We start from the raw sequence: 72,089 nt of genomic DNA, 5'->3' as shown, positions 1-72,089 counted from the left end.
TATGTGCAGTTTTGACAGGGTGCCCATATTCTGTGAACCCTGAAAGGTCAGAGTTGTCATTGTATGTATTCAGTTACTTAAATAAGTACTAATTGAATTCCAGTATGTGCAAGAAATTATCCTGGACACTGAGAGTCCAGTGACAATACAGTGGAGTCCCTTTTAGAGGACATGGATGACAAAGTGATGATAACAAAAATAATTTCAGATAACAGTATGTGCTTTGAGGGAAGCAGAACAGATATGCAGTAGAGATGGGATCAGGAAAAAAAATTCCGAGAAGGTGATGGCTGAACAGACCCTTGAAGGAGAAGAACCAGTCAGCCGTTTGATGATATGGGGATGGAGGGCTGCAGACTTACAAGAACAGAGGTTTTAGGATGGGCTAGGCTTATCATGATCAAGGAAGAAAAGAAAGGACCAAGCTAATTGTGGCCTTGCAAACAAAAGGAAGTTTGGTAGAGGATGATGGTCAGAAAAGGAGCAGGAGTTTGATCACCAAAACCCATAGTCCCGGGGAAGATCTTGGGAAACCATAGTGGGGAGGGGTTTTAAGTGGAGAGTAAGAGCTCTGGGTGAGATTTTGAAAATCTCACAATGGTTAATGAGTAGAGAGAATATGTTTCAGAGGAGCAGAAGTAGAACCAGTCAGATTATAGGGGGAAAAATTCCAGAGAAGATAGTGGCTTGGAGAAAGGAGGTTTCAGTGGAGACAGAGGGGAGGGATCCCATCACGTGGTATGGGTACCACACTAACCACTGCTCAAGCAACCAGATCTCATAAACTATCTGGATATGTACAACTCCGACATACTGGATAGGTTTGGTCAATTCCATCAAAAGAGGATACATGGTTGCATATGGTTTGAAGGCACACTTCACGGATCACTGGTTCAAGATGATATTATTTTTTTAAAAAAGATGCAGGGGCACCTGGGTGGCTCAGTGGGTTAAGCCTCTGCCTTCAGCTCAGGTCATGATCTCAGGGTCCTGGAATCAAGCTCTGCATCAGGCTTTCTGCTCAGAAGGGAGCCTGCTTCCCCCACCCCTCTGCCTGCCTCTCTGCCTACTTGTGATCTGTCTGTCAAATAAATAAGTAAATTTTTTTAAAAAGATTTTATTTATTTATTTGACAGACAGAGATCACAAGTAGGCAGAGAGGCCGGCAGAGAGAGAGAGGAGGAAGCAGGATCCTCGCTGAGCAGAGTCCGATGTGGGGCTCGATCCCAGGACCCCAGGATCATGACCTGAGCCAAAGGCAGAGGACTTAAACCACTGAGCCACCCAGGCGCCCCCTAAAAAAATTTTTTTAAAGATCTTTTTATTTATTTATGTGACAGAGAGAGAGGTCACAAGTAGGCAGAAAGGCAGGCAGAGAGAGGAGGAGAAGCAGGCTCCCTGCTGAGCAGAGAGCCCGATGTGGGCTTTGATCCCAGGACCCTGAGATCATGACCTGAGCTAAAGGCAGAGGCTTAACCCACTGAGACACCCAGGTACCCAAATAAGTAAAATCTTTTCTTTTTTAAGGATTTTATTTATTCATTTTTCAGAGAGAGAGAGAGGGAGAGAGCAAGCACAGGCAGACAGAGGCAGAGGGAGAAGCAGGCTCCCTGCTGAGCATGGAGCCCCATGTGGGACTCCATCCCAGGATGCTGGAATCATGACCTGAGCCGAAGGCAGCTGCTTAACCAACTGAGCCACCCAGGCGTCCCATAAATAAAATCTTTAAAAAAAAAAAAAAGCAGAATGGATTGTTCTGTGGCCACACAAATGTGGGGAACAGACGCAGCAGATTCCCTCTTAGAGAATCACAGTGCACATTAACTTATTCTGAGAGGTCTAGCAGTAAAGGCATTTAACTCCGTCTTTCCCACACTTCTTAAAACACTTTGATCAAATGGATTTGTTGGCAAAAAGGATTTGTTTCCTGTTCTGCTTTCCTCCCAGAACACTCACTAGTAGGGTGAGGGGCGCGATTTTGAGTCCGCTGATGCCGGGGAAGAGAGACATTGTGCTCTGTTGGCATACGGACTTCACATTGTGTGCGCTTGGACACACCACTTTTCCTACTGGAACCTCCGTGTCCTCATCAGTACAGATATTAAGGTCAGAATCACAGGTCATTAACCTCACTTTGTTTTATCCAGCAATTTTGGGTAAAGTTGTTTTTCTGCAAATCCTCAAAGGGTAGTTGCTTGGGATAAAGCTGCCAATTCTGTTTAAATGATAGTTTGGTGGTACCACTTCAACCCACCCTGCTCTCCCTGAGCTGATCATGGCTGGCTTTCTTTATACTGTGTTGAGTATTTTTTTAAAATCCTTTTCCCTTGCAAAGAAGGCATTTAACCACTGGATCAGAAGTGCTGCTGGCCCAAGGTCTGAATCTCCTAGGAGAAGAGTTACAACACGGTGGAGCTGGGTCAGACCGAATGGATTTACAGTACAGCTGGTGATACTCACTTAGAGGTTACTAGGCAACTCTGCAGCGCGGAATGGAACAGATATTGATACTCAGACTGTGTCTTGTAAGCCCATTTGCTTCAAATCTCAAGGGATGTGTTTCTTAGCAAAAAGAGCAGAGTATTGAGAGAACATTTTTTTGTTCAAAGAATTTTCTGTACTCTGGAAACAATGAAAACTTAAGGCATGTTTTTGCATGTTTAAGGCTGCATTAGCTCTTCGACCAAAAGATCCATCCTGCCTTCTGTCCTTCCTTCATGTGTTTTTCTTTCTTTCACATTTAGAGGATGAGCCATCAGCCTATTTCTCGGGACCCTGAGCATCCTTAGCTATGCCTTTGGGAACTGTAAGCAAGCCTGTGGAACAGGCAGACAGAACAGAGGAAGACTATCCTCTGTTAGTCTGTTAGTCTGTTAGGAGGTTGGTGGAGGGAATGGGGTTCCAAAGCCGTGGAATCGTGGAGGTAGGAGAGAGGAAGAGAATGAGAAAGGATAAGAAAAGTTGATAGAGAAGTACACTCGGTTTGGAGAGGGAAAGATAGAGGAAGCATTTCCAAATTGCTGTTACTTTTTTGGTTCAAAGACACAGAAGGGCAGCTAAGCCAAGTCCATTGGCATCTCTATCCCTTTCTTTGTTATGGTAGCAATAGAATAGAATGTATTAATCTATTCCTAAATGGGTTTTGGTGTTGATTCCAATGTGTATGCGTGTGTGGGGGGGTAACTTTCCCTATACCAACAAGCAGTTTTTGGGACACTACCAGCCTGTCATCCAATTCAACTCAATTCTGACACTACCCAGAGAGAGCATCAGATCCCACAGGTTGAAGATTCAATCCCACAAGATGCCCCCTACCAACCCCCCAACACTCCCCCCAAGCCCCCGCCAAACCCTCAGATGCCAATTGCCAGCCCAGGCTGTTTCCTGTGCTTCTGACTAACCTGCTACACTTTAGAGATTCCCATGATCTACTCCTTGGATTTCAGCTGCCAGTCAGAAGTTGTGGTTGTTACCTGTATGTCCAGCTGACTATAAATCAGGTTTCCAAGACCCCTTTCTCAGGTTCAATTAATTTGCTACAGCTACTCACAGAACTGAGGCATTTTAGTTACAAGATCACAGTTGGTTATAAAAGGCGATCCCTCTGAAACAGCAAGAGGAAAGAGAAGGATAAGGCAGGGCATGAAGAAAGGGCTCTGAGCTTCCACGCTCTTTCTAGGCACACCACCATCCCAGTCACCAGCCCAGAGGCTCTCCCTGTGCTTTTGGATTTTTGTGGACTTCATTACATAATCATAATCGATTAAACCATTGACTGTTGGTGATTGATTCACCCTCTATCCTTGCCCCCCTCCGGGAAATTGGGGTGGATATGAACATTTCCAGCTCTGTGATCACAGGGTCAGTTCTCCTGGCAGCCAGCTCCTATCTTAGTTATCTTAGGGCTTTCCAAGTCCTTCCTTAACAGAACAAATAACACCTTTATCTTTCCTATCACAGGAAATTGCAAGGTTTTATTTCTTTTCTCAATTTAAAAAATTCAAATTTAGTTAATATAAAATGTATTGTTGGTTTCGGAGGTTCAGATCAGTGATTTATCAGTCTTTATAACACTTAGTGCTCATTACATCATGTGTAATGATGTCCATCACCCAGTTTCCCCATCCCCCAACCCGCTCCCCTCCAGCAGCCCTGTTTGTTTCCTATGATTAAGAGTCTCTTATTGTTTGTCTCCCTCTCTGATTTTATCTCATTTTATTTTTTCTTTGCTTCCCCTATGATCCTCTGTTTTTGTTTCTTGAATTCCACATATGAGTGAGATCATATGGTAATTGTCATTTAGAAGCTCTTTGCCAGAAACAGAGTTTTGTCTTGGCAGCTCCGTGGCTGAGCTTTTCCTCAGATCCCAGTAATCTGTTTTGGGAGAGGAGGTAGATGTGGCAAGAGAAGCACACTGAGTATAAAGAATGAATCGGGGAGAGAAAACTGACCAGGGATAGAAGAAACAAATTTGTTGGATATGCAAGGTTGGGGGCAGAAAAATATACTTGGGAAGGAGCTTAATTTGGCGAGAGTTTGAACGAGGTTGAGAGTGAATTGGGGCACAAAAGAGGCTTTGGAGCAAATATGGGTATAGGAAAAACAGTGTGTGAGGAAGGAGAGAAGATTTCCATAGAATGCAAATTGGAGCTTTTTGTATGATGTTATCGAAGTAAAACCAGTAAAGATGGCGATCACTCGTAAGCCTCTGACTCCTGTCTGCTGCTTATGACACAGATCAAGGACTGGATGACATGCAGCCTTAGGAAGGAGGAAAAGGAGGGGAAGAGCTGAAAGGCTGAGTGGGGTAATCTATACACAGAAGTAAGTACATAGGAAAGGAAGGGAAATGTTCCCTGTTTTCAACAAAGGCTCAAAATTCTAAGCCAGAAAATTTAAATTGCAATGCACTTCTTGGTTGTACTAGTGTACTAGGAAATTTTTTTGATATTCACCTAACTTGACAAATCTGATTCCTGGCATTGTTAAGAAAATGTTGACTGTGGCATCTTTCTGGCTTAAGGAGAGAGCACTTCTTTTGTGGGAGAAGAATACATTGAACCGATTTCCTGGTCTGAGCATTTGTGATTTAATGATTCAGTACCTCTGAAACAAATTTTAAAATAGTCAACATCAATTCTGAATGTTTGCCCCAACACACTCTTTCCACTGGCTTTGCCCTCTTGAGATTTGTTTGCTATCAATATTCCTTACGTTGCTTTCTGTCTTATTTCCGAGGCTGCTTTCAAAGAGGCTAGGTGGAATGAAATCACCATCCTATTTCTATTCATGTAGATGTTCAGCAGGGTTTTGCAGTGCCAGCAATAATCACCCCCAGCATTCTGCAGTGGTCGAGGTACCAGCTATGCTGACAAAGTTCAGTATTGAGAAAAGCATTGGCATAAGGAATCATACAAGTGTGTTCCGAGGAACAGGGAGCATGCAAGATACTGTTTGGCAAAAGAGTTTCACAGTCGAATCAGTTTGCAGACTTCCAGTACTGCTGATTTAAGATAAAAGCTATTGGTTAAATGCTATCTAGTATCACGCGTGCACTTAACACTTTGGTTACCTTGACAAGCCACTGAAACTCTGCAGTTGTAGAGGATGGAGGTCACATTCTTTGTCTTCTCTACACAATAGGGTTACACCCTATCCTTCAGTTGTGGTCCAGAGGGTGAAGTCCTGACTCTATGGTCAGAGAGTTTATATTAGAATTACAGTTCAGCCTCCTAAAGTTGTGTGACTCGGCCAAGTTACTAAATTTGCCTGAGCTTTAGTTTATCCTTAGGTATAATTAATAGTATATTTATCTCACGGGGTTGTTAGGCATAGATGAGGTAGCCAGTCTGGAAAAGGTAATTGTTATCATAGAACTACTTCAATCATTGCTAGGCCAATCCTAATGAGAAGCAGTACTATCATTAGCAGTAACAATGATGATAAAACGTATTTTTTGGGAGAAAAAAAGGTAGTAATAGTAGCAGGAATAGCAGTAATAACTGTTGTTGATTGAGCACTCGGGTTTTGGCCAGGCAGTATTGTAAGAACATAGAGGATTTTTGTGAGAAATAGCAGTTAGGTATCTAATTATACCTGTTTTTATGGAGAAGAGTACTATGGTTCAGTCTTGTAATCTGTAAGTAGCAGAGTTATGCACTCCCATCCAGTGTCTGAGGACTTTTTTTTTTTCCAAGTTATTTTCACACCCAATGTGGAGCTGAAACTCCCAACCCCAAGATCAAGAGTCTCATGTTCTACCGACTGAGCCAGGCAGGCACTTCAGAGCTGCTGGAGGATTTTAACCTAATTTCTCTCCCAAGTTGAATGTCCTTTTCACCTGCCCCTTGGTGCTTTTTGCCTCTCTGTTCTCTAGCTCTGTAAGGGTTTTAAAAGGAGAAAAATGTGTGATTCTTCCCTTCAGAGTTCACCAGCAAGTCCCTATGAGTGGAAATTAAAGAAGTACAGATGAGTTAAGAACTGGAGGCACTTAGATTTTTCTCCTGGGATATAAAAGAATTTTTATATGCTGATCATTGATTGGAAAAAAAAAAAGTGGATGGCACTGGGTTCTCAGAGGAGTTACACACAGTGAATCTTCAAAGGCAGGAGCGGAGCCCTCTGTGATGGTTTGGACCTGTAGCCCTGGTTCTGGAAATGTTGAAGACCGGGCCTTGCACGTCTTGGAAGAAAAGTGGGCAAGATTGCCATCTAGTGGACTCTGAGCTAACTTCAGCTAAAAAAAAAAAAAAAAAAAGCTGTGTTTAGCGAGACTGATCTAAAATAAGTAACATGAATGGGTACTTGGATTAAGTATGTAATGGAGAAATGTAAACTGAATCAGGCCAACATTCAAGCTAAATTCTGAGTGGATCAATAGAAGCCCAAAATGCATTTTAGATGTTCAGATGCATAGGTTATTAACGCTAAAGAGAACCTAAGGTTAGCATCTTCAACCTCTTCTTCTTCTTTTTTTCTTTTTTTATTAAAGATTTTTTTAAAAATTTATTTGACAGAGAGAGCACAAGCAGGGGGACTGGCAGGCAGAGGGAGAGGGGGAAGCAGGCTCCCTGCTGAACAGAGAGCCCAATGCAGGGCTCGATTCCAGGACCCTGAGATCATGACCTGAGCCAAAGGCAGAGGCTTAACCCACTGAGCCATCCAGGTGCCCCCTCAACCTCTTCTTTTTGCAGCCCAAGGGAGGTCAGTAACTCGCTTAAGGTCATATGACACGAGGACGTGTACTCAAGGCTTGGTAAATCCATGTGTTGGGCTTGGACTTTAATACTGTGTATAGAGCAGGGCACTGTCCTTCATAATATAAACAAAACATGAATTCATCCCAAATTGAATAAATCAAGCTAGCCATTATAGATTCATATTTATAAAAGAAGATGGGTGTTATAAGCAGGAAATTGTTTGAACTCTTTTTGGAAACGTCTCTGCATACCATGGAAGCCCTACTTACGTCACAGTGATGGAAAATAACAGTATTTTACTCCGGGTTTAAAAGCATTTCTCTGTGTCCATGATTTAGGGATTTGTTAAATACATGTAACTGAAGAGTAGGTTAGGGGACCATGCTATGATAAAACCCTGTGGACTTTAATTCTGTCTCTATTCAGCTATCTATTCAGCTTTTGACTTTTGTGCCCATGTTTCCCATAGAAATTAAGGGGAAAGGAAGGACCAAGAGTTTTACCACTTGTAAATGTCAGTTGAGATATTTCAGAGCAAGGAGGGGAATAACTCCCTATTCTGAGTCATGGCTATGCTCCGTCTAGCCTGTGTTATCTGGAGTTTTTCTTTGTTCTTCTCTGGAGTAGAGATTGTGATAATGGACCCCTCAGCTTGAGATTTAAGAGAGAAGAACCGTAATAAGATATTCCGTAGGGATTCTCTACCTCCTTCTCCCTCTATCTCATTCCTCCTTCCTCTGGAGAAAGTTGTCATACTTTTATTCAGTTTTCCTAGCCTTTTCTTCTCAAACTCCAAACCAAACCTGCAGAAATCCTGAAAGACTAGTTCACTGGATATCCAAACATCCTTCTGGTCAACTCAACCAGTTGTTAATTTCAACCAGTTGTTAATATTTGAAAGTTGTATCCATTATGTCCTCCGTTCCTCAACTCTTCCCAATACATCACCTAAAAACATTTTCCAGTATAACTGCACTACTCTGAACGCCACTAAGGAAGTTAATAATTCTGTGGTGTTGTCTAATATGCTTTACACTCAAATTTCTTTAATTGTTCTATGCATGGTTTTACATTATTTTCAATCCAGGATCCAGCCAAGGTTACTTTTGATTGTTACTTTAGTTTCTTGTCCTCTGAAACCATATCCCTAAAACTAAATGTTTTGTCAGCATGTTGACTTTTTTGAAGATCTTAGGAAGCAGATTATAACTCTTAGTGATACCAACTGTGATCACTTGATTAAGATGGTAACTGCTAGGTATCTCTGCTCTAAAGGTATATTTTTCTGATTTTAGGAAGTATTTGGAGGATAATTCTTTGGGGCTGTATGAACATTCTGTCCCCAAATAAATTTTGACACAAAAGTTTTATGCATCCATTAAGGAACTGTAGCTGAATTGTTACTAGATTGAAAGTTGAAAAATGGTAATTTTCCTCCTATTTTTTTTTGCTACAGTGATTATTTGGCAGTCTTTTAAAAAGAACTTTCTTTTTTTTCCCCCTCTTCTTTCTCTCAGGTGCTATTATAGATAGCATTTTTTTTTTTAACTCTGTTGCCATCATTTTCCTTAAAGTTTAAGTTGTTGCAAATTTGTTGTATGATAGCTTGTTGGGGCCAGATTCTCTGTTATTTCATGTGTTTGACTGTTTCCTTTCTGGCACAAGCTGTTTGAGGCTCCTCTTTGTACTTTTCCTAGCCCATCCCAGAATTAGGAATCAGCACTTAAAGGAATGGAGAATGATACTTAGAAACGGAGACCTGAATATTAGATGAAGCACTATACAAATATTTTTAAAATCCTGGTGGTAGAATAAAAATAAGATTAGAGAAAAATGCAGCTGACTTTGCATATTTTGTCAAATAACCCTTCTGCTTGGTTAAATCCTCCTTCAACTTTAACTTCTCATAATTTCTGAGAAAAACATAAAGTTTGAGGTCCCTCAGGATTAGTATCATTTTCCCCTAACATATCTGCTTCTGGAGCACTAAACTTTCCTAACACTCAGCACATGTACAAATATTCAAAGTATATCTTGTCTGAAAGCGATATCTGAGAGTTCCCAGATACCCTCCAGCACCAAACATGAAACACAGACAACCTCCCCACTCCTGCTAGCAACATCTGCCCCCTTAGTGGTACATTTGTTACATTGTAACACGTTATGGTTGACACATTTGTTCACCCAACAGTTCACTCATGGTGTTACACATTCTGTGGGCTTTGACAAGTATATGACATGTATTTACCACTGTAGTATACAGAATAGTTTCATGGCCCTAAAAATCTGTGCTCTGCCCAGTCATCCTTCCCTCTTCCTTAATCCCTGGCAACCACGACCATATTTTTTAATCTCTGTAATTTGGGGTTTTTTTGGAGTACCCTATATTGGCAATCATCCAATATGTAGCCTTTTCAGATTGACTTCTTTCAATAATACGCATTTAAGTTTCCTCCATGTTTTTTTTATGGCTTGATTGCTTATTTCTTGTTAGTGCCAAATTATATTCCATGCTGTGTTGTTATCACCATTTATCACTTACCAAAGGACATCTTGGTGGCTTTCAAGCTGCTATAAACATTCATGTGCAGGTTTTTGTGTACATATAAATTTTCAGCTCATTTGTGTGAGAACCAAGTAGGAGGTTTGCTGAATTTTATGGTATGAATAGGTTTGATTTTATTAAAAACGGTAGAGCATTTAATAAATTGCATACATATGTCCTCACAATTGCCTCCGCAGTGTCCTGTATATGGTACCACAGCTAATAGTTTGGGTGCTATTGTTAACTTCTACGTCTTTGTATTGCCTTACAAATTTTCCCACCCATTTCTCCAAGATCAGTACAACGATATGGGTGCCATCTGGTGGACATAGAGAAAATCTGTTTTCATAGAACAACCACCACCACACAAAAAAATTACATGTAAAATAGATCAATCACAAAATCCCTTCTTTATAAAAACATTTCAATATTTTGGACCTGGACCAAGTGTTTGGACTACAATGAAGTCCCAAATTTGGAGAAGCATGGTAGGAAATTAGCAGAATTAGGCAGCCAGTTAATACCCTAAATTTCCAAATTTATTCACTAAATTGACTTCAGATCTTCATACATATACAGAGCTTTTGGAGAGAGGGAGATGAAATGGAGGACAGAATTAAAGGATAAAAAAATGGTCATTGTCTCTAGGTCTCCTAATCTTTTTGTAGGATAGGAATAGTTAGAAACGTACCAGTTATGATGATTCACTATTAAACTGTGAATTGCACATGAGAGGAGAGGGAAACCCAGAGGGCAGACTGCTCACTGCAAATGTCACTGAAAAACTTTGCATGGTCACAAGTCTTGAAATACAAGAAACTGTGGATAGGTAACAGGGGAGCATCACAGAAAAAAGGATAAATTCAGGCAATAGAAAAAAAGTTTTGAATTACAGAGATCCACGCAGATTATCTATATTTATTCTAATTCATTGGGACTTAGAGAGGAGGCAGGGGGTAAGTGATATAATTGAGCTATCTCTAGGAGACTCTAATGAAGAGTAATGGAGATAATAAAGGGTAACGCTAGCACTAAAATTGATGGCTGGAAGAGCTAACCCTTACTGATGTCTCATGTGGAGTCACTGTCCTAATTACTTCTGCATATATTTTCTCCTTCAGACTTCATAACAATCTGATGAGATCTAGGTATTACAATCATCCTTGTTTTAATTTGAGGAAACTCAGACCTCAAAAACATATTTTTATAACTTTGACTAAATTACAGAGCTAGAAAGTGAAGGAGCCTGGATTCAAGCCCAGAAGTAAGATTTCAGAGCCTGTGTGTGCTCTCTTGAATTCTGCTAGATTGAGTGAAACAAATGGCATACACAGATTGAGGAACCTGAATTATGGACCTGTTCTCTCCTTGACGTACCTTGGGTAAATCCCATTCTGTTCCTGGGCATAAGTTTCTTCACCTGCTCAGTGAGACTGTCACATCATATTACCTCTATGGTATCTCTGGGTTCTAAAATATGTTGGTTATATTTAGGATGCTCAATACTTTGTTCTGGTGATTGAATAATACTAAAACATCTAAAGTTACAGAATTCTGCTGAGAGTTTATGTTAAAATACAAGGGCAATGTGATATACTCCTAATTGATCACACTTTTTTTCTGTAGTGTTGGGTGTTATCTCTCCTCCCTCATTCGTGATTTTGAGGTTTTTTTTTTTCTTTTTTTCTTGATGAGTCTGGCTAGAGGCTTATCAGTTTTATGGTGTTTTTCTTTCTTTCTTCTTTTTTTTTTTCAAAGAAACAGCACCTTGTTTCATTGATGTATTATATTATTTTTGGTTTATTTTGTTTGTTTTTTTAGTTTCCATATCATGTATTTCTGCTCCAATCTTCATCATTTCTATCCTTCTTCTGGTTTAGGTGTTGTTTTTCTTTTTCTAGCCACACTTCTTTTCTGACTTAAAGGACCTATTCTGGGAGTGCCTGGGTGGCTCAGTTGGTTAAACCTCTGGGCTCTGTACTGGGTGTGGAGCCTGCTTAAGATTCTCTTTCTCCTTCTCCTCCCCTCTTTTTCAACCCCCCCCCCCCAATAAATAGCCTATTCTGTAAGGTAGGTGTTAAGATTGTCCTATGTGGACAACTCTATTACTATTGTCAGCATGAGGGAAATAAAACCTACTCTGGATTAAAATACTGTAGGAGAATTAGCTCAGTGGGAAAAGAAGCAGTGGCAGGCTAGTCATCCTTGACTCACCCCTGGCACCCCCAACTAACATCTGTTGAGTCCTATTAATAGAACTTAGAAAGCTCTCTGCAGTCTGTCTGAAGCTCCACTGAATTTACACAAAGTTGCTTTGAATCTTTTCAGAGCACTCATTCCCGCCACTGTTATCCTAACCCAGGACCTCATCCTTGTTCCTGAAAACTACTATAATGACTAGGTTACAAGTCTCCCTGCCTCCGGTACGGCCTTCTTCCAATCCATTTTTCACACTATGGGTTGAGTCAGCCTTCTCATGGAAGTCTGCTGACACCCATCCAGTAGCTTTTCTGTGCACTTGGGATGTCTTCCCAGAATTCTCACTTCATTCCCATGGTTTAGGAGGTATTTCCTGTTTAATAAGACACTGCTTACTATCCAGCCCCTAGGCCACATTGCTCCCTATCTTGACTTTTTAAAGCTTACACTTCACTGTCATTGAAAAGCACCCTTGACTTTTGTCCTTACGGTATAGGCTGTTTTGACATTCTGTAGTATGTTAATCCTGGGACTTACTGTATCATGATGCTGTCACCTTTATTGCTTATAGGAATGTAAGGACCACGATGGCAAGAATCCTATCTGCCTGCTCATGCTCCTATTTCCCATTGGAGTGCAGTGCTTATATTAAAAGAGCAAATGTCTGGTGAATGAATGAATACACGAATGAAAAACACACTGAAAAATCAACATTTAAATACTTAGGAGATTTCCTGAAGGCCAGGGTTAAAGGGGACTGAAGATCACATAACCTAACTCCCATGTAGAGCCTGCCTGCTTTTGTGTACCATGTGTACCATGCTTATGTGTGCCAGTCATAGGTGAGATACACCCCAGAGGTGTAAAAGGCCTCAGACTTTGCTATTCTACTGAGCTCTCTGACCCAGAGACTCTCCTAGACGCATGAGCCCCTTCTGTCCCCCTGACTCTGAAGTTCCCTTGCTGTCATTCCCTCTGGTCTGTGGTCACCTGTGTGGTAGCCCCTGGAGGGTGTCCTGCTTTGAGGCACTCCTCCCCACTCCCATCCCTGCCCCTTTCCATGCAGTCTTGTCAAAGCCTTATTCAGCCTTGTGTGCTACTGCCGTCTCATGGCATCTCTTTCCTTGATCAGCTGCGAAATCCCTCGAACGCTCGACCATCCTCTGAACGAGGTTGGGTTTTATCTTAAGGGTGATGGGAAGTAGACAGGGGTGACATGATCTAACATTGCAGAAGATTCAACAGTTGGAGAGGGCTAAGAAGGGAACAACACCAGTGAAGATGCTGCTGTTTTAATCTAGGTGAGAAAAGAGGGGGATAGAATTAGGGTAGCGGTAGTGGAAATGGAGAGAAGGAAATGAAAGCAAATGCGTGTTGCAGGTAGAGTGTGAATATACTCCCTGATGGGTGAGAAGTGGGAAAATAAGGAATCAAAAATAAGTATTTGAGCAACTAGATGGATGCCAGGCCATTTATAAAGATGCATAGGATGGGGGAGGAACGGATCTGTGGATTGAAGGGGAAGTAAATGAAAAGCTCAATTATTGATATAGTAACCTTAGAAAATGAATAGTGATTTTTTTCCCCTTCCCTGTTTTTGGAATCTTGTAGGATCTACTTTATACCAGCAATGTCCTAAGATGTCATCATGTTATGCCTTGGAATGAGTCCATTTTCAATTTTTGTTCTGGGAATTTGATGGGTGCCCTTGATGGGTAGCAACATGCCCCTTGAGTCCAAGACTTTCTTTGAAAAATTTTAATGTCTTACTTCCCTATATGTACCATGTTTGTTCTTTCTAGAATTTCTATTATTTGGATGATGGAATGCGCGGACTGTTGATCTAATTTTAAATCTATCTATCTTTGTCTTTTTGCTCTACTTTCTAGTTTCCCAACTTTATTTTCTAACCCTTTTGTGAGACTTAAATATCTGCTCAACTTTTTTTTTTTTCTTCTCTTAAGTAGGCCTCACACCCAATGTGGGCCTCAAACTCACAACCCTGAGATCAAGAGTTGCATGCTCTACTGACTGAGCCAGCCAGGTACCCACTGGTACATTTTTAATATGTAAGAGCTCTGTTTGGCTTTTCAGAAACATACCCCTTTTTGCATCCTATATATGTTTTGTTGATAAAATATTTTGAAATATTTGCTGTAGTTTCTAAAGGTATGTTGGGATATCATTAAGATGTTATTTAAACTTTTCTTCTTAGCTGTCAGCTATATTTTACACCCGGGGCTTGGTATTTTCTAAAATGATTTTCTCAGATGTTTGGGAGCTTTGTTTCCTCTTATTTAAGATTGAGGCACTTGGGGAGCCTGGGTGGCTCAGGTTGTGATCTCAGGGTCCTGGGATCGAGCCCCACATCAGGCTCTGCTCAGTGGGGGGCCTGCTTCTCCCCCCCCCCACCTGCCTGCCTCTCTTCCTACTTGTGATCTCTGTCAAATAAATAAATAAAATCTTTAAAAAAAAAAAAAAAAGATTGAGGCACTTGAAATCCAGTAAACGCATTGAGCATGACATTGGTGCTCGTCAACAGTGAGCTTTACCTGGGGGTAATCTGAAAGAACCCTTTTTCTGGGGTAGGAGGATTCCCTGAAATGTGAGTATCTTTAGGTCTTTCCTCTAATGATATTCCTCAGAGGACACTCAGGGATTCAGATTCCCTGCCATTTCAGGGAGGGCACTGACTGCTAGTTTTCTGAGGGCCAAAGAAGGGGTAGGGGAAGCCATGGTCAGTAGTAACTTCACAATCTAGAGAAGAAGAAACATCTGAAAAGGAGGGAGAAAAAGAACCTAGTGCCCCTCATTCACAGCCAAAATGTGGTCTACTGACAACTAGATCTAATTTGGTTCCAGAAAGGGAACTAAAACTCCCTTTGCCATAAGGATTAAAGTGTTGGCTGGAAATTGCTTGCTATGGAGTTGAGACAAAGTCTTGTGTCTTAAAGATTAACTGATACTTTACCTAAAGGTGACACGAATAGTCTTGGAGTCTATGAGAATTTTCATTCAGGGACAGAGAAGGGTCCCAGTTAAGCAGGATAAAAGAGGAAATTGCATCTTTTGTGATAACTCTTCATGGTTCCCACTGACTTCAATATATAGTAATTACATATCTGATGACCAATCTAAGGTTAATCAGCATATTAAATATCTCTATTAAAATTACAAGGACCTTAGAGTATTCTGTCTCTGATGCCCTTCCAATTCACATGTAATTTTTGGGTAGCATTTATAGGTGTTCTTCATTTTATTGTGCTTCCCAGATACTGTGCTTTATACAGATTGTGGCAACCCTGTGTTGGGAAATCTCTAGGCACCATTTTTTCAACAGCATTTGCTCACTTCATGTCTCTGGGTTACATGCTGTAATTCTTGGAATATTTCAAACTTTGTCATTATTATATTTGTTATGGCAATCTGTGAGCAGTGATTACAGTTCGCTGAAAATGCAGACGGTTAAAAATTTTTAATGTGTTTTACGTTATGGTCTGTACATTTCTTAAGACACAGTGCCATTGCACACTGAATAGACTACAATACAGTATAAGCATAAGTTTTATACACATTGGGAAACCAAAAAATTCATTTGACTCACTTTATTGCAGTAGTCTGGAACTGAGCCTGAATATCTCTGAGGTATGCCTATACTCAACTTTTAAAGCCTAGGATTTGGTATTAATTTTACATTTGCCAAATTCTTGCCATTTTTTTTTCTTTTTAAATCTCAGAACTTCTTTCTAGGTCATCTTTCAATTTTACATAATCACGAAATCCTTTAAAAATTTCTTTTTTAAGGTTTTGCTGGTGGCAAGCTCTTAAAAAGTGTTTGGAACATGAAACATGTTTAAGTAGTTTTATTGGGTATTTGATATTTTGAGATTAACATTCACTCTCTGACTTTGATTTCTGCTATCAAGAACCCTGCTTTCCATTCACTACTCATCACCAGGAGTCTGTCTCTTCTCTCAGGCTGCCTTTAAATCCTTCTCCTTGATTTACTGTTTCACAGTTATACGACCATATGGCTGGGTGGGCATTTCTTGTTGTCTTTCGTAGCCAATATACACTAGTGTGTAATCTTCCTGGTTTCGAGATACAATTGACATATGACATTATATTAATTTCTGGAGTATGATCTAATGGCTCACTATTTGTATATATTGCAAAATGATCACCCTGATAAGTCTGTCCAACACCTGTCACCACACGTAGTTATGATCTTTTTCTTGTGAAGAGGACTTTAAAGATGTCTATTAGCAACTTTCAGATATGCAACAGTGTCATTAACTGTAGTCACTGTGCTATACGTTACATCCCTTGACTGACTGACTGGCTTATTTATTTTTATTTTTTAAATTAACATATAATGTATTATTTGCCCCAAGGGTACAGGTCTGTGAATCATGAGTCTTACACAATTCACAGCACTCACCATATAACACATACCCTCCCCAATGCCCATCACCCAGCCACCCTATCCTTACCCCCACAACCCCCAGCAATTCTCAGTTTGTTTCCTGAGATTAAGAGTTTCTTATGGTTTGTCTCCCTCCCCAGTTCCATCTTGTTTCATTTTTCCCTCCCTTCCCCTCACCTCTGCCCTGCCTCTCAAATTCCTCATATCAGAGATATCATATGATCATTGTCTTTCTCTGATTGACTTATTTCTTAAGGGAAATAAGTCAACAATACCCTCTAGTTCCATCTATGTTGTTGCAATTGGCAACAACATTTTTTTGGGTTTTCACACAAAATTTCAATTTTTTGTGATGGCTGCCTTGTATTCCATTGTATGTATATACCACATCTTCTTTATCCATTCATCTATTGATGGACATCTGGGCTCTTTGCATAGTTTGGCTATTGTGGACATTGCTGCTATAAACATTCGGGTACACATGCCCCTTCAGATCACTACCTTTGTATCTTTGGGGTAAATACCCAGTAGTGCGATTCCTGGGTCACAGGGTAGCTCTATTTTCAACTTCTTGAGGAACCTCCATATTGTTTTCCAGACTGGCTGCACCAGCTTGCATTCCCACCAACAATGTAGGAGGTTTCCCCTTTCTCCACATCCTCATGACTTATTTATAACTGGAAGTTTGTACCTTTGGCCCTCTTCACTTATTTCACACATCCCCTCACCCCCCTGCCTCTGGCAACCACCAATCAGTTTGCTGTATCTGTGGGTGCAGTTTTGTTTTAAATTCTGCATATAAGAACAATTGTATGGTATTGTTTTTTTTTTCCCTGTGTGATATATTTCACTTAACATAATGCCATCAATGTCCATCCTTGTTGAAAATAGCAAGATTTCCTTCTTTTTTGTGGCCAAATAATACTTGTCTCTCTATGTGTGTATGTCACCTTTTTTTTTTTAATTCATTCTTTCATTGATAGATACACTTAGGTTGCTTTCATATTTTGGCTCTTATAGATAATGCTGCAATGGATATGGTAGTGTGTATATATTTTTGACTTAGAATTTTCCACTCCTTTGGGTAGATACCCAGAAATGGAATTGCTGGGTCATATGGTAGTTCTATTTTTAATTTTGTGAGGAAGCTCCATGCTTTCCATGGTGGCTGCTCACATTTGCGTTCCCAACCACAGTGCGCAAAGAGGCCCTTCTCTTCACATCCTCATCAACACTTGCTATCTTTTGTCTTTTTATACTGGCCACTTTTAGAGGTGTGAGGGGATACCTCACTGTGGTTTTGATTTACATTTCCCTGTGGTTAGTGACACTGAACACCTTTCCCTGTGTCTGTTGGCCATCTGTATGTCTTCTTTCAGTGGTGCTTAAGTTTTCCGTTCGCATTGTGGTAGTGCTGCATTTAACTGTTCCTGGTGTTTATGAAACTTCTGTTTACTCTTTGAGAGAATAAGCCTTTAATTCTCTGTCATAGTAGGAGGAGGGGATGAACACTTGCCTGAATCTGTGGAATAAGGAAAGGGATTTAGCGGCCGCAGGAAGCAAGCACTGGGGCTTGCATCCTGCCTGAGAAGTAACAAGGTCCAGGTATAACTGAAGTCCCCTTTGATAACCGTTTACAAAAGCATGGATACTTGGGTATAAATACAAAGCCCTTAGTAGACATTTAACTTTGGAGTCCTTTTAAAAAGGATGCTTCCCAAGAGGATAGCCTGGCAGCACAAGGAAGCCCAGCATTGAGAGGCTGTGGGACGTATTTCTCAGAGTGGAAGCTGAAAAGGGTTTGGGAGCCGCACCCCTCCCTGAGGGACCTGTGGCTGAAAGGGCCTGTGCAGGAGACCCTGGAAATCCCCAGGAAGCCTCCTCCCCACTCTCAACTGTGTTTTTGTGATCCCCCATCCACTTTGTTTTTCTGGCTTGATTCTCTCCGTTAAATATATTGTAAATATCATCTTAACGAGGCTTCAGGAGAAAACAAAACGAAAGGTCTTTGTTCACAGAAGTTTCTAAATTTTTTTCTTAACATTTCAATTGTATTTTATGTAGAATTAGGATTTTACTTAATGTAATATTTAATGGGCATTATGGTGCATAATAATAACTAAACATCTATGATCTTACCTCCAACCTAAGAAATGGAACAATTTCCTTTGAGCTCATCTTTCTGTGTGGGATCCCTTGGCATCTTCTTCACACTCTGTTCAGGGAAACTTCTTCCTAAACTTGGCTTTCCTTGCTCATTTTTATTTTACTCTGACTTTGAAAAGTAAGTCTATTAGGATTTACTTTTTCTTGCTATTGATAATTCCATTATTTGAAGTCCTCTGGGGTCTATATCTGCTGACTCTCATCTGTGGCTTCCTGCTTCCTCCTGTGTTTATTTCTGTTTTTGTTTGTTCTCTTTTAATGATCTCATTTAGGATTGAATTTGATCTTGAAACACTGCAGGACCCCAGTTAGGGATGTTTTGCACCATACTGTGCTTGTGTTTAATTCTGCTGGACCCCAAGGGGGGCTGCCAAGCAGAGATTCCCTTATTAAGTTTTCTCTGATCAGACAGGTGTGATCGGTTTCAACTCTAGAAGCAGGTGAGAGCACGCTTAGATTTAAACTTCTCAAGGAATACTATATGTGGAGACATTTGCAGCCAGGATTTCTGGAAAGTTCTCTTCACTGGTGGGTAGAGTTTTCCAGCATGTAGTCCATCTTCGAGATTCCTGGTTTAATGTGGGAGCTCGAGTTCAGCTCCCCAGTACTTTACAAGGGCCTGGAGTTTCCCACTTCCCCTTTCTCCAGTGAGCACACCAATTATAAGAAAAAAAAACGGGCTTATTGTTGATAAGGAAAAAGTTTGGGTGGTCTGTGTAGATCAAACCAGTTACAGCATTTCCTGAAGCCATAGCCTCATCCAGAGAAGGGCCTTGAATCTCTTTAATTCTGTGAAGGCCGACAAAGGTGAAGAAGTTGCAGCAGGGACGCCTGGGTGGCTCAGTTGGTTGAGCAGCTGCCTTCGGCTCAGGTCGTGATCCCAGCGTCGTGGGATTGAATCCCACATTGGGCTCTTTGCTCGGCAGGGAGCCTGCTTCTCCCTCTGCCTCTGTCTGCCATTCTGTCTGCCTGTGCGCTCTCTCTCTCTCTCTCTCTGATAAATAAATAAAAAATCTTAAAAAAAAAAAAAAAAGAAGTTGCAGCAGTAGAGTTCAAAGCCAGCAGATGTTAGTTCATGAGGTTTAAGGGAAGAAGCTGTCTCCATTGCATCCAAGTGCAAGGTGAAGCAGCAAGTCCTCCAGAAGATCTAGCCAAGATCATTAACAGAGGTGGTGACACTCAACATCAGATTGTCAATGTAGCTGAAACAGCCTTGTATTGGACAAAAATGCCATCTAGGATTTTCATAAAAGAAATCAATGTCTGGCCTCAGAATTTCAAAGGTTGAACTGACTCTCTTGTGAGGGACTTATGCAGCTGGTGACTTTAAGTTGAAGGCATTACACTCATTCAAACTCTGAAAATCCTGGAACCCTTAAGAGTTATGCTAAATCTCCTCTGCCTGTGCTCTATAAATGAAACAAAACCTGATAACAGCACATCTGTTTACAACATGCCTTACAGACTATTTTAAGCTTACTGTTGAGACCTATGCTCAGAAAAAAAGATTCAAAATATTACTGCTCACCGACAATGCACCTGGTCACCCAAGAGCTCTGATGGAGATGTACAACAAGATGATTGGTTCTTTTTTTCATGCCTGCTAACACAACATCCATTCTGCAGCTCATGGATCAAGGAGTCATTTTGATTTTCAAGTATTATTATTTAAGAAATACATTTCATAAGGCAATAGCTACTGTGGACAGTGATGCCTCTGATGGATCTGGGCCAAGTCAATTGAACATTCTTGATACCTGGGAAGACATAACAATATCCACATTGAACAAGAGTTTGGAACTCCTTGGTTGGTTGAGTCCAACCCTCATGGATGATTTTGAGGGGGGAGAAAGGTGGCGGAGAAGTGGTGGAAGTAGTAAGAGAACCAGAATGAGAAGTGGAGCCTTGGGGGTGTGATGGAATTGTTGCAAGCTCATGATAAAACTTGAATGGATGAGGAATTGCTTCTAAAGGCTGAGCAAAAGTTTTTTCTTGAGATGGAATCTACTCTTGGTAAAGATGCCGTGAATATTGTTGAAATGACCACAAAGGCTTTGGAATTTCACCTAAATGGAGTTGATAAAGCAGCCGCAGGGATTGACTCTAATTTTGAAAGAAGTTCTGTGAGTAAAATGCTCTCAAACCGCCTCACACGCTATGGAGAAGTGATTCATTAAAGGAAGACTTGATTCACGTGGCAAACTTCATGGTTGTCTTATTTTAACACATTGGCACAGCCACCCCAGTTCTTAGCAACCCATCCCCTCATCAGTCAGCAGCCACCATGTCGAGGCAAGCCCTCTACCAGCTGAAAGTTCAGGTGATGGTTAGCAGTTCTAGCAAAAAGTATTTAAGATATACACATTCTTTTTCAGATATAATGCTATTGCACACTTAATAGACTGTAGTGTAAATGTAACTCTTTAATGCATGGGAAAACCAAACAGTTCACTTAACTCACTTTACTGTGATACTCACTTCCTGGCAGGGGTGTGGAAACAAACCTGCATTATCTCTGAGATATCCTGTACTTGAAGTTTTATAGTATAAATGCTGTTGGGAGAAAAACTTGAATTTCTCTGCTGTTCAATTACATTTTAGTTGTCAGTATTACTACTGCTGCTGTTTTTCCTGTTTGGCTTTTGATTGCTATTTATTGCTAGTTTTATTGCAAAGATTTGAAACTAAATCCATATTCTTCCTGCTTTATACTTATTTAAAAAGTTTTTCTTTGTGCCATATTAGGCAGTTTTTTTTTAAAAGTTAAATTGAATGGAGTGTGTTCTCTCTGCAATATACTTACTTTATTTTTAAGGTCCCCTAAATAACACTAACAATTATTTTTACCCAGCTGAAATGTCAGCTTTTGTAAGAGATTGTTACTTTCTTACCACTTTTTATAAATTTCTCTTTCCTTGTCTTCAGATGTTACTCTATGTGTGTGTTTTATTTTTCACTGCTAAAAGGTTGACTGAGAACCACCTTTTTTTGTACATTGTAATCTATACTACACTTAAATTATCTAAATATCATGTTCACCACTTTAATCTCAAATGTTTGCTGTATTTTGGTTTAGCTTTTTAACTTCAGACTTTATTTAAATGTTATAGCTTATAATGACCATATTTTTTTTTCAAAATAATTTCCCTTATGTAGGTTTCTACCTTTAGGCAATACATTTAGTTTTACACATTTTAGGGTCATATAGAAATTGAATGATATTCACTTGTTCAACAAGTATTAAACATCTTCTCTATGCCAGGTACTTAAGAGACTGAGTATACAAGTGGACAATGGCTGGACCATATATAAATACAGAATTCTGACGCACAACCTATAGCTGTCTGCCCAGAAAATCAGTCATCTTGTCTACATTAACCATCCAGGCAGCCAACCTTCTCTGCATCAGACTTCCATCTACTATAACATTAGTCCAGAATGGCCAGGACTTGATTAATAACTGACCATTCCCTAATATACGTCTCCTCTTTCAACTCAGAACCAACTAGAGAAAGCCCAAAATGCTCCCCCGACCAATCACATACATGCTGTAATTCTCATAAACCTACCTTTAGCTCCCCATTGACAACAGTGTCCAATTAGGACACATCTGAAGTCTTCCCTTTTTCCATTATAAAGCTTTTCCACTGCTCTGTCTGCCTTTCAGTCTCTGTGAAAATGCAGCAATGGTGGCTGACTCCTTTGTTATAGCAAGCTCAGAATAGATAGCCTTTGCTTGTTCTCATTTGGTTGGTCTTCTGTATTTCTATTTACTGTTGTACGAGGAGTACTAGGTCAAAGAAAAAGAAAAAATGCTGCCTCCTGGAACTTGTGTTCTAGAGGGACAGCAATGGTAAGACACAGTAAAACATGGTAAGTTATATAGAATATGGAAAGGTTATAGTGCAGGGGAAAGGACATCAGGGCTTGGGGGCAGAGTTCGCAATTTCAAATGGAGTCAGGGAAGGCTCTATTAAGAAGGTAACATTTGGGCAAAGACTAGAAGATACTGAAGGAGTAAATCATATAGATGTAATGCCAAGGAGAAAGCCTTCCAGGCAGAAGGAACTTCAAAGCAAAGGCTCTGAGGCAAGAGTATCATGGCAGGAAACAAAAAACAAAACAAAACAAAACAAAACAAATCCCAGCAGAAACTTGGGGGTGAACAAAGAGAGGAAAAGAAGAAGAGATAGTCAGTGGCCTCAGTGTGGGGTAGGGCAGAGCATGGAAAGCTTTGCTTGACATCAGAAGGACCTTGGCTTCTGAATCAAGTAAGCTGAGAAAGAGGAGTGCATGCTCTGACTTAGGTTTTAAAGAGACGTCTTGGCTGTTGTGTTGAGGGTAAATAGGGTGACCATACGACCTGGCTTGTGCAAGACAGTCTTAATTTATGCCTATTTGTCCTGGTGCCTTTCCCATTCAAAATGTCCTGATAGATGATGAAACGCAGGATCACCCTTACAGCAGACTACAGGGGAGCAAGGATGGAAGTAAAGACAGTAGAAAGTTGTCAACAGAGCCAGTGGATTTCCAGATAGTCAGATGTGGCGCATGGTAGAGAGGGGGGTAGGGGATTGGGGAATGGAGTCAAAGATACCTCTACTGTGTTTGCCCAAGAAATTAGGAAATACAGTTTCATTAACTTAGGTGGAGAAACTGGGATCTAGTTTTTAGAAGAAGATGGCAGTTTGGTTTTGGAAATTCTACTTTCGAGTGGTCTGTTGGATAATCCCATGGAGATGTAAAGCAAGCACTTGAACGAGTTTGGAGTTGAAGGGAGAAGGGCAGGGTAAATGTACAAATGTGTATTCTCTACATGTTGGGGACAATCCTCTACAAATACACAGTTCCCTGTCCAAACAATACAGCATAGCTCTGCCAACTGTTTGTGCAAACTGAGAAGTCTGGGCTTAATATAGTTCATCTTTCTTCCAGTAACCACTTCTGTATTCTATTTTTTGTGGGTTGTTTTGGGTTTTTTTTGGTACTTGTTTTATTATAGGAGGCACAATAGGAGGAAGGAGGATTTATTTGCCTTTCCTGACCTGATTGTCCTCAGCTAGAACTCCTGCTCTCTGCCCTCTGGCACAGAGCTCGACCACGCTTGTCTGGCCTTGAAGCTATGCATGCAAGAAGCCCACTTGGCTGAAACTCCTCCTCCAGAAGATGCTGAATATGGCACTCTTTGTCTTTTTTAATCCTATTTCTTCTGAATTGTCTTGGATCACTTTTGTGTTGAAAATCTCTTCATCTTCAGGAGTGAGTTTGGCCCCCTTCTTGCAGCCCAAGGACAGTGCATAGTGGGACTCAAACTACTGTTGGGACAGTGTGCTGTTACTGAGAATGACTCCATTCTCTACCAGGATCTGGGTGGGACCGGTTGGGATTGGATATGCTGTAGACCACATTACTAATACTTGTTTTGTGCGTACAACACTTGGAGCCCCTGGATAAGATTTCCGTGTCCAGCCTCAAGTCCTGCTCCTTCTCATTGCCCACCCTCCCACACCCGACACGGACAGTGTGTATGTGACAGGGGCTAATTCAGTATTGGCAATGGGACACCCCAACCCCTAGTCCCTCTTCTTGGGCTGGGGCTGGCACTTGTGCCAGTTGTCATGACAGACACCCATCGCTCGGTGCTGGCTGGAAAAGAGACGCTATCATTTTGAAATATAATAACTCCAAATAGACATATGACTATATTTATTAAGTCTTCCCAGAAAACTAGAAACTCAGTGGACCTTCAGATAAACTCCTGCTTCATTTCTGAATTACTTACTTCCGGTGTGTATTTGAATAATCTTTTTTTTCTATTGCAATTATTGTTTTCTCTTCAGGACAGCAGTGATTAATACAGTGGTCCTCTATGGTCTCTCTCCAGGTACTTACTGTACTTTAACTGTTTTCATCTCAGTCACAATGCTTTTTAACTTAAGCATTGTGATTTTTTTTTTCCCTCAAGCCTAACCCTCATGCCACTGACCTATTATTGTGCTTTTTCCTTTGTAGAGTTCATAAAGCTAGCATTCCTTTGCTCCACTAGTTGCCTTTCTGTTGTGTGTTTACAGATTTATTTCCTGTTTCACAGCATTCATGTTTTGTTTAATTTTCGTGACAGGGAAAAGCAACTGTAATAGACTATTTTCTTCACTATCTCTTGTGTCCATGTCCCTCCCATTGTCTTCAGAGGTTTTGTGCTGGGCTGTTTCTTTTGCTTACTCCTCTTTCCAAAGAGAAAATTCTGTTCAAGTCCAAGACTGTAAATTCAGTTTATCAAATGAACTGGATGGGGTAAGGCTTACACAGAAGCAGTTTGATTCTTTCTGACTGTCTCTGTCACTCTGTACAACATCGAACCTCTTTTCTATAGCCCTGACAGGACTTTGGGTTTCATAGCTTTAGCTATCAAGTTTAATAATAATAAAAAACAGTCTCATTAATAATAATAAAGTCATTTAATAATAATAAAAGCGCCTTATGTTAAATAATAATAGTCTCATTCCTAACAATAAACAGGCACAAAAATATCTGTTCCGTCTAATATCACAGCCTCAATATCCCTTCCAGTTTTAGACTTAACACACACGACTCCCTTCCCCCACCCCAGTTTGAGCCTCACTTGGTCTTGGATGCCCCCAGTGGTGAAGTCGGGAATGGCAGGTTGGCTTGGCCTGTTACTTAATTGGCCTTTCACAATTCATCCTCCTAGCTATTGCTTCTGCTCCCATCTGACCACAGACAGAACAGTTGGAAAAAGACATAAAGTCAGAGCAGGCAAGGCTCCTAGTCCAGTGTCGATGTCCTCAGCTATGGTGGATGATCCAGTGGGGGGCTTTCGTGTGTCCGCACTTCTTTCCATGTGGCATCCTGGGACAGAACGTTCAGTTTGTGACTCTCTGATGCTGATGCCTTCTCAGCTTCTGCGTCCAGCAGGATGAGGCAATACATGTACAAAAATACTTGGCATGTCATATGTTAGCTATGATTACTGCCCTTGCAAGTATGAGTGGTACTACTGTTGCCACTTTTTAGGAGAATATTTTAACCTTTTAATGTGGGCTCGTTTTGTTTCATATTTTTTTCCCAATTTATTTATTTTCAGAAAAACAGTATTCATTATTTTTTCACCACACCCAGTGCTCCATGCAAGCTGTGCCCTCTATAATACCCACCACCTGGTACCCCAACCTCCCACCCCCCCGCCACTTTAAATCCCTCAGACATCCAGATGGCCAACAGACACATGAAAAAGTGCTCCATATCACTCGGCATCAGGGAAATACAAATCAAAACCACAATGAGATATCACCTCATACCAGTCAGAATGGCTAAAATCAACAAGTCAGGAAATGACAGATGCTGGCGAGGATGCCGAGAAAGGGGAACCCTCCTACACTGTTGGTGGGAATGCAAGCTGGTGCAACCACTCTGGAAAACAGCATGGAGGTTCCTCAAAATGTTGAAAATAGAACTGCCCTATGACCCAGCAATTGCACTACTGGGAATTTACCGTAAAGATACAAACGTAGTGATCCAAAGGTGCACGTGCACCCGAATGTTTATAGCAGCAATGTCCACAATAGCCAAACTATGGAAAGAACCTAGATGTCCATCAACAGATGAATGGATAAAGAAGATGTGGTATAAATACACAATGGAATACTATGCAGCCATCAAAAGAAATGAAATCTTGCCATTTGCGACAACATGGATGGAACTAGAGCGTATCATGCTTAGCGAAATAAGTCAAGCGGAGAAAGACAACTATCATATGATCTCCCTGATATGAGGGAGTGGTGATGCAACATGGGGGCCTAAGTGGGTAGGAGAAGAATCCATGAAACAAGATGGCATAGGGAGGGAGACAAACCATAAGTGACTCTTAATCTCAAGAAACAAACTGTGGGTTGCTGGGGGGAGGGGGGTTGGGAGAAGGGGGGTAGGGTTATGGACATTGGGGAGGGTATGTGCTTTTGGGTAAATTGGAAGGGGAGATGAACCATGAGAGACTATGGACTCGTTTTGTTTCATATTGGTGTAAAAGAGGTGGTATTTGAATGGTAGATCATAACTACCAACTTGGCACTTAAAATTTGGGGGAAATTTTATATATTGCAGATGATACTCTTTTTATAGAAAGAAAAGTATAGCTTGAATTTAATCCCAGTATCAAAATATACATATAAAAATATGTAAAAACACATATATAGTAACTGAGGATCAAAGCAGGGGATGGGGCTTGCCTAGTCTCTAAGAGCTAACAGCAAGGACTGGGATATGAGATTTCAACTTCCCTCTCTGAACTTGGGCCTTGGTACCAGCGGTCTCTACTCCTGGGGGAGGGTGCTCCACGTATTTATGACTTAATGAATATGGAAGGATTTCTGCTCATCTGGTCTCACCTGATTCTTCCTGTTGTCTCGGTAGGTAGCTCAGTTGTGACAGATACTTTGATGGATAATGCAATTTTCCCTTAAGGAATGAACCTGGCCTGTAAGGAGCAGTAAATATTTGTGAATCTTTAAAAAAAGAATAGCCACCAGATGTCACTCTAGACTATCTTTTGTCATATGAGACTACTGTTACCCATTGTTCTCAAATTTGCTTAAGGGGAAAAATGAGATCAAATAAATGGCATGCATCCTAATGTTGCAAGTCAGAAAGAATTTTCTAGGGTTATCTGAAGACTTAGAGCCAATCACGAGACTCCTATTCAGAAGGATTCTATTGGATTGTATTCTCCTAGAGTTTAGTGGGGTAAGCAGAGTCAGACACGCGAGAAATAAAGATCAGTTACCCTGACCCGTCTGTGCGCAAATGGTGTTGACCCCAACAGGAGAAGACAAAGTAAGTGAAGGACAAACTGACAGCTTGGTAGGGGAGAGAGTTGCAAGTCTCAAAGGAACTCTTTGATTAAGGTCAATAAAGTATAGGACCTGGGAGAGGCCATCTGGTGAGTTATGAAGTCCTGGGAGGGAAGGTGGGCTTAAAAGCATAGTCGTGTGAAGGAGCCAGGTGGCTTGGCCTGTGGGGAGGACTGAGAAAACAGTGAGTGACCCTGGGAGGGGTAAGTGGGAGGAGAGGGGGATACAAGGCTAGTAGGGTCGCCAGTGTTCAGGAGCCCAGGCTCCAGAGCCAGGCTGCCTGGGTCCATATCCTTGCTCTGGCGTGCACTAGTTGCTGATAGCACTTTAGGCCATGCTATTTACCCATACTGTGCCTCAGTTTCCTTGTTTGTAAAGTGAGAAGGTAACAGAATACCTCACTCATAAGGTCATGGAAAGATTAAATGACTGAATATTTTTCAAGCGTTGAGAAAAGTATCCAGCATGTGATACATGCTGCATGAATTATACATTACATAAATAGGGTTCTGCATAGAACTAAGCGAAAGAAGTGAAAATAAAGTTAGTGATTGAACACAGGCTTGGGATGTGCCCAGTTCGGAACCTGTTCATTGATCACTGCAAACCAGTCATTGGGATGGGCTCTGCATAAAACTTCAAGCTGTGATAGTGTTGATAATAACTTCTATGTATTGAGCTGTAACTAGGTGCTAGCAACTAACTTAAGTACTCGACGTGCATTTCTTGGTTTAATCTTCCCCAAAATTTATGAAGCAGGTATTATTAGAAATAAGACCAAGATGTAATAATTAACGTTCAAGGTCACAGAAACAGTAAATGTCAAACCTGGGATTTAAGCCCAGAGCCTGATCATTTAACTGCTCCTCTGAATACCTAAGAGGCATTGAAGGATATTATCAAATCATGCTTATTTATTTTATGTTATATTTTATTTTATTTAAAGATTTTATTTATTTATTTATTTGGCAGAGAGAGACACAGTGAGAGAAGTAACACGAGCAAGGGAAGTGGGAGAGAGAGAGAAACAGGCTCCCCGCCGAGCAGGGAGCCTAAAGCAGGGCTCGACCCCAGAACCCTGGGATCATGATCATGAGCCAAAGGCAGCTGCTTAACGACTGAGCCACCCAGGCACCCCCAAATCATGCCATTTTAGGGCGAGGATGGACTTTCCTGACCCCGTAATTCAACTCTCCCAACGTATGGATGAGGAAACGGAGTCCCCTAAATATTAAGGGATTTGTTTAAAATCATTTGGTTGAGGACTGACAGTATAAGAACTGACATTTTCTGTTCTCAGTTCAGTTCCGATAATAAGAGGTTTTGAAAGTACCTAGACAAAGCATCAATCCAGGACATTATTTTTATTTTTATTCAGAGAGACTGTTACACAACATCTCCTTCTGTAGGGCACAGATGAGAATACTGTGTTTTCTTTTTGCAAGATGACTATCTAACCGCAACTTGAAATATTTTTTTCTGTTACAGATGTAGATTAAACTGTGCCTAGAGTCAATTTGCAGTCCTGGTCTCCCTGAGCACAATAAGCTATTCCTTGTTTAGAGCACTCCTCTTTGTATGATCATCTGTTTTGTCATGTGTCTCCCCAGTTACAAGGCCTGTTGCTAATGGCAGAATCAAGGGGAGGATCAGGGATGTCATCCTTCCATAATTTCTTTTAACCCCGCCAAATTTTGCCCTCCAACAAATTATTCAATCTAGCAGTGATTTTGTTATGCACACTCAAAATTAAGGTACATCACTGAACTCTCCCCAAGTCCCCATTCATCCTGTCACCCTAATTGGCCCTGATTTCTTATGTATAGACATTCTGTAGCTGCCATTGACAGCACTTTGAGGCTTGTGACAGGGTCTTCTGGCTCATATCTGTTCCTACCAAAGTGCCTGTTGTGGAGAGACTCTCCATGCACTCCCCGAGAAGCAATCCTTTGCTACATGAAAGGACTAAAATATCGACCTAAGGTTGTTTGTCATTGTTTTATTTGTCTGTTTTTCTTGTTGGCATTTTTATTTTGCTCCTGGGTTTGTGTAAACTCTGGTTATATTACAGAGATCGCTGTTTTTTTAGGGCTTTTTTTTAAAGAACAGGAGCAAAGGGTAGAGCAGAAACCTGCCTGGGGAGTGTAGTTATTTAATCCAAAATGTGGGATGGGGAGCGGTTACAGGTTCCCCAACTGTATTCCTTGGGTTACTTGTTCAGTTATGCTAATAACTTTGCACTGAGGTTTGAGAGTAATATACAGTCATTTCTTTTAAAAAAAAAAAAAAAAGATTTATTTATTTATTTATTTATTAGAGAGAGAGAGAGAGAGAACGCACAAGCAGAAGGAGTGGCAGGTAGAGAGGGAGAAGCAGACTCCTTGCTGAGCAGGAGACCGATGTGGGTTGATCCCAGGACTCTGAGATCACGACTTGAGCCAAAGGCAGACACTTAACAGACTGAGCTACCCAGGTATCCCATATACAGTCATTTCTTAGTGTCAGGGAGCTCATTCACATAACAAAGGCACCAAGAAATTCAGTAGTACAAAACAGAACAAATTAAATATGCTTGAGCCATATTTTCCAAACTTCCTGAAAGTGGAGGGCACCTACTACCTAACCTCTTGCAGGAATACTGCTTTAAGGAACACTGGAAAATGTAGTTTCATCAAAAGAGCATGGGTTTGGATATGCGGAAAAGCTATCTAGCTGCAGTCAGTACTGTTTGAGCTATGACTCAGGCCTGGACAGCAGTTTCCCAAGCCACTTCCTACTAGACTGACTATACTACATAAGGGGCTCATACTGAATATCAGTCAGCTACGACACCTAGCACTGTTGGGTCAAATAAAGAACCCATACATGTGATTTCACAGTCAATTATAAGTCTGACACTTAGAGTCACTGGGGTGAATGTAGGTAAATCCCATGACCCTCTTGATCTTAATTTCACTTACTCCCGAATTATTGACTTGGAAAATAAACTCTGTGTCCTCTCATTTTAAACCTGGTGATTTTCCCAAGCCCAGAGTTTTGGCATGAGTTTGAGTACTTCTGTTCTAAACCCCTGATATAACCTATGAGAACCATAATGATTTGACCTGCGTATTCATTTCCAACTAGCAATGGAGATGTTTAAATTCTTATTCTGTCCTAAATGAATGACCAGTAATACTGACCTATAGTTCTTCCCCTATTGTTCTTGTTCAAAGTCCCTAGATATTCATGAAAGATACAGAGAGATCATCAAGTTCAGCAATAATGCCTAGTATTTGAATTGTGATTGAAATAATGGTATATCTATTCTCAAATGATGAACAGATTTTGTCTGACTTTCTTGGCACAGTTATGATGTGAAGTACAGAATGAGCATAGCTGGAAGACTGATGAGGATTTGAAAAGCAGCATGGTACCCTGGAAGGACCGTGCAGTTTTGAGTCATGCGTGAGTTTAAATTTTATTCCCATTATATACACTATATATGTGTGTGTGTGTGTGTGTGTGTGTGTGTGTGTATAAAATATGTAATGGGATATATATATTTATACACAGTCTCTGTGACCTTGGATACTGTCATTAGCCTTTATGGACATTCATTTTCTTACCTAAAATCCTAAAGTAGCTATTCGTTTTGTAGTTTTTTGTTTTGTTTTGTTTTTACTTTTTTTTTTTTTTTAATAAGGAAAGCTATGAGTGAGAAAAGGAATATAAAATTAGAACAGAAGAAGGGTTTAAGGAGAGACAAGTGAACGTCATAAAAAGACAACTCCCCAAGTACTGGTTTCAATGCAAAGAGAGAGCCCACCAGCCTTGCTCAGATAATTCAATAGACAATGAACAAAGCTAGAGGTTTGAGAAGTTGGGAACCTGTGTGTTTAGGCCCAGGATAGAGTCAGCAGTGTTGTCTGGGTAGGATTAAGGGGAACGTCAGCTTTATAGGATTGAAAATGGCAACATGAGCATGTTCTACTCTAGTAGGGGATCAAGACAGATTAGAGTGGGGACTCATTACGAGAGCTCTAATTGGCCTGGAAGGAGGTTGGAATAATGCTCATCAGGGTAACAAGGCTAAAGGCCTCAGGTGAGTCAGTATAATACTTCTCACCAGACCTGTCCCCCGAAACGGTGAATTTGAGTTCCCTTAATCCTAAGTGAAACAGATAGAACTTTAGGAGCCTACAATTAACAAAAGATCTCTGAATGTTATATAGTGATTTCTTTGGACTAAAAAGTCATACTTATGTACCACTTCTCAATATTCAAAGGACATTTACATGCATTATTACAGTGGGGCATTCCCAAAGCTAATAGGTCTCAGAGAAGCTGAATGATTAGCACAAGGATACACAGTTGATACTTGGAAGAAGGAAGATTGGCATAAAAATTTTTTTAAAAAGATTTTATTTATTTACCTGACAGATGGAGATCACAAGTAGGCAGAGAGGCAGGCAGAGAAAGAGAGAGAGAGAGAGAGAAGCAGGCTCTCTGCTGAGCAGGGAGCCTGATGCAGGGCTCAATCTCAGAACCCTGGGATCATGACCTGAGCTGAAGGCAGAGGCTTTAACCCACTGAGCCACCCAGGCACCCCTGGCATAAAAATTTTTAAATCATTAAGCTTAGCATTTCCCAGGATAATATAGTATCTTTCCCTGAAAACGAAAGTTATCAATTTCTATCCATCCTGTTCAGTGTATGAACTGGAAGAAAATCATGGGAGAGAAGTTTCCCTGGAAAGTTCAGTAACAGTGTAGCTGTGGATGCTGAAGCGTTGTTTCTCACAATAAGCGTATTTGTTGCAATTTAGCTCTAAAATAATGGCCCAGTGCCAGTACAATAATATATTTGAGAGTATTTATACAAAGCTGTACAACTTGAAAAATAAAACATCAGGCCTTTATTCAGTGTGGATGGTTTAGGCCAGAGAGGATAAGTAGGTCGCACTCCAGCTACCACTTTCCATTTCCAGGACCGTGCTAGACATCAATAATTGATCATAATATCCTTTCCCACTGATCCATCGGATACTTCACGGTTCTCAATTTGGTATTCCTGGCAGGCACTGTTAATTGTTCAGAATTGGCTTATTTTCCATTTGTGCTTTAGGCACAGAATTGCCCAACAGTCTGCCTTAGCTTTTTGGTCCAGAGCCATATGTAAAACCTTGTTGTCTTTTCTAAGTAATATCCAAAAATAGCTTTTCATTCCCTTTATATGGCAGAGATCTATGAACAGGATAGCCTGCATTATTCCAATCTGTGCAAAATTAGGTAAACATTCCAAAGAACAAGAAATTTGTACAGGAACTGACAACTGGTACTTTGTTCTACATCTTTGAGGATATTGTCATTTCTGTTTGGTGGGAAGACCAAGTGGCCTTCCAGTAGTCATTGGTGAATTTCCCTCTTCAAAAACATTATTGTTGTACACTTACCTCCTGCAGTTTCCTGAGTTTAATTTTTTTCCAGAGACCCAGAGAAGTTAATCCTTTCCTTTAGGAAGATCTCTCCAATGCATCATTCATTGCTACTAGTTCAGAAACCAGTTCTTTGATTCATAAGGTGTAAGACAGTGCTTTAAACCAGAACCTCACTTCCGCACCATAATTGAGCCCATGACACTCCATGTAACAAAGCAATATAAGAGTGTAGAATTGTTTCACGATTAAAGATATATCAGTCACTCCGCTTTCTCAAAGTATATTTGCTTATATCTTCACCTCTATTTCCCTTTTTACCTCCCAACTCCCAGTTTTCATTTATTATCATTTCTGTGGGGTCAGGGGATTGTTGAGGGCAAATGTCTCTATTAGAAAAGTTCTTCCAAGTTATTCTGAAATCCCACCCCCTTCCCCACCCCAAATAAGAACTTCTGGTGTAGGGACGCCTGGGTGGCTCAGTGGGTTAGGCCTCTGCCTTCAGCTCAGGTCCTGATCTCAGGGTCCTGAGATCGAGCCCCACATCAGACTCTCTGCTCAGTGGGGAGCCTGCTTCCCTCTCTTTCTCTTTCTCTCTGCCTACCTCTCTGCCTACTTATGGGTCTCTCTGTCAAATAAATAAATAAAATATTTTTTTAAAAAGTATTAAAAAAAAAAAGAACTGATGTAGTGAAAAAATCACCTAAGTTTTAAGTGGAGAGACATTGTTAGATTTGATTCTTGGTCCTACCCCTTTTCCTAAGGAAACTTGGTTATTCCTCAGATCTTCTTTGGTTGTAAATGACAGAAGCCCAAGTCAAACCGGCTTTTGACAAGAAGAAGTTTCTAGCTGACATGCTTAAAATATTCAGGGTTCTGAAAAACAGTCTGAGGGGTTTGAAGTGGCGGGGGGGGTGGGAGGTTGGGGTACCAGGTGGTGGGTATTATAGAGGGCACAGCTTGCATGGAGCACTGGGTGTGGTGAAAAAATAATGAATACTGTTTTTCTGAAAATAAATAAATTGGGGAAAAAAAATATTCAGGGTTGATTCTGGCTGGCTTCCGGTAGAGCTGGATTGCAACTCTAAACAATATCATAAAGGCCATATATTTCTCCCTCACTTTGGCTCCTCTTTCTTCTGTTCTTAGATTCTATGTGGTAACCCTCAATCACTTTGGGATTACTTCACTCTGATAATTCAACAAACCTCTTTCCCCAGTACATTTTCCAAAGGCCTCAGCCCCCCTTTTGGTTTGACTTGTCCCTTGGGCCCATTTCTGAAGCAGTCACTATACCCAGTGGGCATGGAACAACCTAATTTGCTTACTTCCGGGCAGAGAAGTTAATGCCTTGTACTTACCTTTACTGTTCTTGTGGTTGTCTGTGGCTGTTATCTATTTTATGCTGTTCTAGATGTTAAATATTTTATATATTTTCCCTTTTTGGATTACAGGCTCATTATTAGAGTTGAGAATGGGTGTGCTTTCTCCTGAACCTCATAATCTGGAATTAGTGAAGTGGTTGGTTCCCTATAGGAAAGCTACACCAGAAGAAGAAGAAAGGAATGATCATTTTCTAGAAAATGACATCACGGCTTTAGCCTACAGTTCCCCGCATGTAAAATAGAAAACATAAATCATTCAATCTTATAAGCTGCCTAATTATTTTAATTTTCTGTAAAAAGGAGCTATACTTTGTATCCTTTTCTAGGACCTATTAAATATTTTCTATTAAACACACCTATCTCAAAATATATATGTATATGCATATGTCATGTGTGCATATATTGCTCACTTCGCATATAAGGTAGTAACAGAGACCAAGAGAAGTCATAGGAGTCCCACTAACAAATGTGACAGAGCCAGTTCTGTGTTTCCTAGTGGACAGCTTTTTATTTTTTTTTACTGGACTATGCTAAAATATTCATGTCTTACCCTTGGCATATTAAGCCTTTAAAAGGATTTTACAATGTATGAAAGTATCTTTAGAAATATAAAGCTATAACTCAAAGGTGTGTATCTCAAATGCTGGAATTTTAGGAACTATTACCAGAAGTAAGTAGGGAGACCATGACTTCAAGAACAAACTGAAGCAAGGACAGGTTCTGTGCCATCACTTGAGGGAGTAATTGGTTTAAAAAGCCCCTGTATGCCTTGACTACCTTTCTGTCTGGCTACCTTCCTGTGTTTTGGCATCATTTCATGAATGGCCGCTTCACCCCATACTTACTAAGATCTTCATTCTAACTTAGTTTCTAAATAATAAAAATGAGCCACTTTTTTAGAACATGGGCTCTGTTACCTCCCTAGCCATTGTCTTCACAATGTTAGTTTAACATGAGGGAAAATTTAGAATGGGGTGGAACTTCTGATCACTTTGAAATCCTACTCTATTTAGTCCTATGTATTCCACAGAAAGTTCATTTGTTGATATTTTCAATTCACAGGGCTAAAAGACTTTCTCTCCCCATCTTGCAAAGGTTTCACATAGCTATTGTCAGCTAAGAATTTGAAATCCAAAGCAGGGGCCCAATGCAAGACACTCCATCTCATTCATGTGAAAATCACTTATTGAATGCTTATTCTGTGTAAGTCTGGGTGATATATAAAGATGAATTTCTGTCTTATAGAGATAAGACCTGGGCATAAATCATTACAGTACAAGACAGATGGTAATATGTGTCATGGGCGAGGAATAGATGAGTTGCTGTGAGAGGTAAGAGGATAAAGAAGTTACTGTGGTCTAGACGGACTCAGGGGTGCTGTGCTTGGGCATCTACGAGTAAATGACTTACTTCACATGCTCTTAGGCTCAAGTCAAAAGCATGTTCACATTTAATTCCAGGAGAAAGGAAAGGCTTCACGAAGGAGGAGAGGTTGAAGCTGAGTCCTGCAGAGGTGACTAAGATTCAGAATTAAGACGAATCCAGGAAATCTTGATGAGGACTCCTCTTCTGCCGGAGAAGGAACAATTTAACCCATGTGCAGCCATTAGATCCTTAGCTCAGGGGTGGGTGACAGCGAATTGTCAGAGTGAGAAAAGTAGACACCCCAATACGGATGTGGATTGAAAGAAGAAATGCCAAGCACGGCTCCTGGCTGAGCAGTGATGAAAAGACAATGGGAGTTTGAGAGCACATCCTGTGTTGAACAGTCACTAAGAACAAGGAGAGACCTAGAAATCTAAAAGAGAGACCTATAGATTAAAGCATTTTTTTTTTTTTAAAAAGACAAAACTGGGAAGTCAGTAGAAGGGCAATAATGATACAAGTGAGATACTTGGGAAATGGATGTAGCCTTTCCTAAAAGTAAAATTGTCATTTCTTTTTTATAGATGAAAATTAGGGTACACCAAGGGACCAATTGGTTTGTTTCTTCCCCGAAGGTAGGCTTCATTCTGGGTATTGAGGATATAGCAAAGAACAAGAGAAGTGCCTCTTGGAGCCTATATTTTAGTGAGGGGTGGGAGGGAAGGGATGAGGGAACAATCAGCAATGACATATGTCGTGTGTTTTATGGCAACTTCTGCCTCAGGGCTGGAGTTTGAATCCTTTCCAAATAATCTACCCCAACTATCCATTCTAGTTCTTAGTCTTAATTTAAGATTTTCCTTACTAGTAGTTATTCAATAATCCTTTTATCATTTAGTCCATTCATGTATACATTGATTCAGCAAATATATGAGCACCTACGACAATCCAGGCTTTGTGATGGGCACTTAGAATACAACAGGGAACAAGATGAACAGTGAGTCCTGCCCTAAAGAAATTTATTTTCTAGAACAATGTTACTTAATAGAACCTCTGCCTTGATGGAGATGATCTATATTTGCACTGTCCAGTATGGTACCCACTAGCTAGTGTGAGTATCGAAGGATAGCTAATGTGACCAAGAAACTGAATTTATAATTTTATGTACAGTTGATCCTTAAACAACACAGATTCAAACTATACCAGTCCACTTATACGTTGATTTTTTTACAGTATGGCACTATAAATGGGTTTTCTCTTCCTTATGATTTTCTTGATACTTTCTTTTCTCTAGCTTACTTTATTGTAAGAATACCATATATAATACATAAAACATACAAAATAAGTGTTCATCAATTACTTATCTTATCTGGAAAGCTCCCAGTCAACAGCAATCTATTAGTAATTAAATTTGGGAGGAGTCGGGGGGGAGGAGTCAAGATGGCGGAGAAGTAGCAGGCTGAGACTACCTCAGCTAGCAGGAGATCAGCTAGAGAGCTTATCTAAAGATTGCAAACACCTGCAAGTCCATCGGCAGATCGAGGAGAAGAAGAACAGCAATTCTAGAAACAGAAAAACAACCACTTTCTGAAAGGTAGGACTGGCGGAGAAGTGAATCCAAAGCGACGGGAAGATAGACCCCGGGGGGAGGGGCCGGCTCCCGGCAAGCGGCGGAGCAACGGAGCACAAAATCAGGACTTTTAAAAGTCTGTTCCGCTGAGGGACATCGCTCCGGAGGCTAAACCGGGGCGAAGCCCACACGGGGTCGGCGTGACCTCAGGTCCCGCGGGGTCACAGAAGGATCGGGGGTGTCTGAGTGTCGCAGAGCTTGCGGATATTGGAACGGGAAAGCCGGCTGCAGAGACAGAGCCGACAGTAAGCTCACAGCTCGGAGTTGCCTTGAACCGGTCGCAAGCTCGGTGAGCTCGGAGCGCGGCCAGAGGTTAGGCAGACGCGAGTTACTGGGAGCTGTTCGCTGAGGGCGCACAGGGGAGCGGGGCCCTGGGCTCTCGGCTCCTCCGGGCCGGAGACCAGGAGGCCGCCATTTGTATTCCCGTCCTCCGGAACTCTATGGAAAGCGCTCAGGGAACAAAAGCTCCTGAAAGCAAAGCCGAGCAGATCACTCAGCCCGGCCCCTGGTAAGGGCGGTGTAATTCCGCCTGGGGCAAAGACACTTGAGAATCACTACACCAGGCCCCTCCCCCAGAAGATCAACAAGAAATCCAGGCAAGACCAAGTTCACCTACCAAGGAGTGCAGTTTCAATACCAAGGAGAGAGCAGCAGAATTCCAGAGGAGGAGAAAACAAACCACGGAACTCATGGCTTTCTACCTGTGATTTTTTAGTCTTGCAGTTAATTTAATTTTTTTCTTTTTCATTTTTTTTCTCTTCTTCTGCTAAAATTTTTTATAACTTTTACCCTTTTCTTTTTTAACGTTTTTTAACTAGATTATCTAATATATATATATTTTTCTTTTTTATACTTTTGTTTATTCATTTTCTTTTTTTTAATTCTTTTTTTTCTTTTTTTCTTTCTTTCTTTTTTTTTGAACCTCTTTTTATCCCCAAATCAGAAGAGATCCTAATCTCTTCAATTTTTTTTTCTTAATTCTTTTTTAAATTCTTGATTGAATTTTTAATTCAATCTCTTTTTTTTAATTCTTTTTTTCTTTTTTTTCTTTCTTTCTTTTTGAACCTCTTTTTATCCCCAAATCAGAAGAGATCCTAATCAGAAGAGATTGGGAGATCCCAATCAGAAGAGATTGGGAGATCCCAATCAAAGGAGATCCCAATCAGAGGAGATCCCTCACCCAATCGTGAGGGGGGAAAAAAATCCACCCTCACGAGTTGGGATCTCTTCTGATTTGGTTAAAGCATATTTTCCTGGGATTGTTGCCGCCCTTTTAGTATTTTACTTGCTCCTTCATATACTCTTAGCTGGACAAAATGACAAGGCGGAAAAATTCACAACAAAAAAAAGAACAAGAGGCAGTACCGAAGGCTAGGGACCTAATCAATACAGACATTGGTAATATGTCAGATCTAGAGTTCAAAATGACAATTCTCAAGGTTATAGCCGGGCTTGAAAAAGGCATGGAAGATATTAGAGAAACCCTCTCCAGAGATATAAAAGCCCTTTCTGGAGAAATAAAAGAACTAAAATCTAACCAAGTTGAAATAAAAAAAGCTATTAATGAAGTTCAATCAAAAATGGAGGCTCTCACTGCTAGGATAAATGAGGCAGAAGAAAGAATTAGCTATATAGAAGACCAAATGACAGAGAATAAAGAAGCTGAGCAAAAGAGGGACAAACAGCTACTGGACCATGAGGGGAGAATTCGAGAGATAAGTGACACCATAAGACGAAACAACATTAGAATAATTGGGATTCCAGAAGAAGAAGAAAGAGAGAGGGGAGCAGAAGGTATACTGGAGAGAATTATTGGGGAGAATTTCCCCAATATGGCAAAGGGAACGAGCATCAAAATTCAGGAGGTTCAGAGAACGCCCCTCAAAATCAATAAGAATAGGCCCACACCCCGTCACCTAATAGTAAAATTTACAAGCCTTAGTGACAAAGAGAAAATCCTGAAAGCAGCCCGGGAAAAGAAGTCTGTAACATACAATGGTAAAAGTATTCGATTGGCAGCTGACTTATCCACAGAGACCTGGCAGGCCAGAAAGAGCTGGCATGATATTTTCAGAGCACTAAATGAGAAAAACATGCAGCCAAGAATACTATATCCAGCTAGGCTATCATTGAAAATAGAAGGAGAGATTAAAAGCTTCCAGGACAAACAAAAACTGAAAGAATTTGCAAACACCAAACCAGCTCTACAGGAAATACTGAAAGGGGTCCTCTAAGCAAAGAGAGAGCCTACCAGTGGTAGATCAGAAAGGAACAGAGACAATATATAGTAACAGTCACCTTACAGGCAATACAATGGCACTAAAATCATATCTCTCAATAGTTACCCTGAATGTTAATGGGCTAAATGCCCCAATCAAAAGACACAGGGTATCAGAATGGATAAAAAAACAAAACCCATCTATATGTTGCCTCCAAGAAACTCATTTTAAACCCGAAGACACCTCCAGACTTAAAGTGAGGGGGTGGAAAAGAATTTACCATGCTAATGGACATCAGAAAAAAGCAGGAGTGGCAATCCTTATATCAGATCAATTAGATTTTAAGCCAAAGACTATAATAAGAGATGAGGAAGGACACTATATCATACTCAAAGGGTCTGTCCAACAAGAAGATCTAACAATTTTAAATATCTATGCCCCCAACGTGGGTGCAGCAAACTATATAAACCAATTAATAACAAAATCAAAGAAACACATCAACAATAATACAATAATAGTAGGAGACTTTAACACTCCCCTCACTGAAATGGACAGATCATCCAAGCAAAAGATCAACAGGGAAATAAAGGCCTTAAATGACACACTGGAAGAGATGGACATCACAGATATATTCAGAACATTTCATCCCAAAGCAACAGAATACACATTCTTCTCTAGTGCACATGGAACATTCTCCAGAATAGATCACATCCTCGGTCCTAAATCAGGACTCAACCGGTATCAAAAGATTGGGATCATTCCCTGCATATTTTCAGACCACAATGCTCTGAAGCTAGAACTCAACCACAAGAGGAAGTTTGGAAAGAACACAAATACATGGAGACTAAACAGCATCCTTCTAAAGAATGAATGGGTCAACCGGGAAATTAAAGAAGAATTGAAAAAAATCATGGAAACAAATGATAATGAAAATACAACGGTTCAAAATCTGTGGGACACAACAAAGGCAGTCCTGAGAGGAAAATATATAGCGGTACAAGCTTTTCTCAAGAAACAAGAAAGGTCTCAGGTACACAACTTAACGCTACACCTAAAGGAGCTGGAGAAAGAACAAAAAAGAAACCCTAAGCCCATCAGGAGAAGAGAAATCATAAAGATCAGAGCAGAAATCAATGAAATAGAAACCAAAAAAACAATAGAACAAATCAACCAAACTAGGAGCTGGTTCTTTGAAAGAATTAATAAAATTGATAAACCCTTGGCCAGACTTATCAAAAAGAAAAGAGAAAGGACCCAAATAAATAAAATCATGAATGAAAGAGGAGAGATCACAACTAACACCAAAGAAATACAAACTATTATAAGAACATACTATGAGCAACTCTACGCCAACAAATTTGACAATCTGGAAGAAATGGATGCATTCCTAGAAACATATAAACTACCAAAATTGAACCAGGAAGAAATAGAAAGCCTGAACAGACCCATAACCAGTAAGGAGATTGAAACAGTCATTAAAAATCTCCAAACAAACAAAAGCCCAGGGCCAGATGGCTTCCCGGGGGAATTCTACCAAACATTTAAAGAAGAACTAATTCCTATTCTCCTGAAACTGTTCCAAAAAATAGAAATGGAAGGAAAACTCCCAAACTCATTTTATGAGGCCAGCATCACCTTGATCCCCAAACCAGACAAGGATCCCATCAAAAAAGAGAGCTATAGACCAATATCCTTGATGAACACAGATGCAAAAATTCTCACCAAAATACTAGCCAATAGGATTCAACAGTACATTAAAAGGATTATTCACCACGACCAAGTGGGATTTATCCCAGGGCTGCAAGGTTGGTTCAACATCCGCAAATCAGTCAATGTGATACAACACATCAATAAAAGAAAGAACAAGAACCATATGATACTCTCAATAGATGCTGAAAAAGCATTTGACAAAGTACAGCATCCCTTCCTGATCAAAACCCTTCAAAGTGTAGGGATAGAGGGCACATACCTCAATATCATCAAAGCCATCTATGAAAAACCCACTGCAAATATCATTCTCAATGGAGAAAAACTGAAAGCTTTTCCACTAAGGTCAGGAACACGGCAGGGATGTCCATTATCACCACTGCTATTCAACATAGTACTAGAAGTCCTAGCCTCAGCAATCAGACAACAAAAGGAAATTAAAGGCATCCAAATCGGCAAAGAAGAAGTCAAATTATCACTCTTCACAGATGATATGATACTCTATGTGGAAAACCCAAAAGACTCCACTCCAAAACTGCTAGAACTTATACAGGAATTCAGTAAAGTGTCAGGATATAAGATCAATGCACAGAAATCAGTTGCATTTCTCTACACCAACAACAAGACAGAAGAAAGAGAAATTAAGGAGTCAATCCCATTCACAATTGCACCCCAAACCATAAGATACCTAGGAATAAACCTAACCAAAGAGGCTAAGAATCTATACTCAGAAAACTATAAAGTACTCATGAAAGAAATTGAGGAAGACACAAAGAAATGGAAAAATGTTCCATGCTCCTGGATTGGAAGAATAAATATTGTGAAAATGTCTATGCTACCTAAAGCAATCTACACATTTAATGCAATTCCTATCAAAGTACCATCCATCTTTTTCAAAGAAATGGAACAAATAATTTTAAAATTTATATGGAACCAGAAAAGACCTCGAATAGCCAAAGGGATATTGAAAAACAAAGCCAAAGTTGGTGGCATCACAATTCCGGACTTCAAGCTTTATTACAAAGCTGTCATCATCAAGACAGCATGGTACTGGCACAAAAACAGACACATAGACCAATGGAACAGAATAGAGAGCCCAGAAATAGACCCTCAACTCTATGGTCAACTAATCTTCGACAAAGCAGGAAAGAATGTCCAATGGAAAAAAGACAGCCTCTTCAATAAATGGTGTTGGGAAAATTGGACAGCCACGTGCAGAAAAATGAAATTGGACCATTTCCTTACACCACACACAAAAATAGATTCAAAATGGATCAAGGACCTCAATGTGAGAAAGGAATCCATCAAAATCCTTGAGGAGAACACAGGCAGCAACCTCTTCGACCTCAGCCGCAGCAACATCTTCCTAGGAACATCGCCAAAGGCAAGGGAAGCAAGGGCAAAAATGAACTTTTGGGATTTCATCAAAATCAAAAGCTTTTGCACAGCAAAGGAAACAGTTAACAAAACCAAAAGACAACTGACACAATGGGAGAAGATATTTGCAAATGACATATCAGATAAAGGACTAGTGTCCAAAATCTATAAAGAACTTAACAAACTCAACACCCAAAGAACAAATAATCCAATCAAGAAATGGGCAGAGGACATGAACAGACGTTTCTGCAAAGAAGACATCCAGATGGCCAACAGACACATGAAAAAGTGCTCCATATCACTCGGCATCAGGGAAATACAAATCAAAACCACAATGAGATATCACCTCACACCAGTCAGAATGGCTAAAATCAACAAGTCAGGAAATGACAGATGCTGGCGAGGATGCCGAGAAAGGGGAACCCTCCTACACTGTTGGTGGGAATGCAAGCTGGTGCAACCACTCTGGAAAACAGCATGGAGGTTCCTCAAAATGTTGAAAATAGAACTGCCCTATGACCCAGCAATTGCACTACTGGGAATTTACCCTAAAGATACAAACGTAGTGATCCAAAGGGGCACGTGCACCCGAATGTTTATAGCAGCAATGTCCACAATAGCCAAACTATGGAAAGAACCTAGATGTCCATCAACAGATGAATGGATCAAGAAGATGTGGTATATATATACAATGGAATACTATGCAGCCATCAAAAGAAACGAAATCTTGCCATTTGCGACAACATGGATGGAACTAGAGCATATCATGCTTAGCGAAATAAGTCAAGCGGAGAAAGACAACTATCATATGATCTCCCTGATATGAGGGAGTGGTAATGCAACATGGGGGCTTAAGTGGGTAGGAGAAGAACCCATGAAACAAGATGGGATAGGGAGGGAGACAAACCATAAGTGACTCTTAATCTCACAAAACAAACTGTGGGTTGCTGGGGGGAGGGGGTTTGGGAGAAGGGAGGTAGGGTTATGGACATTGGGGAGGGTATGTGCTTTTGGGTAAATTGGAAGGGGAGATGAACCATGAGAGACTATGGACTCTGAAAAACAATCTGAGGGGTTTGAAGTGGCGGGGGGGTGGGAGGTTGGGGTACCAGGTGGTGGGTATTATAGAGGGCACAGCTTGCATGGAGCACTGGGTGTGGTGAAAAAATAATGAATACTGTTTTTCTGAAAATAAATAAATTGGAAAAAAAAAAATTTGGGAGGAGTCAGAAGTAATAAGCAGATTTTTGATTATAGGGAGTTAGAGCCTCTAGCCCCCTGGTTCAAGGGCCAACTGTAATTTTAATTTAAATACAAATAGCCACATGGTCTATTTAGCCACATGGACTAACTGGTAGCTGAATTGCACAGCATAGTTTTATTGTCTATCATCACAGAAGGAGTTAGAGAAAGATTCTCAGGGAACACAGGAAGAGCCCACTAATAGGGAAATAGCTTGGCATGTTTGAGGAACTGAAAAGAATGGCTGGAGGATGCTAAGAAGTAGTGTCTTTAAGAAAAATTTGGAAGGGAGGCAGGAGCCACATCATGGAAAAAACTGGGCAGTGTGTATGCTGATAAAGGGTACTATGTTATCTCCTGAGTGCTCTGGCCCCCTCCTAACTGATGATTTTCCATATGGCCCGTGTGTTAGAGCTCTTGCGGCATCTACCGATCACATTCGACCAACTGCCTGCTCTGCTATGTGATTCACTGTGAAAATGACATCATCTGCCATGAAACAAAAACTTAAATTAGAAATGTCCATGTTTTCAAGAAGCAAAGCAGACAAAATACTAATTTAAAAATGTTGTTTTAATAAGCATAATCAATTATAAGTGACTAAAAGTAAAAGAACTATTTTTTCCCTTTTATTTTATTATTTTAACGTTGCTGGAAGGAAGGTAGCTTATGAGGTCTGAGAACACTGATTTCCCGAAAGCCTTTGAGAGAAAACACAGGGGAGGTAAAGAATAGAAAATTGACTGAAGATAAGTTAACTTCGAAAGCTGTCAATCCTTGATTTGGAGTTTCTTCTCTAAATGTGTAGATATTCAGACTGTGGAGATTAGTGATCTATGCCTGGAAATAGTAAAAATGTGGATGAAATGCTTATGGTAGGGGTGCTGACATATAGCTATGTTTTCCAGCTGTCACTTTCATGGGTGTCACTGATTTTAAAAATTGTCGAGACCTTGAATATTAGAACGTAAATTCTGGGGAAATATTTATATACTTTCTCTGTAGAACCATGGTACAATAGTTTGGGTTCTAGAGCCCAGGAAATTCCCCCTAACTGGGAGAAAAAATGCAAAATGTCATTATGTGCTTTGTTCTCTAGAAACAGACCTTTCATCTAAAGAGCAGTATGTATTTCAGATGTGCTAATTATTAATCTCTAATGACTAATACTGACTTGAATGACTATTTAAAGTTCTCATCTTTCCTAGTCCAACACCAAGCATGTACATGTATTGTGCATTGACAGGTTGTTTTCATAACAGAATGTGATACTAAATTGAGCCTATAAATAAAAGCATATATTTTGAACTAATCATTGTACTGGAGCTATCTGGCTGTAGACTTGCCACAATTCACACGAATCTTGTCATTTCAGACTCTAAACAGCCTTATTAGAATGAAGGTCGGACACAAGGCATAATCCACCTCTTCTTACAGGGGCCCTGTGGGACCCTCTGTCACGTCCTGGGAGATTGAATGAAATATGGACAGAACTTGAAGTGAGAAGACAGGCTATTTGCTGCCTTCTTTTTTCTCTTCTTCTTCCCCTCCCCCCATTTCTTTGCCCCCCTTCCTCCTTCCTGATGGAGGGAAGAAGAGTACAGATTCTCCTCTATCCCTTCTTCAATATTTAATGTCCTATGCTGGCAAAACCATGAATTAGGTGTAACAATACTTTGGATTTGGAGAAAGAAAAGTCTGTATATCAATTAGGAATCTGTACTATAAATAACCAAAATGTAACTCCTAGTGGCTTAAAAATCAAGGGGATGTATTGACTCTCATAACTTAGAAGTCCAGAGACAGGGCTGGTTTCAGGACTTAAACAATGAAATAATGACCCATCACTCATCTCCTTGTTCTCTGGATTGTTTCCATTGTCAGATAAGCCATCTCTTCACTTAGTCACTCAACTCATGTTTTCGAAAGAGCGTTCCACGTTTTAAAGATTAAGAAGCACACAGCAGGAAAGGGCATAAGTGTGGCAGTCAGGAAATCTGGACTCTAGTCTCAATTCTGACACTGTCTGTGTGAACTTCCCCTATCAGAGTGGTGAGAGAAAGGCAAGCTAACTCCATCTTTGTAGTAGAAATCAAGAGTATGGGGTGTGTGTGGGGTGTGTGTGTGGTGGGTGTGTGTGTGTGTGCAGGGGATTTTCCTAGGGAGTGCAGCTGGGAGGGAGAGTTCCTTGGCCCCTGCATTTCCAGAAAAGAGATTTTCTCTATTCAGACTCACATATTTCATGCGCCTACCCCAGACTCACGTGTTGGGCCTTGAGCAGTGGAATTCCACCCATGAGTCTAAGCCACTTAAACCATGGAGTGAGTGGAGAAGGGGACAACTTGAAATAGGGAACTGTTCATTGTTAGAATTATGGTGAACATATTTGGGGTGGTCTTTTATCCAAACATTACATGCACTGATTCTCTAAAAAATCAAATCTCTGATCTCAACTTTCTCAGTATCAAGAGCCAATCCCTTTGGCTAACTGCGCATGGAACCAGAATACATCTCTCTGCCTTGTTCTCATAAGGAGTCCCCGGTCACAAGATGCCCAGAGGGGAATTGGGCTATTCCAGATGGCTTTGATCCATGCCAGTACTCTTCATTATGTAAACTTTCCTTCTGACAGCTCACGCGGAACATGTCACATCTTGAAAGAGGAGTTTTCATTAACTACTTTGCTGCTGCCAAATGAAATCAGTGTATTATGTGGCCCCCTGCCAGAAAGTCCGAGAGAGAGAGATGTTCCTCTTGTTTGCAGCACGGGCATGGCTCTCACCAGCAAGCTGAAGCCTCCTGTTTTTTAGAGATCAGTGGATTTCCTACCCCATATGGGGTAAAGCCTCTTAACTCCTTTAGCCAGAGAAGGTTACATTGCCAATGGCAAAAATGAGCCTAGAATCCAAATGTTCTACCTGGTAATATTATATTGTTTCTACTGTATACTACTTAGCTTCTAAAATCTGAAGTGCTCTTTGTAAAATATGAATTGAGTAAAGGATATGCATTTGTTTTGAAAAGAAAGTTGGCCATATATATATATATCTTTTCTTCCTTCCCACCTTTCTACCATCTATGGCCAATCAGTAAATCTACTTATTTTATCCATTCAGTGCTTCAAAATATTTTTACCTTTTGATCTCCACTATCTAGGCCACTGTCCTCTTTCTCTTAGACTAGTGTATAATATCTTAAGTAGATTCTCTGCTCATGGCAGACAGAGGACATTGTCTAAAATATGAAGGTCGTCCTAGCAGTCCCCTATGTAAAACTTCTCCATGGCTCCCACAAGTGTTTTTGCTTCAACTTTAATTCTCTAATGAGAATTAGAGAATTATTTTTCTTGCCCAGTCCCACGCCTGTCCTCCGTGACAGCACAGTGACCTTGCTTATTTCTTAGAGCCAACTCTTTTTCTTTTTCACCACAAGACCTTGGCATATGGTATTGCCCTTCCTTGGAATATTCTTCTCCTTCCTATCCCCACTCCCTTGATTAAAAAATGTCTACTCATTCTTAGGTTTCAGCTTAGAGGCCTCTTACTCTGGCAACATTTTCCCCAGCTCTCTGTTGGCATAGCTACCTCTATTATTTGCTATTGGCATCCATTGCCAATGGTTATATATATATATATATATATATATATATATATATATATATATATATAAATTCTTTTTTTATTAACATATAATGTATTCTTTGTTTCAGGGGTACAGGTCTGTGAATCATCAGTCTTACACAATTCACAGCACTCACCATAGCAAATACCCTCCCCAATGTTCACCCCACAGCCACCCTATACCTCCCCCCTTCCCCCAGCATCCCTCAGTTTGTTTCCTGAGATGAAGAGTCTCTTATGGTTTGTCTCCCTCCCCAGTCCCATCTTGTTTCACTTTTCCCTCCCTTCCTCCCATGAACCCCTGCCCTGCCTCTCAAATTCCTCACATCTTTTTTTCTTTTATAAATCAATTTTTCCTTAGCTTCCACCTAAAAAGAAAGTGATTTTCTTGGGACATGTGTAGAGCATGTCCAACTCCCCAGCCCATCTTTATCTATGACAACACTTAGTTTTCTTAGTTTCTTCATTCAGAGATATGTAAGTGACAGTTATTTATTTGTAGATTCTAGGTCCCAGGAGTAAACTCATACCTAAATCAGAACTGAATTCTTAAAAAAACCAAAAAAACAAAAAACTACTTTCTCAGTAAAATTTAAAGGAGCCTCTTCAGCACGACTCGAATGTTGAAGTGAGCAGAATCTCCCCTTGTAAGTGTCCACCCAAGGTCCGAGAGCCTCAGGCTTAGAAAGAAAACTTTGAGGTCCTCTTTATGATCCTGTGACTGGTTCTTCTTCAAAAGTTTTGTTTTTGTTTTTGTTTTTTTAATTCCAGTCATTTGTGTGCGTATGTGCATGAGTTGGCCAGGTGTAAGTCACTGTTAATTCTCTACTGGATCAAGTAAATAATCTCCTAAATATATTTGCTACTTTAACCCTTGTTCTTCTGTAGTTGATTCTCAACATAGTACCTGGAACGATACTTTAAAAAATAAATCCTATCACTCCTCTGTTCACACCTCCTAAAGCTTCCTTACGAATGGTGTCCAGGACTCCAGGACCTGTCACCTGTGACTGTCCACACCTTTCTTGCTCCTGTGATCCTCTCACGAGTTCCACTCCAGCCACATTGTCCTCTGTGTTCCTCACACATGCCAGGTCTGCTCCTACTTTTCAGCGGCTCTGCCTCAGCCGGCCACAATACCTTCTCTCCCCCAATTTCCACATTGTTCACTCCTTCTTCCCCTTCAGGTCCGTGCTCAGGTGCCCCTTTCTCAGTGGCACCAACCTTCATCACCCTCTTTAAAGTACTACTCACAATGCCTCTCTGATCTAATATCATAACTTTGGTTTGTTTTCTCAGAACTCTTTATTAATCTTATTAATTATTACGTATTATAATCTTAATAATTAATACTTATTAGGCTTGCTATGTCTCTCCCCCCAAGAGAATGTAATCTGCAGGAAGGCAGGGTTGGGGGCGCCTGGGTGGCTCAGTGGGTTAAAGCCTCTGCCTTCGGCTTGGGTCATGATCCCAGGGTCCTGGGATTGAGCCCTGCATCGGCTCTCTGCTCCATGGAGAGCCTGCTTCCTCCTCTCTCTCTGCTTGCCTGTCTGCCTACTGGTGATCTCTCTCTGTCAAATAAATAAATAAAATCTTTGAAAAAAAAAAGAAGGCAGTGTTGTTTGGCTACGTTTTTCTCAGACGTTTATCTATCATCAAGTACAGGTACTCAAAATGTATTTGTTGAAAAAATTAACTGAATATTATAGCCAAGTTTATACTTGAATTAACCTATAACTTTGTGACTATAAAACCTTTTAAGCCAAACTGTAAATTTACCCTTAGTTACAGCTGAGGTTGCCACAGCTATTGCTGTATTAATTCATGTTTACAATTGACATTCTATTGTTTCAAAAACATCTCAGAGAAAGGTCTCAGGTACGTAGTAAATCTTCCTATGAATCTTTATTTGCCATCCTACTACCCATTCCATCTCCCCTTTATATTCTTGGTTCCCAACATAAACTTTTATTTTTTTAATTCCATTGACCAGTCTCATGTTCCTATCTAGCCCTATACCATGTTCAGGCCTGCCCTTGCCGTTTTCCTTAGACACATTTAAGAACAGACTTCTCTCTGGTTTCTCATAGTTCTCTATTTACCTAGCAACATCGATTTTTGGAACATAGCCATAAGTAGAAAGATGAGAAAACGAATTTTCTGACATTCTGACTAGATATCACAGTATATTACTAAGTATGATATGAATATATTTTTTTCTTAATCCCCTTCACTTTTTTCACCCATCCTCATTCACTTCCCTTCTAGTAACCATCTGTTCTGTATAGTTAAGAGTCTGTTTTTTTTGTTTTGGTTTTGGTTTGTCTCTTTTTTTCCTCCTTTGTTCACTTGTTTTGTTTCTTAAATTCCAAATAAGAATGAAATCACATGGCATTTGTCTTTCTCTGACTGACTTATTTTGCTTAGCTTTATACTCTCTGGATCCAACCATGTTGCAAATAGCAAGATTCCATTCTTGTTTATGACTGAATAATGTTCCATTGTATAAATATACAGTATCTTATTTAGCTGGTCATCTGTTGATGGACACAGGCTGCTTACATAATTTGGCTATCGTACATAATGCTGTAATAAACACAGTTAGTGTTTTCATGGTTTTTTTTTTGGGGGGGGGTAAATACCTAGTAGCGTGATTACTGAATTGTAGGATAGTTCTATTTTTAACTTTTTGAGGAAACTCTGTACTGTTTTCCCCAGTGATTGACCCAGTTGGCATTCCTATCAATAGTGCATGAAGGTTCCTTTATCTCCACATTCTTGATAACATTGGTTGTTTTTTGAGTTTTTGGTTTTAGCCATTCTGACAAGTATGAGGTGCTATCTTATAGTTTTGATTTGAATTTCCCTGATGATGAGTGATGTTGAGCATCTTTTCATGTATGTGTCGGCCATCTGTATGTCTTCTTTGAAGAAATGTCTGTCCATATCTTCTCATTTTTTAATTGGATTTTTTTTAGGATGTTGAATTGTGTAATTTCTTTATGTATTTTGGATATTAACCTCTTATGGGATATATCATTCGCAAATATCTTCTCTCGTTCAGTAGGTTTTCTTAATAGTTCTATTGATTTTTTCCTTTGCTGTGCAGAAGGTTTGTATTTTGATGTAGTCCCAATAGTTTTTTGTTGTTTTTTTTTTTTTACTTCTATGTTCCTTACCTTCAGAGATGTTTCTAGAAATACGTCGCTAAAGTCAGTGCCAAAGAAATTACTGCCTGTGCTCTCTTCTAGGATATTTATGATTTCAGGTTACACATTTAGGTCTTTAATCCATTTAAGTTATTTTTGCCTAAGGTGTAAGAAAGTGATCCAGTTTTATTCTTTTCCATGTAGCTGTCCAGTTTTCCCAATGCTATTTGTTGAAGAGGCTGTCTTTTTCCCGTTATACATTCTTGTCTTCTTTGTTGAAGATTAACTGACCATATAATTGTGGGTTTGTTTCTGGTCTTTCTATTCTGTTCTGTTTATCTGTTTGTCTATTTTTGTGGTAGTACCATACTGTTTTGATTACTATAGCTTTGTACAGTAACCTGAAATTTAGAGTTCTGATGCCTTCTCTTTTGTTTTTCTATTTTTCTTATTTATTTATTTATTTTTAAGTTTTTGGTTTTTTTGTTTTGTTTTGTTTTGTTTTTTAAGATTTTATTTATGTATTTGTCAGAGAGAGAGCACAAGCAGGCAGAGTGGCAGACAGAGGCAGAGAGAGAAGCAGGCTCCCTGCTGGACATCCTTGTCCTGATACGGGACTGGATCCCAGGACTCCGGGATCATGACCCGAGCCGAAGGCAGCGGCTTAACCGACTGAGCTACCCAGGTGTCCCTGTTTTTCTTTTTCAAGTTTGCTTTCACTATTCAGGGTTTTCTGTGGTTTCATGCAAATTTTAAGATTGTTCTAGTTCTGTGAAAAATGCTGTTGTTATTTGGTAGGGATTCTATTAAATCTGTAGATTGCTTTGGGCAATATAGACATTTTAACAATATTTGTTTTTCCAATCCATGGAATCCATGGAGGACATGGAACATCTCCATTTCTTTGTGTTATCTTGAATTTCCTTCATCAGTGTTTATCATTTTCAGAGTATAGGTCTTTCATCTCTTTGGTTAAGCTTATTTCTAGGTATTTTATTATTTTTTGGTGCAATTGCAAATGAGATTATTTTCTTAATTTCTCCTTCTGATTCATTATTTGTATATAGAAATGCAATGGATTTCTGTCATTTTGTATCCTGTGACTTTACTGAATTCATTTATCAGTTCTAGTAGTTTTTTTAATGGAATCTTTAGGGCTTTCTACAAATAGCATCATGTCATCTGCAAATAATGAAAGTTTTACTTCTTTCTTACCAATCTGGATGCTTTTATTTCTTTAGGTTGTCTCTTTGCTATGGCTAGGACTTGCAGTACTATGTTAAATAAAAGTGGTGAGAGTAGACATCCCTGTCTTATTTCTGACTATAGAGAAAAAGCTCTCAGTATTTCCCCATTGACTATGATGTTAGCTCTGGGCTTTTTCTATAAGGCTTTTAGTATGTTGAGATATATTATCTCTAAACTTACTTTGTTGAGTGTTTATACAATGAATGGATGTATTTTGTCAAATGCTTTTTTCTGCATCTATTGAAATGATCATATGGTTTTTATCCTTTCTCTTACTGATGTTATGTATCATGTTTATAGATTTGAAAATATTGAACCATTACGGCATTCTAGGAATAAATTCCACTTAATCATGGTTAATGATTTTTTTAATGTATTATTGGATTCAGTTTGCTAGTATTTTGTTGAGGGTTTTTGCATCTATGTTCATCTGACAAATTGACCTATAGTGTGTTTTCTCTTTCTCTCTCTTTCTCCTGTGGTATCTTTATCTAGTTTTGGTATCAGGGTAATGCTGGCCTGATAGAATCCATTTGGGAGTTTTCCTTCTTCCTCTGTTTTTTTGGAAAAGTTTAAGAATAGGTATCAAATTCTTCTTTAAATGTTTCATAGAATTCCCCTGTGAAGCCATCTGGTCCTGGACTTCTGTTTGTTGGGAAATTTTTGATTACTGATTCAATATCATTGCTGGTAAATGGTCTTCAAATTTTCTGTTTCTAAAAATTTATTTATTTCTTCTAGGTCGTCTAGCTTGTTGGCATGTAATTTTTCATAATATTTTTAAAAAATCATTTGTTATGTGTGATGTCAGTTGTTATTTTTCCTATTTTATTTGTGATTTTGTTAAAGTCTTCTTTGCTTATTTTTTGATAAGTCTAGCTAGAGGTTTATCAATTTTGTGGATCTTTTCAGAGAACCATCCTCTGGTTTTATTTTTCTCTCTTTTTTGGGGGGGGTTTCTTTATCATTTATTTCTGCTCTAATCCTTATTATTTCCTTCCCTCTTTTGGTTTGGGTTTGGTTTGTTCTTCTTCTTCTAGCTCCTTTAGGTGTAAGGTTATTTACTTGAGATTTTCCTTCTTGAGGTAGGCTTGTATTACTATAAATTTTCCCTTAGAACTACTTTTTGCTGTACCCCCCCAAATTTTGGATCATTGTGCTTTCTGTTTCATTTCTCTCCGTATAATTTTTGTTTAATCTTTGATTTCTGGATTGATTTATTCATTGTTTAGTAGCATATTATTTACCTTATGTGTATCTGTGCTCTTTCTAGATTTTTTTTTTCTTGTGGTTGACTTCTAGTTTCATGGTATTATGGTCAGAAAAGATGCATGGTATGACTTTAATCTTTTTGAATTTGTTGAGACTTGCTTTGTGGTCTTGTATGTGATCTGTTCTGCAGCATTTTCTGTGTACTCTTGAAAATAATGTGCATTCTGTTTTAGGATGGAATGTTCTGAATATATCTGTTAAATCCATTTGGTTGACTGTGTCACTCAAAGTCATTGCTTCCTTGTTGATTTTTAAGCTTGGATGATTTATCCATTGATGTAAGTGGGGGTTAAAGTTTCCTGCTATTAGTATATTATTATCAATTAGTTCCTTTGTTCGTTATTAACTGTTTTATGTATTTGAGTGCTCCCACATTGGGAGCTCCCATGTTGAGAGTTATATAAATTTTTAAATATTTATACTGGTTATATCTTCTTGTTGGGTTTCTCCCTTTATTTATCATCTAGTGCCTTTTTTGTGTCCTGTTACAGTCCTTTTTCAAAGTCTATTTTTTCTAAAGTAAGTATTGCTACCCCAGCTTTCTTTTGACATCCATTTGCATGATGACTGTTTCTCCATTCCCTCACTTTGAATCTGTATGAGTCTTTAGGTCTGAAATAAATCTCTTATAGACAGCATGTAGATGGGTCCTGTTTGTTTGTTTGTTTTTAATCCATTTTGTCCCTTATTTCTTTTGATTGGAGCCTTTAGTCCATTTACACTCAAAGTAATTATTTTTTTCAGAATAATTATTGGATATTTGTATTTATTGTCACTTTGCTGCTTATTTTGTGGTTGTTTTTGTAGTTCTTCTCTGATCCTTTCTTCTCTTGCTCTCTCTCATAATTTGCTGACTTTCTTTACTGATATACTTGGATTCTTTTTTCTTTATTCATTGAATATTTATTACTATGACTGGTTTTTGATTAGTGGTTACCATTATGCTTGTATATAATATCTGGATATAGTTGTCTATATTAAGTTGATGGTTATTTAAGTTTGAATTCATTGTTTACTTCTCTGTACCCTAAATTTCCTATTTTACATCCTTGTATTTTGTGAATCCCTTGACTGATTTTTACAGATATACATACTTTTACTGCTTTTGTATATCCTACTTTTCTTACTCACTGTCTTTCTTTTCCCATTCAAATAGTCCCTGTTAATGTTTCTTGTAGGGCTAGTTTAGTGGTCATGAAATCTTTTAGTTTTCATTCTTCTGAGAAAGACTTTCTTTCTCTTTTATCCTGAATGATAGCCTTGCTGGATAGAGTATTCTTGGGTGAATTTTGTTGTTGTTGTTTTCTTTCAGTGGTTTGAATGAATCTTGTCACTCCCTTCTGGCCTGCGAAGTTTTTACTGGAAAGATTATCTGGTAGACTTATGGGGTTTCCCTTGTGTGTAACTGCTTTTTTTCTCTTTAAAATTCTCTCTTTATCCCTACCTTTTACCATCTTTGTTACTATGTGTTTTGGTGTAGATCTCCTTGGGTTGATTTTGTTGAAAGATTTCTGTGCCTTCCAGATCGGATATCTGTTTCCTTCCTCAGATTTTGGAGGTTTTCAACTATTTTTCATATAAACTTTCTGCCCTCTTTTCTCTCTCTCATTCTTCTTGTATCATTGCAATGTGAATGTTATTACACCAGGTGGTGTCACTGAATTCCTTAAGTCTGTTCTTATTTTGCATCATTTTTCCCCCCTCTCACTTGCTCAACTTGATTACTTTCCATTACTCTCTTCCAGGTCACCAATTTGCTTCTCTACTTCTTCTAGCCTGCTATTTATTCCATCTAGTGCACCTTTACTTTCATTTATTGTGTTCTTCATTTCTTATTAGTTCATTCTTATCTCTTTGTTAAGGGTTTTATTCTTGTCCTCCATGCTTTTTCAAGTCCAGTGAATATCTTCATGTTCATTAATTTAAATTCTCTTTCAAGTATATTACTTATAAACATTTTGCTTAGATCTCCTACTGTAGTTTTGTCCTTTTCTTTTCTTTGGGACATATTCTTCTTTCTCCTCATTTTGTCTAACTCTCTGTGTCTATTTCTGTGTTAGGACATTTAACTATGTCTCCTGCTTGAAAGTAGTGGCCTTACAATGGCGAGGTCCTGTGGTTCCCTGCAGTGAGGTGTCCTCTGTTCACCAGAACCTTGCACTTCAGGACGTGTCTCCTCTATGTGTATTGCATTTGCCCTGCTATTGTGTCATGCTGCTTTTACCTTTAGTCCAGCTGTCTCCCAAGGCTCTCTTTGTCTGTTATAGGCAGTGTTTGGTCTTGATATGGTGAGGCATGCAGTTTTAGTGAAGTTTGTGCAGGTTGTCTTGCAAAATGAGAGCTGCTGTCACTGCCCCTGGGATTGAGGCCCCACAAACCTCCATGGTGGGGAGACTCAGTGTTCAAGGTTTGTCCTGGTCTTCTGGAGGAGGGGACTTGCAGTGCTGGGACTGTGGCAAACATGACTGGGAAGGTCTGGGTCACTGAAATGTGGGAGAGGGGGCAGGGTACAGTATAAGCAAGTAAAGTAGTGAATGTTGGCATTATGCTTGTTCCTGCAGGTGTCTGTGGGTTTTTACTGGAGGGTGGAAGAAGGAGGTGGCATCTGCCAACTTCTTTGTTCCTAGACAACTCTCCCTGTGAATGTGCTCAACCAGGACACACCAAAATTAGGAAACTACTCTACCTCCTATATGCCCCTGGTGTTTTTCAAGCTGTTGTTTCTGTGCTGTAACTACACAGGCTGTTTGTTGTGTTCTTTAAGAGAAGGCATTCAGCTTCCTATTGCCCTCAGGGCTCTCCCAGAAGTAAGGCTTCTGAGTTTTAAGATTCCAGGCTTTTAGTCCCACTGATTGTGAAAGCTCTGGAAATTCTATCCCCTCACTTTCAAAGCCAAAGGAAATTTCAAAGGAGATCACTTTCTCTTGGGATCTGGAAGGTGACTGTAGTGCCCAGGGAGACCTCCAGGGTCTCTCTCTCCTTGTAGGCTCTCATTATTCCACAGTCGGTTCTCAGTTTCTTTAGAGCATGGAGGCTGGCTCTTGTCCTTCATTTTCTAGGACAAAAATGAAGCTGTCAGGCCTGCTAAGGTTTAGATCCAGAGCTAACACAGCATAACCTCTGGAGAATTCAAGCAAGTCATAGACTGACTCAGGTGCAAATAGATATGCTTATTGATGGGAGGAATTGTAGGTAGCCATAGATGCAGATAAACTGCCATACCGTTTTCTCAGAACTTAGATGATATATAAGTACAATTCAGAATGTGGGGCTAAAGGCAGATACTTGAACAGTTGCAGAGATTTTGCCCAATTGGTGTATGTGTTGATTTGAGCATGTGTGTAGGTGGGTGGTGGTAGTGGAAAACATGTAAATATACAAAAGCTTCAAGATTTCCCAAATTATAGCACTTAGTGGTATATTTAAAGTGAAAGCAAAAATCCTGGGGGATCCCCAAGAAAATTAATGTGTCATGGCAATGCATAGTCATTGATGTACCTGTTCTGAGTTATATACATATACATACACATACACATACACATATATACACACATATATACATATGTGTATGTATATATACATATACATGTATATTCTGTTCAAGCAAATGAGGAAATATTTAATTTATTATAGAAATTTTATAGTGAAAAGAACTACTCTAAGTTTTAGGACTTAAAAAAGATAAATTTTAATTAAGTGAAATTTACTTATGGATAATACTCTTATTTTCTATCTACATCAGGAAAAAAAGAGTCTTCTCTGTAATTTTTAAAGTTAATTCTTCAAACCCAGTCCAGCCCATATAGTTGGTACTTGGTAAATATTGCTGAGATTAAAATCAGGCCACAAGCAGAGCCTAGAGGGATGTGGATGTTACTGTTCTATCCAAAGGCAAATTTCTTATTGAATAAAGATTCCTTACAGCTTCTAAAAATATGAACAATAGATTTTCCACAGTTGTAATGGTACCTAGGTGGATTAATTATCTTTTTGTTCCCATTAACTTGTGGCAAGTATGCAAGGCCCATAGCATAGGGCCAGGAAAGAGATATTAGTCATGGTTTTGTTGCAGATCATGGGAAAGAAAATTGGGTTAATGAGAGGGCATGGGGATTGAGCACCATAGCCCATGGTGGAGCACATCAAATAAAGAGGATTAGATAGAGTAATAGGAGGAAGAGGAACAAAATGAATATTCTGAAAAATCAATGGGTAACTGAGCAATTCCCAGTAAAGGAGACAGAAAGTAAATTCTCCAAGGAAGAAAGACTGTCTTCATATTTTAGAACCCAACTCAACTCTGCCTGCTGCTTTGCTCAGCCATTAAAGGAATACCCAGAAGTAAGGTTGAGCTGGCATTAAACCCCTGACCGTGTCTGTAGAATCTACATTCTCAAAGAATAAGCCTTAGAAGTCTCCATAGTCTGGCTCCAACCACATATAAAAATTTCACACTGATTGTTCATGACACTCATTTTTCCAGCCTCTGCTTGGACATGTCCAGGGAAAGGAAACTCATTCTTTTTAAAAAAAAAAAATTTTTTTTTTTATTGGACTGTGAAAGAGATCACAAGTAGGCAGAGATGCAGGCAGAGAGACGAGGTGGGGGTGGGGGAAGCAGACTCCCTGCTGAGCAGAGAGCCCGATGTGAGGTTTGATCCCAGGACCCGGGGACCATGACCTGAGCCAAAGGCAGAGACTCAACTCACTGAGCCACCCAGGTGCCCAACTCATTCTTCTATTATAGGATTTTGTTAGTTAAAAATGCAGTTTCTGAAATTAGAAAGGATTACCTGAATCCTGGATTTATAATTTATCAAGTGCTTACTTGAGAAAGTGACTTAACAGCTATAAACCTCAGGCTGAAAATGCTGAATGTGGGAGAGAGGGGTAGTATTTTAATCACAAGGTGAATATGAGGGTTAAATGAGGTAATGCAAGGAAAGGACTTAATCAGATTACCTGGTTTGTATTCAGTCTTCTGTAAAAGTTTTTCATTTTTTAAATTCAATCCTACAATGGCTCAACCTTATCTTTCCACTGAAGAAAGTATTGAAGAAAGTATTTTGCATGCTTATCTCTTTGGATCTTTTCAGTAGTTCTGTGTAGGAATGATTGTTTTTCTTGGCCTTCTGAGAAGAACAAGACCCAAGCTCTGTGCTAGTGTCTCTGTGTGAGTTCTCTTTGTTCTGCAAGCAAAAAATACAGTTTTATCTTGGTAGAAATTCTTGCAAGGCAGAACTGGTCTCAGACAAAAAAGTGCATGTCTACCCTACCTCTAGGTGTCAAGTAGTTACACAGCATTTCTTAGCATTTTCACATGCTAAAGGAAAGACTCCAACATTGGTCATCTGCACTTGGGAGGATGATCCCTTCCCTGAGGGGTTTATCTTTTAAGGTTGAGTCTGAAGGACATTAGGACTTTTCTCAAATAAATCCTGGTCATCAAGGAGCAGTACAAGGAGACTTCAGCATCATTAAATTTCACAACATGGAAGCAGCTAATGTGTTCTACCTCCAAAGACTGATGTTCCTTTTCTTAGGTAGCTGGAGGCCACAGGAAAATTCTGGCCACTCAGTAGCTACAATGTTGTTAGGGAAGAAGCCTGAAATATTTAGACATGCATAGATTTTCATGGAAAGTGGAAATGTCACAGTCAGGGATTATTAGTGCTGGAAGGGAACCACTGTTTTAATCTTCTCATTCTCTCAGAAGAGATGATGTGGGAATTTAATGTGAGGTTCAGACTAAAACACACTGTGCTCAAAATCACAAAGACTGAATGTAGAATGTTCCCTAGGATCCAGAATTCCTAGCCCAGGAATCAGGGATTCTGGACCTGCAATTCAACATCACTGCTTAAAGACCCCAACTTCTCTTGGGAATGATTTAAATTCCCTGAGCCTGTGAATACCATGCTGGCCTCATCTTTTAAAACAACTTCCTAATACTTAGGTATCATTTTCTCCAGAGGTCGTCCTGAGTGTGCACACAAGGTGAATGGTTTTGTTTTACAAAGAACACTGAAAGTTAGAGAGTCCCTAACTCTGCTCAGCACCAAGAGTTTGGTTGAGCTGGATCCTGGCCAAGGATGTGTCATTCTCTATGTTTGCATGTTTGGGTCACTCTGCCTTCTGCAAAAAAGCAGAAGACAGCAGAAATTGTGGCTGCATTTGGAGATTCCTTTCACATAATCAAAACAAGGCTGGAGTCAACAGCCTGAATTTAATTACTATCCTGACAGCTGGGAGGCAATTAATCCTTTGCTCACTCCTCCTTCCTCTGCCCCAGCTTCAAAGTGTCACCCCCCTCTTCCCTCTCATACTAATTAGAAACATGCTGTAGGGTGAAAGGTGACCAGTGGGAAGCAAGCACAGTGTCACCAAAGTCCCTTTGATAGCAAAGTTTACAGTTGGAGGAGGCTGATCTCCAACATGGGAGCATCTTCTTCTGGAGCAAGGAAGAGGGGCTGGGTGTGGACGTGGCCCCAAGGTTTGTGGCTGTCTCTGCCCCGCCGCCCATGATTTGAGCAAGCCACTTGATATCTCTGTGTATGTCTCCACACCAGGATGTCAAGAACTCCCAACTTTTCTATTTCTCAGTATGTAAAAGAGCATAAAATGAAAGCAAATATGCATCTAATAGTAACAGCCTCCCTCCAGTATACGAGATGGAGATGTGAGGTCTTTGGCAGCTTGCTCCCACTAAAACATGCCACAGATGGGGAGCTAAAACAATAGACATGTATTTATCACCGTTTCAAAGGCTGGGAAGTCTAAGATCAAGGTGTCAGCTACTTTCTCCCTAGGACTACACATGGCCTTTTCTCTGGGTATACATATGATAGGGAAGAGACTCTCTAATGGATTAGGACCCCACCCTTATAATCTCATTTAACCTTAATTACTTCCTGAAAGCTTTATTTCCAAATACAATCACACTTGGGGTTAAGACTTCAATATATGAATTTTGGGGGAACATAATTCAGTCTGTAATACCTGAAAAAGAGCTTCCTTTCAGTAAAGCCATGAACCAGACTTGAAGAGCTGGGACCCAGAAATTTAGAGGATTCAGACTTTTTAATATAAATATTTATATAAATATATTTAAGTCAGGAGTTAAGTTGTATACAATGTTCTCTCTTGGCAAATTGTCCCCTTGGTTTCACAACATCTCCCTATAGCAATGGTAGGCTCAGCTTCAGCCTCAGGTCTAGGTTCTTGAGGGCTGTGAAGAGAGAACTTGGAATATCCAAGGTCAAGGGCGACAGGCCCAGTGTTACCTCCTTTATGGATCCCTCCAGGGTGGCACTGATCTCTCTCTTGTTTGTCCAAAGTGCCAGATTACTAGATATTTGTTTTGATTATTTAAAAAAAAAAGTTGAACAGTTCTGGAATTGAGGGAGATTAATCACCCCAGGGGAGCCGTAGAGGTAAAATGACTTTTCCAAGTCACTGGGTACTTATATCTCAAAATGGGGCTGTAACGAAAACTTTGTAAGTCCCAGTAGGAATTTTAGATTGGTAATTAAGTTCCTCCATAATTCCTTTCTCCTATTTAAGGATGATTATGGCCCCAAATCTCATTACGTTAACTGGATAACTCATTCCAGATGTAAACTGCTTGTAGAAGCACAAAAATAATAATAATTCAGCTTAAATACATCCTTTTTTTCCTCCAAGTACTTTCAATCCATCTGGGCTACATCTCTTACCCAAACCAGCATGCTGTTTTTCGTTTTTATGTTTGTTTTCTAGGTCCAATCATGGATGAGAAGTCCTCTGCTTGTGCCATTGTAGTTGAGACTTTAGCCAAATGCCAGATGTAGCAAGATGTGTGTGAGAGAAAAATAATCCATGAACATAAATCATCAGTACCCTTACAATTTGAGATTTATACAGATTATGTTGTTGTGTGTCTCTGTCTTGACTGTTAACTAACCATGTGGCCTTCGAAGAATCCCTTCCCCATTCTAGACTTCAGGTTTCTCTCTTTAAAATGTTCTCTTTAGGGCACCTGGGTGGCTCAGTGGGTTAAAGCCTCTGCTTTCGGCTCAGGTCATGATCCCAGGGTCCTGGGATCGAGTCCCACATCGGGCTCTCTGCTCAGCAGGGAGCCTGCTTACTCCTCTCTCTCTGCCTGCCTCTCTGTCTACCTGTGATCTCTGTCAAATAAATAATAAATAAATAAAAATCTTTAAAATGTTCTCTTTAAAAAGTCAGAGTGGCAAATGGGAAGTCTGTGGGCTGAGCACTCCTTTTCAACCTACTTTGTCCTGCTTTGTTTTGAAAAACTGGGAAATGATATATAAACTCTCAAGTTCTGCCTTTGCTTGGAATATCTGCAGATCTGCCAAGAGTGGCCCACTTCGTTAAAACACTTGGCCGCTTCTGAGTTGCGGCTGGGCTGTCAAGACAGAACATTCATTTTTCCTTGGTTGATCAAGGTCCTCACCACCACGCCAGTTGGCTCATGTGTGCCCTGTGCTTGGCCCCTAAAAGGATGGCCCTTGGACTAGGTGACCTCAAGCTCCTTTCAACTCTGCTTCTATGGTTTGGTGACTTGCCTCTTCATCACCAGAAAAGGTCCCATCCTAAAGGCCAAGAAGGAGTAGGAGACAACTGCACACCTGTGGTGCTCTGATTCTGCTATTCATTGTGACCTGGCAGGTTTTACTTCTTTTGCATCTTCCACACGGCATCGGTTTGTCTGGAGGCAGTGTTCAAAATGATCTGGACATGACATGCTTTGTATGATGCTCTTAGATTTGGGGCTGTTTCTTGCCCAAGGGGCATTTTAGGCAGATCTACTCAAAGTAGTAGCAACATAGTACTAATTATTAGTATCATTAATTATTAATGACAATTATGGTCTATAATATTCTTAAGGCATGATTTTTTTTGAACATTTATTGTATCCAATTATGAGTCTGTCACCTTAAGAACAGCATCATCACCCAAACGGCAGGCATCTTTGAGTGCTCTTCCCTAATGACCGGGTGTAACATGCTTCCATGATGTGGGAAAGGAGTAGAAAAATGTGATCATTTGGAATGTGCCAAACCTTCTGAAAGAACACGAAAGTACAATGTGAAACAAAAGTCACGGTTCTGTTTGTTCTGCAAAAGTGTGAAAATCAGATTTTTTTCTCTAAACAAAAAGTGAAAAACACAAGTATAAGGAGCAGTAGTTTATGGAACAACTCTCTGTTACCCCCTCCGAATGATTGCCAGCCCTCTCCCCGCACCTACCTGAAATACCCCTTCCAGTTGCTTGACTGGACACATAACATTTTCATTATTATAATTTTACTACAATGCTACAACTTAGTTTTGTCATCTCTATAAAAACAGGGAGGTATGGAGATTCTGAAAGGTGGATACTGACCTTAGAACCCAAAGTCCGTGCTCTTGATCACAACCCTGTTGTGCTACAACCTTAAATGCAAGAGTTTACTTTATGGTCTTTTGGAATCCTTCCAACAAAGACCATCTGTTTCAGAATGGCAGGATGATGTAGTGGTAAGACGATGCCTTCTGCCTTCTTTTCTACATCTGGAGGGATGATTCAATATGAACCTGGCACTTCTCTTTGCATTCAATACAATTAGGCCATGATCGTTGTTAATGTATATATCCCCAGCACTCAAAAAATAACGGGCACCAGAAGAGCAAAGATTATATCTGTTTCCTCATAGATATACCTAATAACCAGAAAAAAATTTTTTTGCTCTTCGTAGGCGATCAATCAATATTTGTTGAAGAAATCTATAATGAACCAGGGGAAGATTTAGTAACATGGGAGATTGTCTATGTCTAAAATGAGCCATGCACACTTTCAAGATTGTTTCTTTGTGAAGCTTATTGCTGCAAGTTACTGCAGTTGCCACATGAGCAGGGACAAAAGCGGCTTTATAAATTGGCACTATCAATCATGCCCAATGGCTTGTTTTGGACCCCATTTCTAAGGCTCCCTGAGCATTGCTCCTGCTGTGTATTCCAGCCAGCTTCTTGTGACCACGAGGGGGCAGTGCATGTTCACTCAAGCAGGAAGCTGAATTCGTTTTGAACAATTCTCTGACCGTTTTGGTGGGCTTTTATTCCTTGGCGATGTCTTCATGGTGTTTACAAATATGAGACAAGATAGCTTTCTAACTCCCAGCACCTCAAACAAATTGTGTTGTTGTTGTTTAATATTTAAATAGCGAGGGTAAGAAGCAGGTTCGGTGCTTTCGTAGGCCTGACACAGACCTAATACCCTGGGGGGTAGGAAGGTGGTAAATGACATGTCTTACCAATGTTACAACTTTTAGTTTTAACTGGGATGAAACCCGTCTGCACATGAGAAGCTGGCTCAGAAGCTTAGTCCATGGCTAACACACCAGTAGCACAGAATTGTGGGAGTTATGACTTTCATTGTTTTTCAAATGCAAAACAGAAGGGTAGAATAGCAGGGTATGAAGGAACAGTAGTGTGCGCTGTCCTGGCCCTGTGGCAGCTCTTCTACCAGCGGTTCTCAGAAAGTTTAGCGGTAGGTTCTGTGCCCTTCCATGACTTACCTCATGGCTTTTGAGTCGTAACAGATTGAAGAGCCTCCTCCCTTGCTGGGAGAGGGTGTAGCATTTACATTCAGTCACCCTGCAGTTACTTGCAATTTTTTTTAGGAAAAAAAAATTTTCACTACTGTGACCAAGGTGTTTGGGGGAATTTACTCTCACAGGAAGGATTTTACAGTGATGCTCAGTATTAAACTTGGAATGAGATCATTACCCTGGTGGGCCAAGACTTTGCTTACAGGTGCTGCTGCTTATGACAAATTACTGTCTTTGGCTGCTTGAGCCCAAAGAAATCTTTGTGTGTTTCTGATTTTTTTTTCTTATTTTCCTATAAATATTTTTACTTTTGTTCCAGTCTTGTTCTGGTGTCCTGAACCAAAATATATGGGAGTCAGTTAGGGTTGCCAGATTGTACAATTCCAGGGACAGCCTTCACATGGGCTTCGATGTAAATGCCGTCCCTTGAAGCACAGCTCCAGGTAGAGGGAGCCGGACTCCAGAGATGGTCCAAAGATGAGGCCCTTGTTCAGGTGTTACCTTGCAAGACCGAACCACATGCATCTGAAACTGGGGCCCGGAAAAATGTTCATTATTACAAGCTTTCCTGATCATTCCAATGCAAGGAATCAATGAACCACTTTTTGGAAAATACTGTCTTTTCCAGAACATCCCTTTCAATAAGAAAAAGGGAATGGAAATAGGAAACTGAACAGAAGACACTAGTAATTATGTAGTACCAATTCAGCCTCAGGTGTTGAGCTAAGCATCTGTGGGCCTGTAATTTAATTTGATTGAATTTTATCCAGTGTTTCTCTATTCAACTTTAAGGAAAAGAACCAGAACCCCATTGACTAAAACATAACTCTTTCATAATCCGGTGGTCTCAAAGCTCAAAATGCCTGTACTAACAATCAGGTACCAGAACTGTAGCTGGCCATTTGGGGATGCTATCACTCTCTAGAGAACATATACGCATGTGTGATACTCATCTCCAGCTAACTTTTGGCTTATAGGACTGCTGTTTGACTGTTTGGAATTTTCAAAGGAAGCCAGAAAAATATATTTTTTTATGTGAAATTTCCTGGGTTTTAAAAAATACTGGCTACAAGTTCAAATTTACAAATTTACGTATAAATTTATACACATAAATGTACATTGTGGTGCAGTCAAAATCCATCCATGGGCCAGATTCAGATAATGGGTTGCCAGCCTGCAATCCTGGTCTAATCTTTGATAGCCATTGTAGGTTTTAAGGTGAAAGAGTCATTCGATTATGTTAGATGAGTCGAAAGGAGGATACAAACTATATTCAGGGGACATGGTTTTAGCTTCAGATCTCTAGAACATTAGCTATGAGATCTTGAGTAGTCCACTTCCATCTATCAATTTTTTTTTCTCTGAAAGAAGAAATAGGATTAATAGTGCCCTAACAAGATTTTTTCAAAGGTAAAATAAATAATGTATGTCAGCCTTTTTCCAACTTGAGTAACTCACAACCTTCATAATTTTGGCTACACCTAAGTAACACCTCTACTGTTAATTCCTTAGTATTTTTTTGACTTACTTTAAAAAAAATCTAAAGTATCTACATGGCTGTCAAAGCCATGAACTCATGCACATGAGTTCAAGCCACATTCCCCCCAATCCTATCATTAACTAAATATGAAACAATCATGATATTTTGGCTATATACAGCTTTACACGTCCATAATCCTCATAAGACCAACGCATTTGTAAAATTAGTGAAAATAGCAGATGAGTGAGTATAATGGCTCCAGCAGTAATTCCACAATAAATATTGACCATTATTTTAAAAGAGGTAAAAATAAATTATATACTTATGGAGTAGCTACTTAAACTATGAGCTCTTGATTCTACTTATTTTTTTCATCTTCAACTTGGGGTTTGTAATTCCTCTTCTACCTTTAGTAAAATGCAATATAGGGTCTGTAAGATCCAATAACCTAGGAAGTATTTAATATTATGGCTTTCATTCAATATTGATTTGTACGTTAATAAACATTTTGAGTTTTCAGCATTTCATTTTAGTGTTAAGTCAATGAACAGCAATATCTTAAAATGGATTTTTATATTACACGGTTGGTAGGTCTTTAAGATTCTGAGGTTGAAATTAAACAGTGAAGGGAAGTAGTTACTACATTTTAATTCCTATGGCTTACTCTGGTGGTATTTATTCAACATATATAATGGGCACTGGATTCCAGCAGACGACAAAGTGAAGTGTTAGTCCTTATGAAGATTTAGTCTGGTAGGTGGAAACAGATAATTGAAAACAATGTGTTTATTCTATCAGATGGTAATAAATGCTATGAAATAAAAAGCAGGTTGGGAAGAAAAAATTAAAATAAGGACTCGTTACTCTTTCAGAGGTATTAATCTGGGAGGGACTCTTACTATGCCTGAATAAGGGAGGTTAGTAAGCCATGATGTTACCTGGAAGAAGAGTGGTTCAGCAAAAGAGAGTGGTGTAAAGGTCTTGAGGAGGGTTCTTGGTATGTTTGTGGAAAAGCAAAGAACCCAGGATACCTAGAAAAGACTGAGCAAGAAGAGGGTTTAGGTAATGGGATTTAAAAAAAAAAAACACAAAACAAACAAAACAAAACAAAAAAACTTTAAATAGGCTTAAAAAAAAACACAAACTGAGCAAGTGGGAAGACTTTGGGGGATCTGAATAGAGGAGCGACATGACCTGATACATTTTGAACCATCTGTCTAGCTATTGTGTGGAAAAGAGACTGTAGGGGTGAAAAGGGGAGACAAAGTCAGACCATTGTCATAGCCCAGTGAGAGATTATAATGGTTTGGACTGAAGTGAGAGCATTGGAATTTAAAAAAAGAAAAAAGTGATCAGATTCTAGACCCATTTTTAAAGTAGAGCTGATGGTACTTTCTGGTGAAGTGGATGTAGGATAGGAGAAAATAAAGGGTCAAGGATTTCAGGAAGGGGAAGAGCATCCAGAGAAATAAAATACTAATTTACTGAAAACTTTCATCTTTGCTAAGTCTTTCATACTTTTCCTACATGGGGGACTTCTTCCATCAGGCACCTTGACATAATTTACTTGCCTAGGTGTCAAAGACCACTTAAAATTCAAAACTTCTTATGGAAATGCATACAACTTTGGACAGTAACTGATCACTTTTGTTGCATTGAGAAAATAATCAAGTGAAGAGCTCAAAATAAGCAGAGTATAAATACTTGCTTTTGACCATTGTTCTCTACTTGGTCTTTAGCTGTGATGATCTACAACCTGTGCCCACAGGGAGAGACATTTCCCGAAAAGGTTGAATATCAAGTAAAATAATTCAACTCAGAATGAGTTATTTCCCTCTTTCTTGTAGACTTTTTACTCCCATAACCCTAATCCACTATTTTTTGGCACAATTCCTGGACATCATTTAGGACTCTGCCCTCTTTCTCTTAATTTAAATACTATGTACTTTCACACTTCAGATATTACTAACAAGCTTACTAATATGTTCCCATTAACCCTAAGTTGGTTGTATTACCCCTTTCACAACTGAGAAAACTGAAGTTTTAGGGACCTTAACTGAATTAAATTGAGCTCACAAATCTCAAAACTGATGATGCTGAGATTTGAAGCTGGTAACGCCTGACTCCAACTGCCAGCTCTTAAAAGCTTCACTTTTCTGCTTTTGCTGTGTCACATTAGCAATAATCACTTTCTTCCCATTTTACTGTTTCCATTAAGATGTTATCTTATAAAAGTAATGCTTGATATTTCTAGAGTGGGAGAACTGCCTCCACTATTCAACCTTCCTTGAATGCCTCAGGAGTCTTATTTTTTTCTGAAGTCCTGATACTCAACTACTATCATTTTAGATTATCACCTAAAATAATCTCTTCCTTTGTGAAGGCTTCCATGACTACCCAGTCAGAATTTCTCCCTCCTTCCTCTTTCCTTTTATAGTACTTAACCATTTCTGTGATAGCACGATCAGGGTCTGCCTCGGAGAGTAGTAGTATAGTACTGTGGCATCATAGTTTGTTATAAGTGTTTTCTTTCCTATTAGATGTGAGCTGCTTGGGGCTGGGACCATCTTTTTCTATTCTTCAGAGCCCTGCCTGGGTACTTGATGTATGTCTTTGAACATAAGAATATGATCTGTTTCTTATATGTGCTTTCCAGTGCCTATCATGTCTGAATACAAAGTGGGCATTAAATATATCTTAAATGAACAAAGGGAAAAAAGAGAGTTGCTATTTTCCACATTTCCTTCTAAAAAAAAAAAAAATAGATGGTCAGCTCCTCTGGCCTTCACAGCCTCATGAATTTCCCTTCATACAGAAGGTTTATTTTTTGTCAAATGCATTTCTCTAGGATGCACCCAAGACTTGCTGAGGTTCAGCTTTCTCTTTCATGCAGTAAAGGCCAAGTCAGCAGGGAGACTTGCTACCCACCCCCAGCCTACTCCAAACTTCATGCAATTTTTATTTGCCTTCTTTTGGCCAGCCAACTCAGTCTTGAGCTTACATAAAAATTCAACCCTCTGGCATTTGATGAATAAAATAACTCCTTGGCCAGGATCTACTTTTGGCAGAGGGAGGACTCAAAAGATATCCAGCTGTCCCTGTACTAAGATTTCCTCGGTGGGAAACCATTCCATTTCAGTGCCCATCAGTAATTAGCCCTGTGCCATTTGCTCACCTGGTGGGTCTTTGCAATGGGAGGCAGTGAAGTAAGACAATGAGAATACCAGCTTAACAATCAGGAGATCTGGTCTCATATTTATGAACTTTGCAACCTCTCAGAATAGATCTACCTCTGCAAAATGGGAATAATAACTTCAATAATTAACCCCTAGGTCATTTCTGGAATCAAATAAAAAGGCACGGAAAGTATTCTCTAATCATATTTTTTCACAAAAAAATTCTGACATAATCTCTTTGCAAGATGATTATAAGTGGAAAAAAATGGAGGAGAGGGAGCACAGGCAAAGATATGGAGGACATGCTATGTACAAAACACTTAGCACAATCTCCATGCAGTATGTGTGCTCAGTACAGCTGAAGTAGTTGTTGGTATTACTGTTTTGGTTACTGTTGCCTGCTTTCTTACCTTTACACTTACCATGCAGATGATCTTATTATTAATATTATATTAAGATTATTATTATTACACTTACCATGCAGATGATCTTATTAATTAACACTTTCCTTGATCTTCTTTTTCTCCTATTATGACTGTCATAATCATCATTATCAGCATCATTTTACAAATGAGTAAATTTATAGTAATAGAGGTTACAAGTAACCTGCTTGAAGTAACATAGCTTTATAAGTAATGGAGCTGAATTTGGAACTTAGACAGTCTAACTCCAGAGCTACTATAGTTCTTGGCAATGAAATACTGGTTTTTGATGACATGTAACTCTGACAAAAGAAAATATAATGGAGTTGTCTAGCTGAAATCATTCTGGAATTTTATGTTAATAATCTGCCTTACATATGTGAGGTAGAGAAAATGTATTATCTTCATAAAAAAGGAAACTGGGGTTTAGAGGCTTAAAATGACTTGATCAAAGAACTGTGTGCTATTTTGTACAATTCTGAAATTCATGGTACACATTTGTTGAAACCTGTCATTTTAAGGAGAAGATTTTTGCAGGGAGAAATCACCATTTATTCAGTATTATATATTGATCTAATAATAGCATCCAGGCTAAAAATAAACTGAACATAATAATAAAGAATATTCTCTTCTAATCACATTCATGAACAAAGTGACCAGGTATCACTTTGTTCATGTTATAGTTATAGCTATATATTGGATGATATTAACTTATGTGCACAATTTTAGAATGGCTAGTAGAACTTCAAGACTACCTTAACTTCTTGATTATATGTAAATATAATGGTAGTTCAGTTAGTGGAAGAAATCCATGCTGCTATTCCCACTGTGGGGAATTATAGATTGAATTAAAGGAAGATCTTTGAGGATTTACAGAGATTCTTCATGAACACTTCATGAACACTTTGAATGAGAAGTACACTACAAATGGATCACTTTGAAAGGATATATATATATATATATATACACACATATATATACACACACACACATACACACACACACATAACACAGTATTTATTTATATCTTTAATATATATTATTTACATATTATACATATTATATATATACATATATATTTTTATATATATATATGCGTATATATTTAGTTTTGTGATGACAGTCATCAGTTTTATAAACCTTCAGCATTTCTCCCAGGATATTCCAACATTGGATCAGTTTGTGTAGAACAGTGTGCTACCATGGTTACTTTAAAATCGCGTTTTTGCCTTAAAAATATGTTTTCACACAGAAATTCCATTTCTTGGGATTGAACCTGAGGAAATAACTAGCTATAAACATAGTAGTTATCTTTTTTTTTTATTAAACTTTTTCTTTTTTTTTTTAAGATTTTATTTATTTATTTGTCAGAGAGAGAGGGAGAGAGAGCGAGCGAGAGTGAGCACAGGCAGGCAGAGAGGCAGGCAGAGAGGCAGGCAGAGGCAGAGGGAGAAGCAGGCTCCCTGCTGAGCAAGGAGCCCGATGTGGGACTCGATCCCAGGACGCTGGGATCATGACCTGAGCCGAAGGCAGCTGCTTAATCAACTGAGCCACCCAGGCGTCCCTAAACATAGTAGTTATCTTAAAGCACGTTGGTGAGAGTGCCCACCAAAAAAGTGGGACATGCATATAATGGACATACACAAAATGTAAGATGGTGTAGAAGATGATTTTATAGCAGAAGAAAATGCCCAGAATATATATATTCATTCAGGGCCTGAAGGAAGATTGATTCTCTTCTTAAACTAGAGACACTAGAGGGGGACAGAGTCTCATTGACCTGTTGGGTCCTACTTTCTTGGGAGTGACTTAGAGTGCTAAGCTTTTGTGATCTGACAATGAGATGCCAACTTTGTATCTGTAACTATGGTTTCTGGGATTGTTTTTCTCCTCAAGTCAGTCATCAGCAGAACACTTATTTTCACTAAAACCTTAACAGCAGTTCCTTTCTCATCTAAAATCTTAAGGCTTGCCAACGGTAGTTTTGAGGTCTGTTTTTTTTTTTTTTCCCCTTCTTTTCTTTGCCTCTGTCAGAAGACACCCTAATGATAATGATGATGCTTCTTTAAAAAAAATACAAAAGACAGTTATACTGACTCATAAAAACATTAGACAAAGAAAGATGCCAGGTCTGAGATCTTCTTGATTTGTCAGAAAGGATTTTTTTGGTCATTGACTTACATGCTTCATCAGAGAACTTGCTGTAAGAGCTCAGTGATCACTCAGAGAGAAGTCTCATGCCCATGAAATGTGGACGCAGCATCTGAAAATGTCACTGTATCTCTTAGTAAAAGAGAAAAACATGTACTTGGTATTGTGAAAAAACACTAGACAAAGAATGCATAATAACACTTGTGGGAAGGACTTGTACACAGGCCATTGCAGATGAATAAGTAGAGCTGTCCGCGGGACTGGACAAAACCCAAAATCTCTGTAAAGCCATCTGGAATATTTAGGCCTTCACAATGGGGGCAATCAGACTTCCTTTAAGAGAACTGATTGCTAGTCTTGTTAACAGGGAGGAGTTAGTGATCAATGTGTTTAATCACAGGCTGACAACAGCTCCTAGTAAATAAGGACTTAAGAAAGGAAAAACATTTTAGAAATGAATTGGTTTTCTATGGTGTTTCAAAAGTTCTGTGTCTTGATTCCTCCTCAATCTTCCAATGCAGGCAGTCTTTTTTTCTATCCAACATCTGCCTTTTCTTCATAGTAAAATCTTATGGATAAAGAATAGTAAAATCTGTAAGACACAGAGATGTTTACCTCATGGAAATGCGTGAGTGGGAATCTGTAATAGTGATGGAGAATGTGGTTAGTGCTCATATTGGTAAGAATAGATAGTCACTTATGCATGGTTATTTTATTTCAATAAATAAAAAAGTCCATTTTTAGCAGTCTCTTCTTTGGGATTGATTTAGAGATATTTCAGACACAGTTCTAAATTATGTTAAAGGGCAAAAATCCACAATCCCTGGTGTCAGATTATAAAATAATTATAAATTTAACAAGTGCCATATTACCTAATACATCTTTAGTACAGGTGGAATAAGTTAATCCTTTTACTCAGAGGTAAAGAAAATGCAATAGGAATATAAACCAAAGAGAGAGATTTTGTATTTTGATAAGAAAAACAAGATTAAATGTAAGAAAATGGCAGTTTGAGAGGATCTTTGGCAGTAGACAATACTTAAATATCGTAATGAATCATGTTGAAGCATCACTTAATTTATGTAGTAATCTTCTATTTTAACTATGAAAGAGAGGATAGGGGCTTAACTTGACTATGATATGAAATACTCAAGAATTAAACCAAGGGACTGTAAGAGATTATGCGGAGTGAAATAAGTCAAGCAGAGAGAGTCAATTATCATATGGTTTTGCTTAT

Source organism: Neovison vison, chromosome 1, assembly GCF_020171115.1.
Source record: "Neovison vison isolate M4711 chromosome 1, ASM_NN_V1, whole genome shotgun sequence".
NCBI classification, from domain to species: Eukaryota; Metazoa; Chordata; class Mammalia; order Carnivora; family Mustelidae; genus Neogale; species Neogale vison.
Note: the sequence above shows the minus strand (reverse complement) of the source record.